The sequence below is a fragment of the Dipodomys ordii genome, unplaced genomic scaffold, assembly GCF_000151885.1.
Source record: "Dipodomys ordii isolate 6190 unplaced genomic scaffold, Dord_2.0 Scaffold26, whole genome shotgun sequence".
NCBI lineage: Eukaryota > Metazoa > Chordata > Mammalia > Rodentia > Heteromyidae > Dipodomys > Dipodomys ordii.
In genome coordinates, this window is record NW_012267242.1 from 10,422,308 (window position 1) to 10,487,064 (window position 64,757).

Sequence of the window (64,757 nt, forward strand, 5' to 3'; positions counted from 1 at the left end):
TAGCTAGGATTACAAGTGTGATGAGCCACCAACACCTGGCTCAAAATAATTTTTTATAAAAGGCTGGAAATATTAGCTCAGTGTCTAGTATGCATGAGACCTTGGGTCTAAACTTTAGTGCCACATACACACAAGAAGGATGGGATTGCTATAGTCTATTAGAAGAAAATAGCAAATGCTTACATGACTTCTGGCATAGTCCCAAGTGTTCTGTGTACATTACCTCCCATTATATTTATAGTAACTTGATGAGGTTGATTATCTTGTTGAAATTGGGATTGTCCTCAAGTCAGTCAGCCTGAAAGTACCAGCCACACCAACAGGCAATCCCAGGTAATTTGGAGGACATAGAGGCAGGAGTAGTAGATAACTATTGACACCAAGACTAGGGCTCACTAGAGAAATGGACAGTCCTTATCTGAAGTTGCTTCAGGGCTCTTTAATAGCTGGAGTCCCCTGCAAAGATTCCAAAGGGATGATAACATTAAGATCATGAACATGTCACACCATATGCCTCACCAGAACCAGGTTCCTATCACATAGCCAAGCCTCTGTGAAGAGCAAGTGTTTGCTATTGCACCCTTACTCTTTTTGTCTTTTTTATTAGAATGTATTAATTGTCCAAAGCTGCTTCATTATGGTATTTCTTTACATTCATACAATACATTTTGATCAAATTTATCCCACTACTCTTTGTATCTCTCTATCCCCCCTTATTAGGCCTTTCAAACAGGCTTCATGATTCTATTTTCATAAATGTATACAGAATACTTTGATGATATTTAACCTATCCTTTTGCCTCTCTCCCTCACCATTTATCACCCCTGAACTCTCTCCCCTTATCTTCTGTTTTACACCTATATTTATTTTCTTTCCTTTTATTACTTTGGTGCTAGTCCTGGGGTTCAACTCAGGGACTGGGCACTATCCTTAAACTTTTGTGTTCAAGGCTAGTGCTCTACCACTTGAGCCTCAGCTCCACTTCTGGCTTTTTTGGTAGTTAATTGTAGATAAGAGTCTAACAGACTTTCTTTTTGATTTTTTATTTTTTGGGGGTCTGGTCATGGGGCCTGAGCTCTGGACCTGAGCACTGTCCCTCAGCTCTTCAGCTCAAGGCTAGTGCTCTACCACTTGAGCCACAGGGCCTCTTCCGGCTTTTTTCTTTTTGCTTATGTGATGCTGAGGAATCGAACCCAGGGCCTCAGGCATGCAAGGCAAGCGCTCTACCACTGAGCCACCTTCCCAGCCTCCTAACAGACTTTCTTGCCCAGGTTGGCATTTAATCATAATCCTCAGCCTCAAGATCATATAGTTTTTGAGGAAACTTCATACCAATTATAAATTTTCAGAAATATATGATAATCTCTATGGTTTTCTTTACCCCATAAAGAAGAATTTTTAGTTACTGGAGGAAAAGATTGTCCAAGTTACAAAGCAGTATAATATGTTAATATGCTAAAATACTGTTAGTAAATTCTCTGTCAAAAGAATAACATACAAAATAGGCAAATTGAAGCCAGTGTTTTTCAGTGGAAAGAATTCTGTGCACTCTGAATACTTCGGGAAGTTTTTTCAAACTATAATCATGATGTTGATATCATCAAAGATACTGCTGTGATCTAAAGGTATGTGACAGAAGTGGTTTACTGTAAGAGTTTAGAATGTGTTCATAAAATAACTGTTATAATGTACTCTTGACCAACAACTGATTCTAATGTGTTATTAAACACATTATTTTTCACTAAAAAAGAAAAAAAGATAGTCTTTGTTGGCTGGTTAAGTATATTAATGGCCTTTCAACAAAACTTTGATCTTAGGAATTCCTTTCACTTGAAAAGTTGTTTTTGACTCTTTGGGGCGATCATTACATGGCTGGAGTTTTATGCTTGTAACATAGGAAATAGAAGTTTAAGAGGATGAAGCCATTTTTCTTTGGTCATTACTATGGGGACAGGCTAGTCTCCATGTCTTTGGATGACAGCAGATTTCTGCTGCTGCTCCAAATCTCAGTATTTCAGAGGCCCTGGAAGTATTTAAATGTGAATGGGAAGAAAATAACTTAAGTTTTACTTAAGCTTCCAGTAGGTCATTCTGGATTCGAATAGAAATCCAATTTTCAAGAAAGGGAAGGGGAGGGGAGGGAACAGGGAGGAGGAAGAGGAAGAGGGGAAGGAGAGAAGGAAAGGAGGAAAGGAAGGGGAAGGAGACAGGAAAAGAGAACTCAGAACTCCGGTGGGAAAACTTATGTTTTTCCACTATGAACAGATAATCCAGTTTCATGACCTTGGTAATTTTGAGATTTTTTCCTTTGAAAGACTTCCGTTTGTATGAACAAAATGGACCTTCTGTGTTTCTGTAGTCTTGGAAAGTCAATTTTGTCTTTTGTGGATATTCTGTCTCTGGGTCTACCTTGGACAGTAATAATAATACTTACCTCCTAAATCTATTGGAAAGATGATCTATAAATGCTTAGAAGGCACTTAGCACACTGAGAAACTTTCATTATGTAACACAATGTGCTGATAGCTCATACCTGTAATCCTAGCTACTCAGAAAGCTGAGATAAGAGGTTTTAAGCCAGCCCAGGCAGAAAAGTCCATAAGACCTTATCTCCAATTAACCACTAAAAAGCAGAAGTGTTGGTAGAGCTCTAGCCTTAAGCAAAAACAAACAGACAGCACTCAGGCCCTGAGTTCAAGCCCCAGTACAGTACCAGCTTACACATACAAAAAGTAAGAAAATGAAGTATAAGAAGGCTTCCCAGAGAAGGACAAAGTTTACCTGGTGTGGAAAAATGGTGAAGAGAGACTAAGGGAAGAGTGTGAGGAGCATGATGTGAGGAAGTAAATGAAGAATACCAAGCTGGCTTGGAGCACAGGACTGGGGGAGGGGGGCAGGGAAGGGGGAGGGAAAGGGGGGAGAGAACACTGAAGAACTGTCTACCCTTGAACCTCACTGAGGCCCTGCTCTTCATGAAGACAACAGAGAGCCTGTGCCAACGTTTGCACTCAATGACATGATGCAGCTGTAATTCTTCTGTAAGACTTTTTTTTCCAAAAATGCATTCGAAGCCAGGGCCACTGTATATCCCGAATCACTGTTAGACATTTTGCTCTATTTTGCAAGCTGCTTGCTGTCATTGCTGAAAATGGAGCACAGCACTGCTTCCTGCCCACATCCCCCAGCCTCCCTAACGGTGGGTGGCTGCTGTTTCCCGGCAGTCTGCTTGGCGACCACAATGGAAGTCATTTTGTAAGCCAATTAGAGAGGCCACAATTCTTCTTAGTATCTCCTAATAGGTTTTTGTTTCTGCCCATCTTATTTGAGGTCAGACCACTTTAGCTCATCATATAATTGCTGCTTAGCAAATTGTGTGCCATGAAGCATTCATTCAGAACTAGTTTTAGATCGCTACTATCTTTGGACATAACAATCATCAGGAAGTAGAATTTTCAATTGAAGTAAAAAGAACAAAAGCTTGTTATGGTTTGGAGAAATGTCCCCAAAAGATTCATGTATTAAAAGACTGAATCCCCAGTCTTTGGTGTTATTGAGCTGGAGTAGATCCTTTAGGAAGTGGGGTTTAGTGGAAGAAAGTGAAATCATGGGGGTAGGGGTATTCTATAAAGGCCCCTCTTCCCTCTTCCCTCTTCTCTCTTCTTTCTTCTCTCTTCGCTCTTCTCTTTTCTCTCTTCTCTCTTCTCTCCCTCCCTCTCCCTGCTCTCTCTCATACTAGGGCTTGAATTCAAGGCCTAAAATCTATCCCTTGGCTTTTTTATTCAAGAGCGGCCCTCTACCACTTGAGTGGCAGACCACTAGCCTTGAGTAAAAGAGCTCAGGGACAGTGTGCAGGCCCTGAGTTCAAGCCTACAACTCAAAAAGAAAAAAAGGCAAAGCCTAGCAATATGTATTTACACACAATTTTCAAAAAAGGTGTCAAGATGATGCAAGTGAGACAGGGAAGTCTCTCCCATAAATGGTACAGGGAAAACTGGATAACCACATGTAGAACAATTAAACTAGGTATTAATCTTATTCCACACAAAAATCAACTCAAAATGGATTAAAGGTTAAATGTAAAACCTTAAACTGTAAGCTACTAGAAGAAAACTTTAAGAAAAGTTCCATAGGTCCAGGCAATGGTTGTTTGGATATGTTAAAAAAAAAAAAATACAGAGGCCAGCCAGGCGCTGGTAGCTCACACAGGAGGCTGAGATCTGAGGATCACGGTTCAAAGCCAGCCCGGGGCAGAAAACTCCATAAGACTCTTATCCTAATAAATCACTTGAAAACCAGAAGTGGCACTGTGGCTCAAGGGGTACAGTACTTACCTAGAGCTGAAGAGCTGAGGGACAGCGCCCAGGCCCAGAATTCAGGCCCCCATGACAGACAAAAAATAAAAAATACAGAGGCAATCATAGGCACATGTGGAAATGTCACAATGAAATTCTCCTGTACAACTAATGTATTCTAATAGAAAGGTAATAGTAGGATGACATTGTCCAAAAAGAAATGTACTTTTTTTAACAAAAAAAAAGAAATGTACTCTTTACTTGACTCATGTAATTGTAACACCTTTGTATGTCACCTTTATAATAACAATTAAAAATTTTAAAGCAATAATACACAAATGAGATTATATCACATTAAAAACTTTTGCATAGCAAAGGAAATAATTAGCATTGTGAAGAGATAGTGTACAAAATGGGATAATATATTTTCAAATCATTCATCTTACAAACAACCAATATACAAAATACATAAGAAATTCAAATGACTCATTAGCAAGAAAACATTTCTTTAAAAAACAAAAGGGGGGAGCAAAATGTGAGTAGGTATTTCTCAAAAAAAACATATATAAATAGTTGATAGTATACCTCACCAGTTATCAGGCAAATGCAAATTAAAACCACACAGGATGCTTTTAATCTGCCTATTATGTAGATATCCTAAAGAAGAAAAAAATGTCTAAATGCCTTGGGCATGTAATAAATTTTGTGTGTTCTTTCTCCTATAATAAAAGAGGAGAGTGAAGCACTGGTGGCTCACACTTGTAATCCTCGATACTCAGGTGGCTGAGATCTAAGGATTGAGGTTCAAAGCCAATCCATGCAGGAAAGTCTGTGCGACTCTATGTCCAATTAACCACCAAAAAACTGGAAGTAGAGCTGTGGCTTAAACTTGCTAGAGCACTAGCACTAGCCTTGAGCAAAAGAGCTCATGGAAAGCACTCAAGACCTGCATTCAAGCCCCATGACTGACAAAAAACAAAAAAGGAGAAAAAAATAACAAGTACTAATAAGGGTGTGAACAAAGAGGAACTGCAAATTAGTTCAACCAATATAGAAAATAGTTCTAGAGCCAGGCGCTGGTGGCTCACACCTGTAATCCTAGCTACTCAGGAGGCTGAGATCTGAGGTTTGCAGTTCAAAGCCAGCCCTGGAAGGAATGTCCGTGAGACTCTTTACCTCTGAATTAACCACAAGAAAACTGGAAGTGACACTGTGGCTCAAGTGGTAGAGCTGAAGAGCTGAAGCACAGCGCCCAGGCCCAGAGTTCAAGCCCCACAACCGACAATTTTTTTTTTAAGTTAAAAGTGAATCACAATATGATCCAGAGGACTACTGAGCATCCAAAGAAAATTAAATGTGAAGGAAATGAAATGAGTGTGAGGAAGACATAGCTGTACTGCCATGGTCCTTGTAGCACTCCTCATAATATAGTCAAGAGGAGGAATCAGTGCAAATGTTCAGCAGTGGATGAACCTGGAAGACATTATGTTAAATGAAATAGGCCAGGCACAGAAAGACAAATACTTCATGATGTCACTTACGTTTGTAATCAAATCAAGTTGTTTTATAAGAGCATGAAACGGTGGTTTCAGGGATTAGTTATCTGGGGGCTGCAGAGGTGCTGGTCAAGGGATACCAGATTTCATTTAGATCGGAGCAATAAGTTCACTATTGTTATTACAGTTAAAAAGAAAAGTGCTGTATTCTGAAAACTGCTGAAAGCAGATTCTAATTGCTCTTAACCACAAAAGTACTAAGTCACTCAATCCGTCTGTTCCATTTCCAAAATTCACGCTGTACACTATATACGTGTACAATTTTTGTCAATTAAGAATGAAATAGCCCGTTACTGGTGGCTCGTGCTTGTAATCCTAACTACTCAAGAAGCTGAGGTCTAAGAATCCAGGTTCAGAAGCCAGCCCAGGCAGAAAAGCCCATAGAACTCTTACCCCTAATTAACCAGCTTAAAAAGGCCAAAAAATAGAGGTGCTGTTGAAATAGTAGTAGTCTTGAGCAAAAAAGCCAAATAAGAGCATGAGACCCTGAATTCAAGCTCCAAGCAGGCCTGGTACGCACACACGCACACATACGTGCACACATACAAATAAAAGAAAAAAGTGAAGAACTAGAATTGATTTATGCATATGTCTAGAGAGCGTGACTTTTACTCTGTAAATTATTAGTCTGAACCTTGATTCTCTTTTGCAGCTGTGCTTTGTTTTGTAGCCTCTGGACTCTCTGTTTCCTTCTAATTAAAAATATAAATGCACATAAAGTTTTTCTGCCAGCTAAACCACTTGCCTGCCAAAATTTTTGATCCTGTCTGAATCTCTTTATCTTAGAATTTTTCTCTCAGCCAAGGAGTCCATAGCTTTGTAGGTGTGCTTTAGGGAATACCACTGTCCATGACAGTTAAAATTTATTTAGTAGCTAGATTAAATCATTCAGTCAGTATGGTATTGGGAAAAGAAATTGGGCTCTTATTCTGACTTGGACACTAATTCAATGCATGTTTTCAAATAAGACATTTATACTCTGTGAACATGATATTTCTCATCTGCAAAACAAGAGGATTAAGTTGATCTAGACAATACCTAAGGTTCTTTCTACCATTAAAATTTCATAATCTAGCCAGGTACTGGTGTCTCACCCTTGTAATCCTAGCTACTCAGGAGACTTAGATCTGAGGATCATTGTTTCAAGAGAGCCTGAGCAGGCAAGTCCATGATACGCCTATCTCCTGTTAGCCACCAAAAAGCCAAAAGTGGAGCTATGGCTTAAATGGTAGAGTGCTAACTTTAAGTACAGAAGCTCTGAGACAGCACCTAAGACTCTGTGTTCTGTCCTAGGATCAGTAACACACACACATACACACAAAATTCATAATCTGTGATCTCTTATACCTCAATGAAGATGCTATGCCTTGATTGACTTGCCTTGCCAAGTCACCAAACTCTGAGAGGTACACTGATTGTGACAGAAAGCTTCTGACATGGTTCCCATATCCACCTTGGGGTGTCTATGCCTTCACATAGTCCTTTACTTCTCAGTGTGGTATCACCTTACTTCTAGCTGACAGAATACAGCAAAGGTAATAAGGTGTTTCTGAAGATTAGGTGCAATTCTAGAGTGTTAACTGATGCTAATCCCATAATAATCACATGGAATTAGAGCAGAGTCTACATATTTAAGGGCACAGACTCCAACAAGTCTGACTGTACTTCAAAAGTCAGCCCAAGTGGGAGTCTCCAAGCCATTAGCAATTCTGAGTAATTGTCTACAAGTTTGGGAAGTTTTTAACTGTCTCCTTAAATTTAATTACTCACTAGAAAGATCACAGAACTCAGAAAAATATTACTATAATTTTATTGTGAAGGCTATAAATCTGTACCAGTCAATGAAGACATACAAGTGCAAAGATGGAAAGGACATTATGTGCAGAGTTTCCATGGTCTCTCACAGTTGAGTCAGGACATATCTTGTTGATATATCAGTGTGTTCATCAACCAGGAAGTATACCCAAAATTCAGTGTCCTCCTATTTTATTTGCATTTCATTGTATAGACATGACTGACTGAATCACTGAGCATGTGTGATGTAACCGAATTCAATTTTCAGTTTTATTTACTCCCTGAAGATCAAGTTGAAAGTTCTAACACTTTTCTTGCATAGATGGTCTTTCTAGCATAGCAACCCCCATCCTAAAACTACAGAGACCCCATATTGAGTCACTTTGTTAGTTAACTTAGATGCAGTTGAAGGGCTCACTCCTATAATTGAGGAAATGCCTCAAATTTGGAGGCTATCTCTCAGGAGCTACAAGAAAAGACCAGATGAATTATTTATAACACAAAACAAGTGACTCAGGATTATGACTTGTCTGACAAGTAGAATGCCCCTTTTACTTGCTCTGATGAACAAACAGCAAGATACTGAAGGAAGCTTCCATTAACATCACTAGAGAGATTAAAACACATCAACACCATGTGAGTAAGTTAAAGCAGATGGGTTCTTAGGTGAGCCTTTAGATGAGACCTTTGATTCTTGCAGATAACATACCTAACTCCTCTCCAAGTTCCTGACTCAATAACAATATAATAATACCTATATGCTGTTCTAATCTGTTACATATGAAAGTGATTTGTTAAATAGTAATATGTGTAACTAATACATGTTGTGACCAAAATCCAGTGACATCTTAAACACACAGGACTAGAACTTAACAAATAAATCTACTATAATAGTAGTAGATTTCTGTTATAGCAGAAAACTATCAAGAATATGAGCCTCTTGTTGGAAAATCTTGGCCATAATCCTAATAGCTAACAATGTTTGTTCATCTTAACTATATGCCAAGAGTGGTTCTAAATCCCTGACATGTATTATTTCACTTAAATTTTTGTAATTTTTAAAAAGTTATTTATTTCATTAGTTATCTATAGTGCTAGTTCTGGACCTTGAACTCAGGGCCTTTACTTGTTCTAACTTGGCTCTTTCTCTTAAAGCTGATGCTCTATCACTTGAGCCACACTTTCATTTCTGGTTTTTTAGTGTTTAATTGGAGATAAGAATCTCATGGACTTTTTTTTTTGGTCTGGTCTGGCTTCAAACTAGGATTCTCAGATCTTAGTGTCCTGAGTAGCTAATATTACAAGCCTGAGCCACCAGCTCTGGGGACGGGAGATGATTCTTTATTGTTCCTGTTGCAGATAAGAAAACTGGAGCACAGCCTTACTTTATACTAAATAAGAAACAAGTCAAGATTTGAATTCCCAGTGGTCAAAGTTTAGAATGAATGTGTTAAAATATTAGACTGCAATGTCTCCAATAAGTACAGATTACAAATAGGTTAACTGCCTATTAGTTCTACAGATTAATGGTTCAAATATTCCTATCTAAACAAGTTTTTCACCATCAAGTTTTTAATTTCTATACTTATATGTATTGTTTGCAAAGAAGGTATAACGTGTTAAAAATTATTCTATAATAACCCATAACCAGGGCTGGGATGTAGCTCAGTGGCACAGTGCTTGCCTAGCAAGTGTAACATCCTGGGTTTGATCCCAAGTACATAAAAGAGAAGACAAAAAAATTTACTTAAAAGAAATAAATCACCTATAACCAAAATAAAAGCAAGTGAGTAACTGAAAACCACACCAAGAGAACACAAAGACATTAAAAAGCTGGAAAAGGTTATATATCAGTCATAAAAGCCACAAATCCCACATTTTAATATATATTTTTTATTGTAAAGATACTGTACAGAAGGGTTACAGTCACATGAGTAAGGTAATGAGTCCATTTCCTATGGAGCATTGTTACCCCTGCTTTGTTTAGCCCCTACCATCCCTTTCCTCCCCACCTCCCCAAAATCCAACATTTTAAATGTTAAAAATTCCCAGACAAATTCAAAGTACATATGATCAGTATTGCATGGCCCACAGTACTCTCAAAAGATTAAAGCCATTATTTTCACAGGAAAAGAATAATTATCACAGTTTGAAAACAGAAAAGAAAGTCCTGTTGACTCTAACAAAAGAACTACTGTGCAATATAGTAACCAGTCACTACAAAAACAGCTACAGAAGGTGGAAACAATGCCATCCCGCTTCCTGCAGGTGGCTGGACACAGGCACCCCTTTTAGGATGACCAGAGAAACTGGAGGAAATGCCTAGACTTCCCTCATCTTCCTTTTCTTTGTTAATATTAAGAAAAACAAACAAACAAACAAACATCCTCCTGCTCTTGATACCTGCTCTTTGGTAGTTTGGGTGTATGTGCAAAGGCTGTGAAGTTTGTAGCTGGAAGAGAAGGCTAAATACAAAGTCATTATTTTAATGTGGGTCTTAAAAGGAGGAAGATAAGAGGGAAGAAAAAAATTCCCTAAATAAATAAAATGGCTTTCTTCATATTGACATGTTAAGCCCCCTCAATAGAAGGAGGGGAGTGGGGAAGGGAGGCAGCGGAGGAGGAGGAAGAGAAGATAGAGGCATTCTGCTATCCAGTCAAAATTTAAACATCTATGTTAAGACACACTAGATTCCAACACTTACATCTGTTCTTTTTGCTATTTCTTTGTGATTTTTAAAATCTTTGCTATGAAATTTAAACTCCTATACTAACCTCAATAGCCCTGCTGAGGAATGTCCTACCCCACACAGCTATTTGAAGTCTGGTGAGCCTATTTGAATGTTCATCCTTTCCTGGATCCTTATAACCTTATAAAAGAAGCCATTATATGATTGTGGAAGAACTATTAAAAACTAATATCAGGAAGCCAAGAGATAGAAAACAAAGACATGAGTAATTACTTTGATCTACGATGATTAAATTGTTTGGTATCCATAAAATATCAAACACATAGAGTGGAACACAATGAGCCAAAACACTGCTCAATTTCTTCCCAGATGGTTAGCCCTCTAATCTGCCATGATTTTTAGAATAGACAAGTGATTCTTAAGAGTAAGGACTCCCCTTCCCCCTCCCCAAGTAAGGGAGATAGATAACTGTCAGAACAGAACCTGAAATTCCTATCATTCTCCAAAGAAGATCAAGACGTAAAAGTTTAAAACCATGAGCTCCACCAAGGAAAAGGGGAGGAGGAGGAGAAGGAGTTGGAGGTCAGCCTTGGCCACATAGCAATTTCAAGGTGAGCTTGTACTACATATCAAGACTCTATCTCAAACAACAAGAAATATAAACGTAGCTTAGTGATAGAATGCTTGCCTAGCACACACAAAGCCCTGAGTTAGAATCTCAGCACTGAGCGGAAAAAAGTGAAAAACATTGTACCAGACAATGGACCATGTCTAATTCTTGTTTATGTCTCCTGTGTTTATGATTCTATTTGTACAAAAAAGTTCTAAGACAAACAAAGCTAATTTATGTAATGGAAAGAATATTTGGTTGATTGAGACAAGGGAGTGGAGATGGAGAACAACTTTCCACAAGGGAACTTTTGGATTGGTGGAAATGCTCTTCATCTTGATTGTGGGACTCTTGTCAAGCTATACAATTAAAATGGGTGTATTTCATTACATGTGAATTATACCACTCTGATTCCTCTCCTTTATCTAATTTTCTGTGGATTTGTTTTCATCTGTTTGAAGGATATTCAGTGTCTGATATCTTCTTACTATCTTTTCCTCTTTTACACTGGTTCAAGCCTCCTTCTCTATCAACTCTTGGCTGATATGAGAACTTTCTCACTGGCCTCCCCTCCTCCATCCCCTGCTAGCTCCTCTGCTGCTGTTCTTCTCACTGTAGCCAGAATAAAGTTCTTAACAGTTTGATTTCCCCAAGTGTTTCGATGGCCTACAAGGATGCACAACTAATCTGTCTCCTACCTTATCACCACAAACACATGCATACATTTGCATTTCTTACAATTACCTCCCTCCCTCAGTAAGTTCCACAAATACTCTCATCCACGCTGTTTTCTTTTTTGGTTGTTTGTTTTCTTTTTTTTTTTTGGGGGGTCCGGTTGTGGGGCCTGAACTCTGGGCCTGGGCGCTGTCCCTCAGCTCTTCAGCTCAAGGCTAGCGCTCTACCACTTGAGCCACAGCACCACTTCTGGCTTTTTTCTTTTTGCTTATGTGGTGCTGAGGAATCGAACCCAGGGCCTCAGGCATGCAAGGCACGCGCTCTACCACTGAGCCACCTTCCCAGCCCCTGTTTGTTTTCTTTTTGAGACCCAGTCTTGTTTCATAGCCCAAGCTGTCCTAGAATTTACAACCCTCCTGCCTTGATCTCCTGAGTCCTGCTGGGATTACAGGTGCGTGTCACTATGCCTGGATACTTCCATTACATTTTACGAAAGCACCAATCCTATTTCTGCCTCTGCCTTCAACAGTATTTACATTCCCACAGATAGCCTAGCACCTCATCAGAGAGGCTGTCACTGACTGCCCAATAGAAATTGCTTTTTTAAAATCACTTCATTGCCTGCCCCTGCTTTATTTCTTATAGTGCTTCTCATCCTCCTAAATATTATATTTATTTTTACATTTCCCCCAGCTAGAATGTATTTTGCTCACCAAGGTATGCTAAGAGCCTATAAGAAGGCTTGGCTCATTAAAGATGATCAATGTATTAATAAACCCTATTTCCAGAGGTGAGTTACTCTTACAATTGACATGGCAAAAACAATTGATTTCTTACACTCTGCTGAAACCTGTCTCTCCTTTAGTCAGTATTTCCCATTAATTGGCTCATCTTTTATCTTATTGCTTACAAACCTAGGCATCAGTCATCTTTGATTCCTTTTTTTTTTTACCTTATCTACCTCATTCAATCCATCAGCAATCCTCTGTCTCTTTCCAAAATATATCCATTATATGTTTCTTTACATCTTCACTGTCATCAATTCAGTCCAATTCAACATTATCTCTGCCCTAGATTATTAAAATAGCAGTCCACCCATCTCATTTAATATTTTCCAATTTAATATCCATAGAAAAACTGACTTTTTTTTTCAAATCAAGACCTTTTATTTCTTGCTTAAAAAAAACTACAATTACTTTCTGGAGTCCCTAGAATAAAATATAATCTTCTTGTGACCTAGTAGACCCTATATGATCAACTCTTACCTATTATGCTACCTGTCCCTATTATCCAGCTTTCTTTGAGAAGCACCAAGTTCATTGTGCCCCATTGGCTTTGCATTTGCAGTTCCCTCTGCCTGGGATTCTCTTACTTGGGATCCATGATGATTAATCTTATGTGTCTGTTTGACACATATGTGTCTTTGGAACACTTGGAATGACCTAAAAGCCCATGGTTCCCACTTCTGTTCTACTGCCTGTGCTCTCTGGCCTGCGCCTACAAACTCATGGGAAGTATTCTAAGATCAATTGGCAGAGAAAGGTAAGATTCAGGCCTGGTTTATAAATTGTACATTGTTCTGCATAAGTAAGTATATGAAGCATTGTAGTCTCTTTCTGTGATGTCCCTAAAATACAGTAAGATCTCACTCCATAGACAGAACTTCTAAGTGAATACACGACAGCTTCCTTGGCTAGACATACAATTCTATACTGATTGTTTATGACTTATGGTTTGGCTGAATGATGAGGAACTTGGCATCAATTGGAAAACTGATGACAAGGAAATCTGGGAAAGAAGCATATTGATAGATTTTCTTAAAGAAGAAAATGGAAATACAGATTCCATGGTCTCTCTTATTTGCAATCATTAGTATACATCTAGGATAATCTTATCAGATGAGCAGAACAGCTCAAGAGCTATGTACATATGACCATATAAGATGATGCTAAGTGGAATGAACCCCAAGTTGGACAGGAGGTTTTTCTTTGTTGTTGTTTTTAATGTATTATGTGATTTTTTTTTGTTTTGTTTCTTTTGTATGTTCTTCTTATGGTATATCCCTGTAACTGTATTTGATTTTGGTACCTTGCATCTTGTATATACGTTTATCTAATTTGGAGAGGGGAAGGGGAATAACAAAATGCTGAAACAAGGACAATGACCCATTGCAACAATGATACTCACAAGACACTATGTTGGAAATGAACTTTACAACTTTGGGGAGGAGGAGGAGGAAGGGAAGGGATAGTAGAAGAAAAACAAAGGTGGGGGTAACAATGCTGAACAAGAAATGTACTCATTACCTTACACATGTAACTGTAACGCCTCTGTACAGCATCTTCACAAGAAAATGTTTTTAAAAAGGAAAAAGAAGATGGATGCAATTAATGCATACTAAAAGAAATGGCAAAATGGATGCCAGCAAAGGGAGGCAGGCTGCATTGGAGGGGGAGCTACTACTGAGGGAAAGACTAATGGGAGGGGTGCAAGAAAAGAAATAAATATGGCTGATGTCATTTGCATATATGAAAATAGAATGCTGAAATCGGTTGAAATTGTTTTGGGAAAGGGAAAGTGGGATAAAGTAATGAGAGGATGTGATTGATGTATGCATGTGACAAATGTCACAGTGGAACTCCACTTGTATAATTAGTGTATGCTAATCAAAAAGAAAAAAAAGTGAAGATAATTGCATCCCATATGAATGCTCACCAAAAGTTAACCTCAACAGAAGAAGATTTCCTTTTTTTCTTTTCATTTTGCCATCAAGTCTCAAACTTGGTATCTGACACTTTTGCTCATGGGCTGGTGCTCTACCAGCTGAGCTATGCCTCCAACCCCTGGAATATTTTTAATAATCAATTGATAGGTTGAACCATTCTATGGCTACCTGTCTTTCTTCAGTCACCTCTTTCATTGCCTGGTGATTTATGAACAAAATGGTAGTAGGGGGTTATACATGGTTCATGCAACATGGGCTTCCATTCACTATGGCTCTTCTGTCTGTAGCCACTGCTGAGTGCTTACTATTTGTCAGCAGTAAAGACCTGCCCCAAGTCCTTGGCATGGCATTGTTCTCTGAGATAATTAGCCAATCTGTGGCAAGTTTGTTATATTGGGTCACTTTCATCATGGAAGGGGCAATGTTTTGTTCCTACTGGAAGAGACACTAATTATCAATATGAATTTGCCTTTCCTTCATGCAATGATTCCTGCTAAAATTACTATCTATGGACTTAGAGGATAGCTTATCCATTGTCATGACATTCCACACAGCCTTCTTCTGATAAATGAACTCACTACACAGCAAAGGAAGTGTGACATGTTTCCACCATCCTGAAGCTGGTAATTTTCTTTTTTCTTTTTTTTTGTCTGTCGGTCATGGGGCTTGAACTGTGGGCTTGGGTGCTGTCCCTGCACTCTTCAGCTCAAGGCAAGCGCTCTATCGCCTGAGCCACAGAGCCACTTCTGGTTTTCTATTGGTTTATTGGAGATAAGAGTCTCATGGACTTTCCTGCCCAGGCTGCTTTGAACCATGATCCTCAGATCTCAACCTTCTGAGTAGCTAGGATTACAGGCATGAGCCACCAATGCCCAGCACTTTTGATGAGAGTAAAATGGTCTTCTGAAGATTCTTTTTTGTTGTTTTTGGTTGTGGGGCTTGAACTCTGTGCCTAGGCGCTGTCCCTCAGCTCTTCAGCTCAAGGCTAGTGCTCTTCCACTTGTGCTATAGTGCCACTTCCGGTTTTCTGAGTGGTTTATTGGAGATAAGAGTCTCACAGACTTTTATGCCCGGGCTGGCTTTTAACCGCAGATCTCAGCCTCCTGAGTAGCTAGGATTATAGCAGGCATGAGGGGGCCCAGCTTCTTCTGAAGATTCTGTTACAGCAACAATTAGTGGCAATGTCTTGCAGATATAGAGCAAGATTCTTTAGAAAATTGTGTATGCTCTTAATCAACATCCAATATACAGTGCTATTTTTCCTGTAGCCCAGATACATGGGTTCAGGAATCAATGGTCAGAAATGACAGTAGTATCATTCACTTTTACCCAGATTATTTCTTAGTAAGACCACTTTTCTAGCAAATTCCTCCTTCCTGTGCTCATGACCTTCTGCTCTGCTGGCCTAGAAGTCTTGGTTCCAAAGGGAAGAGTTCTTCCAGCAGGAAACATAACTTCCATAGGACTGGAGTTACTACATCCCTCTGGTCACATTGGATAACTCAGACTTCTAAATTAATGGGCAAAGAAAGGAATTAGTGTGCTAGTAAGGTGACCCATCCTAACCATCAAAGAAAAATATTGAACTACAGTACTGACCAGTCTGTCAGGTAAGGAACTCTGACCAGTTGAGGTGCTTCATCAAGGCAAAGGATATGCAGAGAGGGTCATGGGAAAGGACAGATATAAATTTCAGCCACAGTTACAAGATCAGTGGCAGAAAGGGGGAATGAAATTATCACAAGTATTTTCTCTTTATAATTAATATATCATGTGTGTACTAAAGAAATGTTTATTTTCCCTCTACTTCTCATCATAGGATTTTTTAATTTTAGTAGTTAAATGTTGTTAATTTTATAGTATATAAAATATGACATATCAAGGAAAATAGCAAACATCACTCAAGAATTTTACCTCATTTTCTGAGAATTTGTTGCTTTTTTATTTATTTATTGGGTCCGGTTGTGGGGCCTGAACTCTGGGCCTGCGCGCTGTCCCTCAGCTCTTCAGCTCAAGGCTAGCACTCTACCACTTGAGCCACAGTGCCACTGCCGGCTTTTTTCTTTTTGCTTATGTGGTGCTGAGGAATCGAACCCAGGGCCTCAGGCATGCAAGGCAAGCACTCTACCACTGAGCTACCTTCCCAGCCCCTGCCTTTTTTTTTTAATTTAATTTAATTTTATTTGTGAACATACTGTACAGAGGGGTTACAATTGCATGGGCAGGATAATGCCTGCCTTTTTATTTTTAATTAATTTTTTTTTTGCCAGTCTTGGGGCTTGACTCAGTGCCTGGGCATTGTCCCTGACCTTCATTTGCTCAAGGCTAGTGTCCTACCACTTGAGCCACACAGCACTCTATTACTAAGCCATGTTCCCAGCCTGGTTGTTGCCTTTTTATCTGTATGCAGGATAGTTATATCACGTTAGAAGTGATTGTATAGTTCCTATGTTTCCTTGAACAGTACACTTAACGAGATGCCTACAGGTAGCCAGGTGTAGCCTTGTTAATTTTAGACTTGTTACAGTTATGTCTGGGAAGGTGGCTCAGTGGTAGAGTGCTTGCCTTGCATGCATGAGGCCCTGGGTTCGATTCCTCAGCACCACATAAGCAGAAAAAAAAAGCTGGAAGTAGTGCTATGGCTCAAGTGGTAGTGTGCTAGCCTTGAGCTGAAGAGCTGAGGGACAGCACCCAGGCCCAGAGTTCAAGTCCCACACCGACCAAAAAAAGAAAATGGGGACAGTAAAATTTTCTTTTTCATTTTTTGTGTTTAAATAAAAAAGGGAGGGCTGGGAAGGTGGCTCAGTAGTAGAGTGTTTGCCTTGCATGCATGAGGCTCTGGGTTCATTTCTCAGCACCACATAAGCAGAAAAAGCCTGAAGTGGCACTGTGGCTCAAGTGGTAGAGTGCTAGCCTTGAGCTGAAGAGCTGAGGGACAGTGCCCAGGTCCAGAGTTCAGGCCCCACGACTGAAAAAAAACAAAAAAACAAAAAAACTTGTTACAGTTACATAAGTCAGAGAAAGTACATACATCATAATAATATTTTTGTTTTGTTTTTGTTTTTTGGTCGGTCATGGGCCTGGTCCTGGGCTCTGTCCCTCAGCAATTTGAGCTCAAGGCTAGTGCCACTTGAGCCACAGAGCCACTTCTGGTTTCTGGTGGTTTATTGAAGATAAGAGTCTCATGGTCTTTCCTTCCCCGGGCTGGCTTTGAACTGCAATTCTCAGATCTCAGCCTCCTGAGTGGCTAGGATTACAGGCGTGAGCCACTGGGTGCCAGGCTATATAATATTTTTTAATGTAGAACCAAGTACTTCAAGAAGTAATTTGAGGGCTGGGAAAGTGGCTCAACAGTAGAGTGCTTGCCTAGCATGCATGAGACCCTTGGTTTGATTCTTCAGCACCACATAAGCAGAAAAAGCCAGAAGTGGTGCTGTGGCTCAAGTGGTAGAGTGCTAGCCTTGAGCTGAAGAGCTGAGGGACGGTGCCCAGGCCCAGAGTTCAGGCCCCATGACGACAAAAAAAAAAAAAAAGTAATTTGAAGTTAAAAGCCATATGCACCAACTATGTATTACATCATCTATAAAATAAACAAAAAATTAAAAATAGACAAAGTGTTTAACACTTGGTAAATGGATAGGTAAATTCTAGATATTAAAATTAGCAACTACTATGGTCTGAATTTTTGTGTCCTCCTAAAGTACATATGCTAAAACCTAATCACCAATGTGACAGTATTAGAAGAGGTGATTAGCTTTTGAGGATAGTGCCTTCAAGCATAGAATTGTTAGCAAAGGGGCCTAAGGAAGCTTATTTTCTCTTTCACCAGATAAGGACACTGTGGGAAGGTGTTATCAGTGAAATAGAACAAATCTTCACCAGACACTAAGTCTGCAAGTGCCTTAATCTTAGACTTCCCAGCCTCCAGAACAGTGAGAAAGAAATTTTTGGTTTTTGTAAACTACCCAGTTTATGAAGGTTTTTTTTCCAGCTTATGTTATTTTTGTTTTAGCAACCTGAATGGACCAAGTTACCAACCTTATATTACATCAAAGGAAAAAATATGTATCTAATGTGTTACACAAAAAAGAAGAAAATCTCCAAGGATCTCAATTTGTTTATATTTATAAATATATTAAATTCTAGTATAGAATAAATTACAGAGAATCTGCTGTGTTCAAATGGTAGAAATATTGTTCAGTTACATTTAAAAGTTTTTCTTTAATGTTGATCTGATAAATTTCTATAAGGAAAAAAAATATTTGTGCTGGTCCTGGGCCCTGAACTCAGGACCTGAAAGCTGTCCCTGAGCTTTTTTTGCTCAAGGCTAGTATTCTACCACTTGAGCCACAGCTCTACTTTAGCTCTTGGTGGTTAATTAAGAGTCTCATGGACTTTCCTGTGTGGGCTGGCTTTGAACTGTGATCCTCAGATCTTAGCATCTACAGTAGTTAGAATTAGTCATGAGGCAGCAACACCCAGCTTATATAAGAAAATTTTATATCATGCAAAATAATGTATACTCTCAGGTCTTTTTTTTTTTTGGGTCCGGTCGTGGGGCCTGAACTCTGGGTCTGGGCGCTGTCCCTCAGCTCTTCAGCTCAAGGCTAGCGCACTACCACTTGAGCCACAGCGCCACTTCCGACTTTTTTCTTTTTTGCTTATGTGGTGCTGAGGAATCGAACCCAGGGCCTCATGCATGCAATGCAAGCACTCTACCACTGAGCCACCTTCCCAGCCCTACTCTCAGGTCTTGACATCATTATTTACCAATATATAGCTAAAGGAATAGTTTTCCAAACTTTATGGGCCCTAAGAACTTAAGAGTTTTCCTGGACTCAGTCCAGCCAGATCCACTAAACCTAAATCTTCAGAAGAGGTATCAAGGAATCTTTATTTTTAAATAAGCACTCATGTTTTAGCAACCGCTAATTTAGGGTACTGAATGACGTCATGGTGACCCGAAAGAGTCAATATAACCTTCAGTCCACAAATTGATTTGCTACCCTTAAGTATATGTTTCCCATTCCTCTTTATTCCCTCTTATTAAAAAACCACAACCTAGCTCTTCCAGGCGCTCACAAGGTACCAATGTTCTCAAATAATGCATGGTATCAGAAAAAAAAATTACAGCCAGACGTGGATTACTCCATGATTTATAAGTAAAGAGTAGACCAAGATACTATTTATGCCATCTGGAGGCAGAAAGAAGAAATCTGCTTTTTTCCTTAAGTAGCATTAAAGTGATGCATTTCATAAGAGTGCTATAGAGAGTGAAGATTCACTTTTAAAAGGATATTCTATGGATTTCCTATGGGAGAGTTCCCATTATGTATTTAGAACATGATTCCATTGATAGAAATTCGATTTCTATTTGACCTATCAAAAAGTATCTAACTTTAATGAAACAAGCTAGAAAATGAATACAATTTCCATTACATTGGAATCAGTTCTTTGAAGTGATAGCCAATTCCTAAAGTAGAAAAGTGGAATTACTATCTATTAGGAGATAAAATGATCACACTATAAGTACACCAACATCTCAGAAAGAGTTATACATAGAGCATGCGTTGAGTGCTAAATAACTTTTGTTTTTGGCTTGGGTTTGGTTTGAATGTGTCTACAAGGACACATTCAAATACAATACAAGATATTAGAACCTTTAAAAGTGGAGCCTCATAGAAAGTGATTATTAGATTACTGGAGAGATTGTTATTGGTTTTTTGTTTTGTTTTGTTTTTTGGTCCAGTCCTGGGGCCTGAACTCTGGGCCTAGGCACTGTCCCTCAGCTCTTCAGCTCAAGGCTACCACTTGAGCCATAGACTACTTTGGGTTTTTTCTTTTTCTGCTTATGGTGCTGAGGAATCAAACCCAGGGCCTCAGGCATGCAAGGTAAGTGCTCTACCACTGAGCTACCTTCCCAGCGAGAGATTGTTATTAAAAAAGCAAGACCGGCTAGGTGCTGATGGCTCACACCCATAATCCTAAACTACTTGAAAGGCTGAGAACAGGAAGATCTCAGTTCAAAGCCTGAGCAACAAAGTAAGTGAGACCCCTTTTTAGCCTATAGCTGGGCATTATGGCATGCGCCTGGCCTCACAAGCTACTGAGAGGCTGAGACTGATAAGCATTGTGGTACCAAACAAACCTGTGACTAAAAGCCAAACAGATTCTATCTCCACATGGAACCTGGACCTGTGGTGTGACCCTGTAATCCCAGTGTTACAGGAAGCCTATACTAGACAGTGCCTCACATATAGGCCTAGGTGGGAAGCAAGCCTTGGTTCTAAAAGTAAGCAGTGAAAATCCCTCAAAGCCCAGAATTCAAACATCAGTACTATTGAAAAATAAGAAAGACAAGAAAAAGCAAGACCGACACCCTCCCTCCCTCTTCTCTCACTCCCTGTATCCCTCTCTCCTTTTCCCCCCTCCACACATACACACATCCCTTTTCATTTTTGGACTTACAAGGATATACCCTAGCTGAACTGGAATCTGAGATTCTCCTTCCTGACCCTTCTGTGTGCTCTTTTAATTTGGCCTAATTCCTTAGTCTTTGTCTTTCATGCCATTAATAACTTGGAAGGACATGGGCTATTGATTTAAATATGAGCCTTAAAGCAAATTATACATCTTCATGTATGAAAACATTATGCTGAAGACTCATGATCTCCATAACTTGTGATACTCATTTTTGATGGTGGTTCTGGGGTTTCAACTCAAGGCATTAAACTTGCTAGGCAGCTATATTCCCAATCCCTGTTTTGCTTTTAGTAGTTTGTTTGTTTGTTTTTTCCAGAAAGGATCTCCTGTTTTTCCTCCAGGTTGACCTAGGACATCCATGATCCTCCTACCTACATCTCCCAACAGCTGGGATTACAGCCGTTGGCCACCACATGTGGCTCATGATGTTGGTCTTGATCACTTGATTATAATGGTCCACCATATTTCTTCATTATAAACTTGTTTTGTCTTTGTAATTAATATATAATATATGGAACTTAGTTTGAGACTCTAAGTATGCTTCCCATCATATTTTAGATGCTTGTTTTAGCATCTTTTGACAATTCTTATTTACATCAATACTAAAATTTATTTTTATTTAGTGCTTTATTATAAGATGTACACCCATCATGACTATCAAACCCTATTTTTCATCATTCCCAACGCAACCATTGCACCTATTAACCATCACTTCCCTTTCACACTCTCCCCAGCATTGGCAACCACATATATATATATACATATATATATATATATATATTTTTTTTTTTTAGTTTCCTAATTCTTTTTTTTTTATTGTGAAAATACTATAGAGGGGTTACAATTCCATGGGCAAGATTTGTTTTTTTATTTGTTTTTTATTTGTTTTTTTTTAACTGTATTTTTTTTGTCTTTTCTTTTTTGGTACTGGGGATCGAACCCAGGACGTTGCACTTGCTAGGCAAGTGCTTTGCCACTGAGCTACATCCCAGCCCAATGAGTACATTTCTTATCAAGCATTGTAGCCTCCTCCTTTGTTTCCCCTTCCCATCCTTTTCCATCCTCCCCCAACCCCCCACCTATATATTTCTTGTCGCAATAGATTTGTCTAAATCATGTTTCGTGTAAATGAAATTAGACCAAAAAATGGCATTTTGTGCATGACTTTTTTCACTTCCTGTTTCTAAATGTTCATCTACGTAGTACTTTTGACATTTATTCCTTTTTGTTTGCCTAAATCAATTATGACTATAGAAAACGAATAGTGAGATTCTAACTGCAATGTTCCATTTATATTGATTATGGCAACACTGTGTTGCTCATCCTTTGTCAAGAAGTTCTTTTTTTAAGATAAAACGCCACCAGTAAAGTTCATTTTAACTTTGCCCTCGAGTGCTTTCCAATCTTAAATAAAAGGGCCTAGACAAGCACTTTTCTGGAAGTTTACAGTATCTTTTTTCCTTGCCAGCAAACAACACCTCTCTTTCCGCCCGTCACCCAGAGGCTCCACCCTCTTCTTCTGTTGCCCCGCCCCCTCGGAGGTTGCAGGAGGCGGAAGTGACGCACAGGAAGTGTTCCTGTTCGCCCTCACAGTTGGGAGGGGGGGGGAAAGGAATCAAACTTCCAAGATGGCGGCGGCAGAGGAGCGGATCGCTGAGGAAGGAGGCGGCGGCCACGGCGATGGCGGCTCCTCTTCGGCCGCCGGCTCTGCTCAAAGACAGCCCCCGGTGCCCTCGTCCCAGGCCCCGCAGTCGGGGTCACAGGCACCTCCGGCGATGGCTCCGGACCAGCAGCTGCCACAAAACAACACGCTGGTGGCGCTGCCTATCGTTGCCATCGAGAACATCCTCAGCTTTATGTCCTACGACGAAATTAGCCAGCTCCGCCTGGTGAGCCCCCCGCCGGGACCCCGCCGCCCTCGGCCAGGGGCCGAGCTCTGGGAGGGTCCCCGTCCCCCGGCCCGCAGCCCCGCCGGCGCCAGCCCGGAGCGCACCCCTCCGGCCGGAGGCTGCCCCGGGGCGCGCGCGGGGCGGCGGGAGGCGGCCGGTGTCGGATCGCGCCCCGGGGGCGCGGCTGGGGGCGCTGGGCTTCGCTTTGGGGGTGTCCTCGCGCTCCGCCTGGAAGCGGCCGCGGAAGTTGGGCTTCCCATCTTCTGCTCGGTCTGAGCGCGAGCCTTCAGCCCCCACCCTTCCCCCGAGGGGGTCTCATCGCCTGCCTTTATTATCTATTTGTGATCGACCGATCAGTCGATCGATCTGTATACCGCCTCTCCGTCCCCCGACGGAGTTGGGGGGGGGGGAACTCACAAGTAAGCCGGTGATCCCCGGCAGGCTTGGTGTGTCTTGCAAGAACCACGTATTGTTCCCCCATCCACACAGGCTTGCCTGTTGGAGAAGATGAGGTAGGGGTTGATCCATTTCACCCCAGTAGAAGGGTCTGAGGAAATTAGAATGTGTGTGTGTGTGTCTGTGTGTGCGTTGTGGCTCTAACCCCAGAGCCCTAGTTGACCACTGAAGTACAGCCCTGAAAAACGACCCTTCTGGCTTTACCTCGCCCTGACACATCGCATCCAGTGAAGCAACTTGCCCCTTGGCCGGATTTTTTTTTCTCTCTTGCAATTCTTTTTTTTTTTTTTTTTGACTGGTGCTGTCTTGACGCCCACCCGTTAGCAGTAGGAGAAATTTATTTATATCTTAAAATCACAGTTGTTTATTCCAAGCCTGAAAATAATACCAAATTTGCCTTCTGAATTCCACTTCAGCCCAGAGGTTTCACTGAAGGTTTGATAAATGTCTTACTTCAGACAGATACTCTGCTTCCTTCGCGTGTCACCATTTATCTTTAAGTGGTCAGGAAATTGAAGGAGGTGGACATTTTGAAGTGATTGCAGAGCAGTTTTGTGTAGACACTAAATCTACTTGAGATTGTTTGAAAGAGGACAAAGACATATCTGAACGTGCTATGCATGTCATTTTCTTATTAATCAAAATATATCTTAGTATGGTTTACAACAGTTTGACTGTAATTGCTTTGTTAAAATATTTGTTTTAAAGAAAGCTTATCATTATTACCTCAAACTGATGGGCGTTTTTTTTTTCTAGTCAGCACAACAATTCGACCATGCCAGCCATACAGCAAAATGCAGAATTTCTTCCATTGAAAATACTTGACAATTGAGTATCTCTCATTTTTAAAGCGTTTCATCCTAGTAATTAATGTACAATCTTAAATACTCTTTTATATTTTTTACTATAAGTCATGTTTGACCAAAATTGACAGAATTTCTGCATGAGCATAATATTTGAACTGAGCCAGTCATCCAGACAATGGCTTTGTAAAGCTTGAAATGTTTACAGTTCTGTTTTGAAAGTATTGAAAAAAACTGACTAGTCATTTTTGGTTTTGAGGGGTTTTGTTTCTTTTTGTTTGGGGGGGAGGATGAAACTCTGTGACTTGTTCATGCTAGACATGTAAGTGTACTATCAGTGGCCCTCATTTTACTTTTTTTGAAGTTAAATCATGTTTAGAGAGGGAAAAGCAGCCCATGCTAGGAGACAAGAGTTAAAATACATCCCACAATTTTAATAAGTGGTACATTTTCCAAATGCAATTGAAATAATTGAGTTGCAGACTTAATTTTTAAGCAGTTATCTCTTTTGGGCTTTTAAGGTTAAAGATTTATAATTTCACATATTTTCCTTAGGAAGGTTCCACCTCCCAGAACAGATTCTACAACCAGTTTTAGGTCTGCAAATAGATATTTTTTAGTAATAAGGATTCTTTTCCTCCTTTCTTTACTTACAGTTAATGAATGACTCAGACTAAGTCGTGGGAATTTAGAAGTGTTTTGGGTTTTTCATTGGTTTGGTTTTTTGAATGTAAACTTACGGTAACATAAAAGAAAGATGTGCTTGTCGCTAGGTGTCAGCATTAATTTAACCATGATTCTTATATGAAACTGACAGAAAATACTGACTAGTTAGGTGCTTTATGTGTTTTCAATTTAAATGGCCATTTATATGTAAAGAATTATTTGGGGGAAAATGATTTAAGTATATATATATGATTAAGTATCCATTGTATGTTATAACATAGTTCCTTTCACTATATTTCCTTGGGTAGAATTAGGGCTGAATGTGCTTGAACTGGAGTGATATTAAGAACCAAATTACTTCCCATAGAGCTAAATGTCAACGATTTTGGAAGCTGATGAGCTGTTTTGTTCACATGTTTTGTTTTTTTTCTTTCCAGTTTGCTAAATTGTTTTATTATATAAGAAAGGACCTTGTTCACAACTGTTGTTAGCACTTGCTTAAGAGGACAGATACACTTTACTGGTTTTTCAGTATTTTTCTTTAAAGGATTTTCTCTTAGGTTGAAGTTGCTGCAATAACATTTTCAATTATTTTTGCAAGTTAGTTGTTAATAGGATTTTTTTATATTACCAAAATAATTGAAATTTCACTCAGTCCAGAATTTGAATCTCAGTCCAGACATTTCCAAAGGACTAGCTGAATGCCTCAGTAAATTGGATCATTTTCTGTCATTGTGTTCCAAGAATATATCCAAAGCCTGGAAATCCCAGGTATAAAGAAATAATTTTAAATATTAACTCCTCCAATGCATTTAAAATTTTAAATACTTTTGAAAGATAAAACATGTACTTTGAGTTCTTTTCCCAGTAAAACAAATTTGTGCTGATAGAGCTTTTAAGTATGCCACCTGAGTTCCTTAACAGATACATGAGAGACTTTGAAATAAGTGTCAAAGTATAAGAAGTTCAAGCCTAACTTTGAACCTGTAGCTTTGATTCATAAACACAAGCTTCTTGTCTACTGTAAAGAACTAGGGAAGGTTTTAGAAGGTGTTCCAGAGACAGATTAGTAGTTTTTCTCCCATGTTTCAAATGGATAGGTATAAACTTAATGGAATTGTTAGTGGTTAAGAACAGGAATTTGACTACAGGTTAAATTGAGAATTCTTACTTATTAACTGGAATGAAATTTTCCAATCAGCAACAAAGTATATAAAGTCATGCTTTGTTCCAAAATGTTTGTCTTTTTAAACTGTTATCAATAGTTTAAACTGAGGTGGTGGCTCACACCTGTAAGCCCAGCTACTCAGGTGGTGATTAGAAAGATTTCAGGTTGAGGCTAAGCCCAAGCAAGGTTAGCAGGACCCCATCTCAGCAAAATAGTGTGATGGTACATGCCTGTAATTCCCATAATTACAGTAGGATTGCTGTCTAGACCTTTGGTAGGGGGAGGGGAGGTTAAATTAAAGTGAGATGCTGCCTTTTTGAAAGATAAATCAGAAAGATCTGGGGGTATGCTCAAGTGGTAGAGGGTATGCCTAGCAAGCAGAAGTCCCTGAGTTCAAGCTCCACAGTATTGGAGAAATAAAAAGTTTGAACTGAGGTGTCTAATAGGCACTTTAATAATAGGTTCTGAGTTACATGAAGAAAAATCATTTCTCAATTTATTTGAAACTGTAGAAGCACCAAATGAACACCTTTTTAAATACTGGTTTCCATTACACTACTTTCTTGGTACTAAGATAGTTTCGTTTCATATTTTAACTTTTGTAAAATCAGAATATATCTGCCACTGCATGTGTATTATAACAATACTTTCCCCCCAGGAGAGCTTTACTTACAGCATGCTTTAAAGTCTTTTAAAATCCAGAGTACTATCTTTCAAGGTGGCTAAAAGAAAACTATGCTTTGAGTTACAGTTATTAGACATCACCTAGTGTGACCCACGCCGTCAAGAGTGAGCAAAATTGTAGGTTTCCCAGATTTGTAGTGTAACTAATTGTCTTATGGTATTAAGAAAGACCATCAAGGTACACAAATCTAAAAAGATTATAACTAAATACAAGTTAACAATTAGGTTAGAGCTATAAAGGATAAACACAATTTTTTTTAAAAAAATGGCACTCCTGGGCTTGAACTCAGGGCCTGGGCATTGTCCCTGAGCTTCTTCTGCTCAAGAATAGCACTCTACCACTTGAGCCACTGTGCTACTTCCAGCTTTTTCTGTTTACGTGGTACTGAGGAATCGAACCCAGGGCTTCATGCATGCTAGGCAAGCACTCTACCACTAAGCTACATTCCCAGCCCCAAGAACAAACAAATTTTAAATCCTGAATAAGCAAACTGAGAAAAAAATAGATGTATTCTCATATAATAAAGCAGCACCTTAAGGACCTAAATAAGTATCATTTTGCATAATAATTTATTCAATAGGTTCTTTTGAGATTTGCATGTTTTGTAATTGTTACTAATCTTTTAGTACCCTAATAGTCTGTTAAAAGGAGAGAGGTGTACATCGAAAAACTTATGACATATAAAGCCTCGTATTTTAAATTTAAAATAGATTAAACTTGATGAGCATATTATATAAGGGGATCCAGCTGGGTGTTGTGGCACACGGCAGAGTTACATACTTGTTTGGCAAGTGCAGAGCCCTGAATTCAAACCCGGTATCACTTTAAAAAGAGAAAGAGAAGAAATGTGGTTTTGCTTTGCATCATAATATTTATGTGTTTTTGCATTGGATCATAATACTTAAAAGGTAAAAAAAAAAAAAAATACAGGCTATTCACTACAACAGTAGTCACATTTCTTGTTGTTTTTTCTTTGTGTTTCTAGGGTCAACCATTCTTTTTAACTGAGACATAGTATTACATACTTTTTTTTTTTTTAGGATTTTGTTTTGTTTGAGCCAGGGTTTTGCTGTGTGTCTGTGTGTCCCAAGCTAATCTAGAACTCATTATTAAACCCAGGGTTGGCCTTGGACTCAGCATCCTTCCACCTATGTCTCAGATTGCTAGAATTGCTGTGTCTTAGATCACTAGAATTGCAGGCTTCTATCACAATGTCTGGCCCATTTGGTTTTCTGACACAAATACATTGTATCATGTTTGAATCAAGGTAAATGTATTTCCTCAAACCTTTATTCTTCCTTCCCCTGCCCTCTCTTTCTTTGAACCTAGGACCTTGTACTTGCTAGGAGGTGCTCTACTACATCCCCAGTCCTTCCAGCCTTGTCTACTCATCATTCTACCCTTTGCTTCTATGAGCCCTGATAATTTTGACATTGTCATTATCTTTGTTTTGTTATTATTAGTCTCCATATTTTTAACTTAACCATCTTAGATTGTCAAATTACTAAGACTTTTGTTTGTTTGGTTTTAATCAGAGAAACATTTTTTCCTTTAGTATTGGAAAATCATTAATATACCTCTAAATTTAGAGCTACGCTTTAAATGAGGTTTCTTTGGTTTTGTTTTGGTGTGTTTTGAAGAGCCTAAGGCTAAACCCAAGACCTTTGGGCATTCTGCCACTGAGCTATATCCATAATCTAAGTGAGGTAATCTAGAGGTGCAAGTTAGCATGCAACATCGTTAGCAATGATCATTAGATTACTTGCCTTAGGGAATATGGTATATTCCTGTTTTCCTGTGGTCACCTTGCTTCCTTCTGAATCTGAAAACAAAAGTCATATATATATATGCTTTTCTATACTGTATTGTCAGGGTTTATTGAACATCCATGAAAGGAGGACCACATTAAAACATTGATTGTCTTATACTAGCTACTAATGCTTTGCATATTTTTGACATTGACTTTTCTAGCACTGTTCTAATTTGTCTTTGGGATTTCCTTTCTTCTGATCTCTTTTCTCTTTTACTACCTTTGATACTGTGAATGTCATTTTTAAAGCTTTATTTATAAAGCCTTTTTTATAATTGACTTGTTCCTTTGATGTTCATGTACATTGATTTCAGTTATCACCAGTGAAATTTTCAGAACCATATCTTTTTAGGAGTCATATTCTAATATTACAGTGCGGATTGAAAATAAGTCAGCTGACTATCCCAGTGCTAGATCTTTCAAAAGATAAGTGCTCTTTTCATTTTAAAATAATTTTTAAACTATCATTTGGTTTCCCTGCTCGAACATTGGAAATTCTTACCATAGTCCATACACCTGCCTTTGCCTGCACCGTCACTTAGAACTCTGTAGTCCTTGCTCCCTCTTCCTTTTTCATGTGAGGTCTCCCTTTCTTGACTTTATGTGGCTGCTCATATTCTCGTCAACCATACTTCCGTACTTACACTAGTTAGTGCTCATGTTTAATTGAATTTCTAGATGATTAGTAAAAGATACATAAACCCTAGAATTCGTAGAATTAGGTGTATTGCATAAAACAAAACTCAAGGGGCTGGGAAGGTGGCTCAGTGGTAGAGCGCTTGCCTTGCATGCCAGAGGCCCTGGGTTCGATTCCTCAGCACCACATAAGCAAAAAGAAATAAAGCCGGAAGTGGTGCTGTGGGTCAAGTGGTAGAGCGCTAGCCTTGAGCTGAAGAGCTGAGGGACAGCGCCCAGGCCCAGAGTGCAGGCCCCATGACTGGACCCAAAAAAACAACAAAAAAACTCAAAATAATTTTAATCATTCCCTGAAAATTGTAATAGTAATTGCCCTTATTCTTTTTCTGTAAATAAGTGATTGATAAAATTTTCTTTCCAAGCTCAAGTACCAGTACTGCCACAAACACATCATTGCATAACCAAATAATGGTACACCAATAATCCCAGCATCTAGATGCTAAGTAGGATCACAAAGTTCAAAGTCAGTCTGTGCTGCATAGTAAGACAATGTCTCAAAGGAAAAAAAAGTATATTAAAATACTTGTTTCTAAGAAATGGTTGTTTTTGTTTTCTTTTCTTTTTGTCTTGCTTGTCTGTCTTTGAGATGGCAAGGAGACCACAGAAATGGAGGGACAAAGGTGAACAAATGCAGCAGTGGTGCTCTACTGAACAGTACGGGAAAATGAACTGGGTGGGGACAGGAGGGAAAAGCAGGCATAGAACGAGGGAAGAGGTGACACGTCCAAAAAGAAATGTATACTTTACCTGACTTATGTAACTATAGCTCCTCTGTATATCACCTTTAGAATAACAATTTAAAAAAGTTTCATCTCAGAACTTAACAAGATAGAGTCTACAAGGACAAGAAAGTGTTCTACAAGGTTATTAAGGATACTTTTTTTTTCTTTTTAGTGTCTCTCCATGTGATGATCTAATTTGTCAAATGGCTGTAACAAAAATTAATATTACAAGCCAGGTCCTAGTGGCTCAGGCCTGAAATCCTACCTACTCAGGATTGCTGTTCAGAGCCAGCCTGGGCAGGGAAGACTGAGACTCCAATCTCCAGTTAACCACCAGAAAACCAGAAGAGCTTTGGCTCAAAGTGGTAGGGCTAACTAGTCTTGAGCAAAAGAGTCCAGGGACAGTGCCCAGGCCCTGAGTTCAAGCCACACAACAAATAACAACAACAAAAATTATAGTCCCCAAATTTTACTCAGCAGAAGCAGTCTGGTATTAGACATCTGATGTGTTTTTACTGTGAAATATGGGAATTTAGTTCTATTTCCTTCATATCATACACATGGATGAACTACCTTATTCTTCTCTTAATAGTATAACAAAAGTTATTTTTCTCTTAAAGTTCATTGTGGTTATTCAGGATTAGGGTACAGACTGTCTGAAGTTTGGTTCAGGAAACCTAGAGCAATTTCAAAGATCTCCTTGGGTCCATAAAATCTAAGTAACTCTTGTTTTTTATGTTTTTACTTAATCATTTGCAAACATATAATGGAAATTTCCAAAGTGCAAAATAATATCCCTCACTAAATAGTTTTGGGAGACTTGTTTTTATTAAAAACATGTTAGTATGTGTTGGGCTTATTGGCCTTTTTATACCATATCCTCAATAAATACTGATAACTTGTTTAAAATCTTTGGAAAAAGTTTTACTATATTCATTTATCATAAATTATTCAGTACTTAAATTTTGTTTTTTAATTATGAGATGGGAAATATATATTTGCATACACTTTAGAGATTGGAAATACATATTTGCTTCAAATACAATATATGTGGCATACTATGTGGCAGTGTGGTATTAATGTTAGAATATTAAAGTCTAAATAAAGTTCAGCCCAATTTGCAGGAATTTTGGTCTCTACATTTTCAGGAGAAAGCAGATTTATCAGTGGTTTAGTCACCATTTCATGTCCACAGTATAGATCAAGCATGTGGATGCTGTGAGAGAGAAAGAAGCATAAGAGACACTTCAGCATAATTGACTTGGTCTTGATAGGCAGTCACTTAAGTGACTTGTATTTTCTTTTTTTCTTTCTTTCTTTTTTTTTTTTTTTGTCAGTCCTGGAGCTTAAACTCAGGGCCTGGGCCCTGTCCCTGAGCTTCTTTTGCTCAAGACTAGCACTCTACCACTTGAGCCACAGCACTACTTCCAGCTTTTTCTGCTTATGTGGTACTGAGAAATCAAACCCAGGGCTTCATGCATGTTAGGCAGGCACTCTACCAGTGGGCCACATTCCCAGCTCTAGTGACTTGTATTCTCAACGTCCAGACTGATGACTGAACCATTACAAAATTGTTAGGGATCCAAAAACAAGTTTTAGGTACTAGAGTTAATTAAGAAAGATACTAGGCTATCTCAAGTTAGATAAGTGGAACAAAGATTTAAAATTAATATTAAGATACACTTTATTGAGCTAACAACTTTGTATTTCAGCTCAAAGTTTACCAAGTGATTTAGCATATATTTTATTTAATCCTAATAACTGAGTTAGATAATATCCACATTTTATACCTGCTGTATCAGCTTTTAAGTGGTAGCTTCTTGTACAAGAATGTATATAAGTCTAGTGGTTTATGCTTATAATCCTAACTTATCAGGAGGCTGACCTCTACGAATCATGGTTCAAAGCTACCCTGGGCAAGAAAGTTCATGAGACTTTTATCGAATTAACAACTCAGAAAAAGCTGGAAGTGGAACTGTGGCTCAAGTGGTAGAACACTAGCATTGAACCAAAAAAAAAAAAAAAATCTCAGAGACAGCACCAGGCCCTGATTCAACCCAGAACCAGCACAAAACAAAAAAGCAGACTGGACTCACACCAACTGTTCTGACTTCTAGTCTTTGGCTTAATGGCTCAGAGTAGTTGCTTGTTGCTATAAACTGGAATATTTTGGAGGACATAATTGACCCAAATGACTAGGAAAAAATAAGTATTCTCATTCTAGTTATTTATTATGTAAATTTTGTGAGGTTAGACTTAAATTTGAATTACACATTTTTGGCTGAATGGAAATTGTTCTTTCAAACTATTGAGAACCTTCATGTACATAGTTAGGACTTCAGTTTTCCCACACTATATCACGGTTTGGTTATTGTAGCTTCATTGTATATAGTGATCCCTCACCTATTATGGAAACTACATTCCAGAGACATCTCTCCTCCCCCCCCCCCGATTCTGCAATAGGTGAAAATCCTTGAAGTACCAATAAGTGAACCATGATATAGTGAGGGACAACAAAATAACCCTGCTACTTTGTGGATATTCACCCATCGTGGGGGGGGGGGGATCTCTGGGCCGTAACTCCCATAATAGGTGAAGGATCACTGTACTTATTACCTAAAGTGAATGACACTTACTTGCTCAGATTAAGAATAATTTTTTAAAATGAGATGTTATAAGAATACATGTTTTAAGAGATTCACCCAGACTGGGAAGGTGGCTTAGTGGTACAGTGCTTGCCTAGCCATGCATGAAGCCCTAGGTTCGATTCCTCAGTACCACATACAGAGAAAAATCCGGAAGTAGTGCTGTAGCTCAAGTGGTAGAGTGCTAGGCTTGAGCAAGAGAAGCTCAGGAACAGTGTCCAGGCCCTGAGTTCAAGCCCCATGATGGACGAGAGAGAGAGATTCACCCACTTACACTGACTTGAGATTCAGACAGCAAACTGTATAACAATACTAGCACCCAAAATGTTCAGTCATCAGATTATCTAAATTCATTGTTAATAATGTGGTTATTGACTTTTTTTTGGTAATTCTATCTCCCCTCTCCCTCATAGGTTTGTAAAAGAATGGACTTGGTCTGTCAGAGAATGTTGAATCAGGGATTTTTGAAAGTGGAGAGATACCATAATCTGTGTCAGAAACAAGTTAAAGCACAACTTCCAAGGTATGTTATAGCAAGCTTTGACATTAGTTTATAGTTGGAGCATGTTGTTTATTTTTTATTGTCTCAGAGTTTACATGTTAAATAGTTTTCAACTTTGTAGCAAAGGACAGATTTCACTATGATTGCTAAGACAATTAGGTTGGGAAACAGTAGTGTTTTTAAAAATTGAGTGTAGTTGGCACACGTCTATAATCTTAGCACTCCGTGGGTTTAGGCAGGTGGATCATGAGTTCAAGGCCAACCTGGGTAATTAAGAGACATTGTCTCAAAGAAATAAAAATAAGCTGGGTGTTGGTAGCTCATATCTGTAATCCTAGCGACTCAGGAGGCTGAGATGTGAGGATCACAGTTCAAAGCCAGCCTGGACAGGAAAGTCCTTGAGACTCTTATCTCCAGTAAATCACTAGGAAAAAACTGAGTGGTGCTGTGGCTCAAGTAGTAGACCGCTCGCCTTGACTTGAGGAGCACAGGGATAGCGCCCAAGCCTAGAGTTCAAGTACCATGATCAACAAAAAAAACTGATGCTGTGACAACTGAGTAACTAACATGTGAAAAAAATGAAGTTTGATGGTTGCCAGTGGCTCATATCTGTAGTCTTGCTACTCAGCCTAAAACCTGGAAAATCACAGTTGGAAGTCAACCCAGGCAGAAAGGTCTTCAAGACTCTATCTATAACCAAAAAAATGCTGGACTGGAAGAGTAGTTCAGGTGGTAGGGACCAGCTGAAAATAAGAAGGCCAAGCAAGAGTGTATGTAAAATGGACCATCGACTTCTTTTTTTTTTTGGGTTGTGGGGCTTGAACTCTGGGCTTAGGCGCTGTCCCTGCGCTTTTCAGCTCAAGGTGGGCGCTCTACCGCTTGAGCCACAGCGCCACTTTCTGTTTTCTGAGTGCTTCATTGGAGATATGGTTCTCATGAATTTTCCTGCCCAGGCTGGCTTTGAACCGTGATCCTCAGATCTCAGCCTCCTGAGTAGCTAGGATTACAGGCGTGAGCCATTGGTGCCCGCCCTGGACCATCAACTTCTAAGAGTAAATGTCAGTAGCAAACTCTTGGATCCTTAGAAGAAGACATGATAGTAAATCATCATGAGTTTGAAATAGACAGTGATTTCTTACATGTAACACAAAAAGTAGATGGTGTGGTGGTGCAAGCCTGTAATCCTAGCACTCAGGATACTGAGATAATGGAAGGTATGAGGCCTGCTTAGGCTACATAGCCTTGTGTATACTAGGCAAATCGTCTATAATAGCTGTCATCATGTGTTTGTGGTGTGTGTGTGTGTGTATGTGTATGTATACGTGTATACATACATGTGTGTACCTATACTAGGACTTGAGCTCAGGCCCTTATACCTTCACCTGGCTTGTTTGCTCATGCCGGGTACTCTACCATTTCAGCTATACCTTTAGCCTGGCCTTTTTGCTGATTAATTGGAGATGAAGTCTCCTCATGGACTCTTTAGTCCAGGTAGGCTTCAAATGGTATTTTTCTGATTTCAGCCTCCTGAGTAGGTAGGATGACTACCAGTGGCTGGTAAAGAATGGATTTTTTTTTCCCCATCAGCTTTCTCTCTCTCTGTCTCTCTCTCTCTCTGTATGTATGTATATATATGTATATATACACATATATACACACATATATGTATATAATTTTTAATTATGTTTAGTTACCTTTAGTTGCACAAAAGGTTACCATTCAATTAATCAGTTTATGTCAGTTGATAACATCCTTTGTCAGTGAGTGCTAGTTCTTATCAAGGATGTCTTTATAATGTGCTTCATTTATCAGAACAGTTAATGATGGCATTGAAGAAGTCTAAATGACTTGTCTAAGACTGTTTCATTGAGGAGTTTTTCAAAAAATAATTTTATTATTATAAAGGTGCTGCACAGAGGGGCTACCATCATTAAGGAATTTTTATTGCTTCACATCCTAATCCACACTACTGCTTTTTAATGGTTGCTGTTTTATCTTTATTATTATTTTAGGAGAGAGTCAGAAAGGAGGAACCATTCTCTAGCTCGTCATGCAGACATCCTTGCTGCTGTGGAAACCAGGTTGTCACTCTTAAATATGACTTTTATGAAGTACGTGGATTCCAATCTCTGTTGCTTCATCCCAGGAAAGGTAAAATAGACTCTTGCCCAGAATAGCTGGATTGTGGTTGTATGTAAATTTAATTGTTAAAAACCTACAAAGTGGTATTTGAAAGGTTTGAATTGTTCCTACATCTCTGAAAGAATGAGTTTGTTTAACTTTCGTACATCATTCATGTGGTCTTTATATTTGAAATTCTAATTATAAAATATACAGAGGCTCTGGTATTCTATAAAGAAGCTTAGTAAGAATTCATACTCAAAAAAATGTGAACTTTTAATGTTTGCAGAGATGCCAGAGATATTGCAGTGAACAAGATAGGGATTGTCCTGCCTTCAAGATTGTTACCATTTTTGGGAGGTGAAGTAGGAGGACAAGCTCATTTTTGTTTTGCTTGAGAAATATTTCATAAAAATGACAACTTTATAAATTTGCAAGTCTGACCAGAATAAACAATTCTTCGGTTTTTATCCTTGTTTTTATTTTTAATTTTAGATTTTCCTTTTTTAATTTACTTTTTAAATTTTATTTAGAAGTGATATAAAAAGGGGTTACAGTCAACATAGAACAATTCTTATACATTAATACACTCAGAGCTAAGTAATGGCCCTCTTTAACAAAGAAGTAAGTATATTACTAAGTTAACAAAATCCTACCACAGCTAGGTGCTGGTGGCTCATACTTGTAATTCTAGCTACTCAGAAGGCAGAGATCTGAGGATTGCGGTTCAAAGCCAGCTTGGGCAGGAACGTTCATGAGACTCTCATCTCCAATTAACCACCTGAAAACCAGAAGTGGCGCTGTGGCTCAAGTGTTAGAGCGCCCGCCTTGAGCTGAAAAGCTCAGGGACAGTACCCAGGTCCATAGTTTAAGCCCCATGATCAACAACAACACAATTCTACCATACTGCGTGCTCCTTAAACCTTTTGTAATACCTCATTTCTTGAATTAAGAATAAATTCAAATGACATATGACTATGAACTTAAAAAAGTATTTTATAGTTTGGTTGATGTCTGACAGAAAGATTCCTTAGCATGATTAGAATTTATTAATACTTAGTAAAAAGTGGAAGTTCTTTTTAATTATTTATGGATCATAAGCATTGGCAATATTGTATATGTATTGTCTCCCAGTTTTAACTTTTCTATGTTTATTTTAATGGAATCCTGTCATAATTTTACTCAAAATATTTCTCAGTATTTGGCACTTTCTTCAACTAACCTAACAAATGCTTTTGTGGGGGCTATAGAAGTATGACCGACAAGAAACTTTAGGTTCTGATACCTAAGGCTTAATACTGAAAGGTCCTTTTAACCACTATATGTTGTTTTCTCCATATTTATAGTATTGACTGTATGTCTCATTTTGAATGATAAGAACTTTAAGGAACATCCTGACGTTTTTGTAACTAATGAGTAGAACAGTTGTGACCAAGTGCAGGGGAGCTGCAAAGATCAAAATATTTAACATTAGGCCTTTACAGTAGTTTCCATTACATGTTCTAGTTCGTCAAGAAATGATTGGATTGATGATCCTTAGCATTTAAGCAACTGAGATTAGGTCCAGTTGAGTCCTATTCTTTTCTGGTAACCATTTGTTGACTTCTCACTTTAAACAAAGCCAAGGTGGCAGTGGTGGACGCTGTCTCTAGTATTCGAGATGTAGTTGGTCCTCATAGCATTTCCTAAGCAGGCGTATCTTTGTCCCTGGCATACCTTGCCTTTTCACTAGAAAGGATATTTGTACCCACTTTTACCTCATAATGTGGATGTCTACGAGCTTTTTCTCTTGTTGCTGATTTTGTTTGTGAAACAATTTCTCATTTTCAGAGCACTTTCCATGTGTTACTTGAAGACTAAGAAAACGCGGGCATAGAGACATGGTGATTTAGACAAATCTTACTTCTCTGTTGCTTTCTTCTGGTTTTCTTTACTCGTACCTGTTTTTTCACAGTTTATTCTGTTTCTGGGTTTTGTTTTGTTTTCCAGAAAACCTATACTTGACTGAAAATGACCAAAAAATTACTTTTCAAATTCAGATACGTCTTTTTATACTTAATTCATCTTGGATTATAATTTCTTGAAAGTACCTTCTTAAAGCTTATGTCTTGCCTAAAAGAAAATATGTATATTCACAATTCTTATGTTACTGGTACTTTTTTATTTAGACTAAATTTGCTAACTTATTAGAGTTGGCAATGTTTGGATTATTTTGTTATTACTCTCATTTTTGTTTGTTTGACTTTTTTGTTTTTATGGGACTTTTTAATTTCTTACACTTTCAGATACTGCCTTTAAAATATGAAAAATGTAATACTTAATTTTCACATACTGGAATAAGAACATTGTGTTAATCATCTATCCATTATGGTAACAAATTTCAGGGATGAAAGATTTGGCTCAAATGCCTATTGCTTTGGGCCTATGGCCACACAGTATATTATTATGGAAGCATATGAAGTGGAGGCCATGGTAACCAGAAGCAGAGAAGACAGGAAGAAGCCAGCTCTTTAAGGACATGTCCCAGTGACCTAACTCCTTTTTACTAGGTCCCATCTCTTAAAGGTTTTAGCCACTTCCCAAAAGCATCCAACTAAGGACCAAGCCTTTAACACATGGACCTTTAGGGGATTCTTCAGATCCAAACTATAGTAAATATTATATACAATAGTGTTCTTTCTGCCTAATTTATAATTTGGTTTATGATTTCTCTAGCAAATTATTCTAAGATGGCATCCCTGAATTATGGAAATTAAAAGGACTTTCATACTTCATAAGAGCACAACTCATTTTTGGTGATATATGCACATATAATATATATGCATATGAATTATATACATATATATATATCCATTTTGTTAAAATTTGTATCTAAAGTCAGCTTTTTATTTCCCAGTTATTGAACTGAGTATTGGTAACAGCAACATGTGATTTAAGTTAGATTGCCCTATATTTATCACAGTTTTGAGATTCTTGCCACTGATACAAGGATCAGTAGAAAAACCAAATAGTGAATATTTTTGGCTCTGTGGGTCATATGGTCTCTCACAGCTATGAGAGACAGTTATGAACAGCATGTAGTAAATGAATGTGTGCCTTATCCAGGCTAAATAGAGGTATAATTGGCCAACCCTGAACACTACATTGATATTCCATTCCTCTTCTCTGAGAACAAAGGTGTTCTAGATGGTTAGCTTGCTCCTGTGTGCATCTCTCAAATCTTCAGTTTGTCATATAGAAATTTAACTTTTTAATAAACTCACATTTGCATCTGCAGTTTGCACCTACTGAAGTATGAGCTGTATGTGAGCAGTGATAGTGAACTATTTTGGAAGACACATTAATGAAAAAAGATAGATATGGTCCCTGCTTTTTCTTATCACAAGTATCCCTGATGGCCCATTTTTTTTGTTTTTGTTGGAAAGGTTGGGTTTTTTTGTTTGTTTGTTTATTTTTTGTTTTGGTTTGTTTTGGTTTTTTGTTGGTGGTGGGCCTTGAACTCTGGGCTTGGGCACTGTCCCTGCGCTCTTCAGCCCAAGGCAAGTACTCTACTGCTTGAACTACAGCACCACTTTCAGTTTTCTAGTGGTTTATTGGGAATAAGAGACTCATGGACTTTCCTGCCCGGGCTGGCTTTGAACCATGATCCTCAGATCTCAGCCTCCTGAGTAGCTAGGATTACAGGTGTGAGCCACCGGCACCTGGCTAGGGTTGGGCTTTTTGTTTTAGTTTTAGTTTTTTGATTTGCTCTTGTGCCAGAGCCTGCCGGTAACAAAAGGGAAGCCTAAATTAGGCGGCGAGGATGTGGAAAAATAAAGACATAAGACAAAGGATGGGGTCGGGAGGTCTGCAGCTCAAGACTGCAGCACCGTTTATTTTTACCTTTCCCTAATATATACTATTAGAAGTCAAGAGGTAACATAAGGTTACAGTAGTCCAGAAAAACAAGGAAATTTTCAGTAAAAACAGAGTGCAGTAAAAATAAGACACGGTCAACTGGTAAAAAGTAAAACAAACTCTACAGACATAGCAAAGCAATCCCAGGCACCTGGTGTTTTTTAAGTAAGCCAGTTTCTTGTACTTGCCTTCAAGTGAGCACTGGGGTCAAGATGACCTTTAAACTTTACTGTCAGCTCCCAACACTCTTGCTAGTACTTAGGTTTGCATTTTTGGTAGTTCAGCTTACTTACTTATAGTTGACACTTTACCATTTGAGCTATAACTCCTCTTCCAGCTTTTTGGTGGTTAATTGGAAATAAGAGTCTTGTAGATTTTCCTGTTCAAGCTGACTTGGAACCATGATCTTCAGATCTTAGACTCACAAGTAGCCAGGATTACAAATGTGAGCCAATCTGGTCATCATCCTGGCTTTTTACTGATTAACTAGAGATGCAGTCTCATGAACTTTACTGCCCAGGATAGATTTAAATCATCCAATTACAGCCTCCTGAGGAGATAGGATAACAGTCATGAGCCACCGACACCCAGCTAGCTATCCATGTGTTCTTGTTAAAACTGTGGTCTACAAGGTAGGATTTTTCACAATGTAAATACTTTTTAAAGTCATAAGATTGCCTCACTATTCCTAAATAGTCCTAAAATCTACATATACTGACATTTACTAAATATATATAACTCTAGACTGACAAGGATCATTATATTACAATGAGAGTCTAGAAAGTGCTAAGCACTGTGAGTTTGGTCCAGGTATTCTTCTAGGTTATGCTTCTCTTAGTAAATAGATGTTTACTCTCTGTAGGAGAAGAGTAAGCAGAGTATCAAATTGGTCCAGTGTTGGGAACTGGCTGCAGAAATGGAGTGGGAGGCAGAGTGCTAGAGATTTTGGTAATAGAATGGTTTGGATTGTTATTCCACAGTTCTTGTAGGGTAAAGACCCATTGGAATTGATGTTGTATTCTGTAGTGAAGGCATAGGAATTACTGAGGATACCCTCACAGGGATTAACATTAACAGCATAAATATCTGAGGAAATTCATTTACAGTTTAGCAAGAAATGAGGGAATTGGGAAGCAATGTATGTCATGCCTTAGATTCCTCCATTGCAGTTACTGTTAAATTGAAAAGGAATTTTTTGCTATTCTTTCCTGATAGCAAGAAAGTGTGATCTGGGGAGACTATTCTAATCCAGGGCAATTCCTAGTGAAAGAGAACTTGAAGGAATAGAGCATGTAGGGCAGAGCAAGAGAAAGTGGAATCAGAATGAGTTTCCTGAAGTTTTGGGGAATAGAATATGGTTTGGAGGATTAGCAGAGTATGAGTATGGGTTATTTCCCCAAACTATCACTATTCCCATGCAGGATTTTGTTTTTGTGTTTAGTCCTCTAGTTACTGTAGCAACTTTTTGTACTTGGTCACAATGTATATGGTTGTATCTCCCCAATTACTCTGATTCCCTTCAGAGAAGAAGCCATATTTTGTCTTGACTCTTTAAATATACTCTTAAATATAAAGTATTATGACAGCCACGCTCTGGTGGCTCACGCTTGTAATCCTTGCCACTCAGGAGGCCAGAGATCTGAGGATCTAGGTTCAAAGCCAGCCTGGACAAGGAAAGTCTGTGAGGCTCATAAAACCAGAAATGGCTCTATGGCTCAAAGTGGTAGAGTGCTAGCTTTGAGCTCTTTAGAACACTGTCAGAGTACTGTCCCTGAGAGCTCCCAAGCCCCTAGTTCAAGCCCCACAATTGTACAAAAACAAAGTATTATAAAAAGCCCAAAAGCTTATATTGCATTTATATATACCAGTAGGTTATATTCTGCATGACCAGTATGAATTAACATACCTGGTAGGCCTTTACATGAATTGCAAAACAAGTGATCAGTTCTATGCCTGGTTAGCTATTTTAAAAATAAGTAAATAAATTGGTGCTAATGAGAATTCATTATTTTAGGTGATTGATGAAATTTATCGTGTACTGAGATATGTCAATTCTACCAGAGCCCCTCAACGAGCTCATGAAGTCCTTCAAGAGTTAAGGGATATTTCCTCCATGGCAATGGAGTACTTCGATGAGAAGATTGTTCCCATTCTAAAGAGGAAATTGCCAGGGTCAGATGTGTCTGGAAGACTCATGGGCTCTCCTCCAGGTATCTCTTGATTATAATATCTTCAGTTTATAATTAGTTCTCATGCATAATTTTGTAACTTTTTTTGTTAAGATAGCATTTCTGGGTAAAAAGTTATATGTAACTTTTATTCACATACACACTCACACACACACACACACACTGATTTTGATTTGTTTCTCAGTTTTTCAAGACAAAAGTATTCCAGATAAAACTTGAAAATACTCTTTAATTTTTTGAGACAGGATATTGCTATATAACCTAGGCTGGTCTTGATTTCTTCATCCTCCAGTCTCAGCTTATAAGTGCTAGAATTATAAGCATGTACCACCAGACCTCCAACATATTCTTCATCTATATAATCCAGTAAATTATTTCTGCCACCAAAGTGTCTGGCTGCTACTTTGAAAGACAGGACATATAAGACTGTTTTGCACTCTTACATTTCTATTGTAGTTATTTTGTAAAAGCTTATAAGCCTACTGAGATTTATGTCCTTATCTATGAAAGACTGAATTGTTTGGTATCCCTAATCCTTGCAAATACTTTAGAGGGCCAATTTAATAAACCTTTTTGTTTTATTCAGATTACTCCTTGCATTTTTCAGTGGATCTCTGATTTAACAATAAAAGCCTATGGCATCTCAGCATTAATGTATGTATTTTTAATAAGTACATATTTTCTTACAGCACTGTAGAAACTATAAAAGAAGTATAGTATGTGGTATATGCACTAAGGGATCATGCAATTTCATATAAATTCAGAGAATAAGGCAAGTCCAGAATCCAAATTAAATTCTCCTGGGCAAGAGAAATACATTAAAGCAGTGTTCAATTACATGCCAAATATGGCAGAGTCTTAAGGAAGATAAAGTCAATATTGGCTGGTCTGAGTTGTTAAAAGGTAAGAATTGGTTAAGCCTTAGAGTTGGGTGTGAAAGAGGAATATACTTCAAGCAGTGAAAATATTATGGTTATTTATACACACGAAGTTAAAATTAGCATGATGGGCTTAAGGAATAGATTCATTTAATTCTTGTAGAGAACTTTGAGGAGATAAGAATTTTTTAAATTAATTAGAGTAAGTTAGTGAATTCTAAGCCCATTTTCTGTCCCTCTAAAAGTTTAGTTCCAAAGCCTTCCTGTACCATGTCTAATTCTTCCTGATCATGTGTGATGAGACCTACTCTTTGGTGGAGTCCTTGCTGTTTGGCCAATTAGAACCTTTGCATTTAACTACATGCAGAATGAACAGTAAGAACATGATAGGCAAGTGAGGGGACCTGAATTTACTGCAGTACTGCAATGAAATGAGGAAAGCAGGAAAGATGTGTACTTTTTTGGTATTACTAGACCTTGAACCCTGGGTTTGAAACTAGGTGCTCAAATGTTTGTTTATATAAATGTTTATCTTATATAAAATAAGATTAATTGAAACTTTTTTTTTTGGTCAGTTATGGGGTTTGAACTCAGAGCCTGGGCCCTGTCCCTGAGCCTCTTTGTGCTCAAGGCTAGAACTTTACTTGAGCCACAGTGTCACTTCTGGTTTTTGAGTGGTCAGTTGGAGATAATAGTCTCCGAGGGACTTTTCAGTCCAGGCTGACTTCGAACCGTGATCCTCAGATCTCAGCCTCCTGAGTATCAAGGATTATAGGTGTGAGCCATCAGTTCCCACTTGGAAATATATTTGGGGGAGCAGGGGGAGTGGCTGTGTTACTACTAATGGGGTTTGAACTTAGGGCCTCTTGCTCTTGCTTAGCTTTTTTACTCAGTGTCAGTGCTCTACCACCTTAGATATCTCTCCAACTTCCTGTTTGGGGGCTTGAAAATTAGAGATAAGAATCTCAAATTTGGATGCCCCAGCTGACTTCAAACAGAGATCCCCAGATCTCAGTCTCCTAAACAGCTTGGGTTATAGGTATGAGCCACTGGGACCCAGCTAGAAAATAATTGTTTTCTTGCTAGGTCCTAAAAATGTTTAACAATATTTATGCCATTAAATTATCTTCTCCAATAATTTGCTGGCAGTCTACATGTTGCCACATGAGCAGGAAAATAGCAATTCAAACTCATTTATAATTAAAGCAAAGTATTTGATGAGTCCATTAGAAGAAATAGTTTGCAAACAAGAAATTGATACTCTATTTTAATGTAAGTCTAAATAGTGCTAGTAGGGAAACCTGTTAAGTGATACTTTTTTTTTTTTTCTCCAGTTCCAGGACCATCTGCAGCCCTAACAACAATGCAGCTCTTCTCCAAGCAAAACCCTTCAAGACAAGAGGTTACCAAACTCCAGCAGCAGGTCAAAACCAATGGAGCTGGGGTGACTGTTCTCAGGCGTGAAATTTCTGAGCTACGCACCAAAGTGCAAGAGCAGCAGAAACAGCTTCAAGACCAAGACCAGAAACTGCTAGAGCAGACCCAGATCATAGGTGAACAGAATGCACGATTGGCTGAGCTGGAACGCAAGCTACGTGAAGTAATGGAAAGTGCAGTAGGAAACTCCTCAGGGTCTGGGCAGAATGAGGAGTCTCCTCGGAAACGAAGAAAGGCAACAGAAGCCATAGACTGTCTTAGGAAATCCAAACGTCTTCGGAATAGGAAGTAACGTCTTTGGAATATGGTTCTAGCTCCAGAGGAAGACATTATGGCTTGGTAGCTTAAACAATTATGCATATCAGGATGCTGAGAGAAACATGGTGTCCTTAGGTTTCTAGGCTTTCAAAACTCAACTTACACTTGAACTCTTACAGTTGGGACATTCTTTTCCTGCTTCTGATGGAACTGATGCACAGAATGTTTTTACTTTGCAATAGATTTGTACTAAACAGACCCATGCTATAATGTTTGGGGAACTAACTTCTTTCTGTGCAGATAATGTTTAAAGTAAGTTTGTTTCTGCATATATGCACATTACATAAGGATTTTAAACCCAGTCTTGACAGACTAGATGTTAAGTTTAATACAGAAAATGTCCTGTTCACTTGAAAGAGGAAAAAACCTTTTTAAATGGACACTATCTTGTTTTAAAAAAAATGACTTTTTGTTATAAGTGACCTTTTCGTCTGGAATGTCTGAAAAGTAGTTGATGCTTTTTGGTATTGAAGTAATGGGTAACTGAATGGACTTCCATAGTATTGACTGTAGAAGGAGCCTCTACAGTATTGACTATATATTTTTATAAACTACTGGCAAGGGATATCTCCAGTTGTTATATACATGTTTTCAGTTCTCTTTGGGGGCCATGTCTTACATTCGCATGGATGGATGCATGCATTGCCTAGTCAACTCACTTAAAAAGCTCTTGCACTGGTATTGATCTTGAACCTCTGTACTTATCCACTTTTTAGAGTGGCATCTTTGTTGACTTAGCGCTTAACATCTTCCACCACAACAGCTTGCCTCTAGGGGGAGAATTGTTAGTCCATTTGTCCTCCAGTTTTACAGGAACAAGAGAATCTTAAAGCCCATTGCTTTATTCTCTGTAGGGTTCAGGTATGCTGTCCAAGGCAGAACCCCAAATCCAAGGCTCTTTCTATTGGGATCTCCAGGAGCTAGTACTGATCCTCACTTATCACTGTATGCTCATGGACTAAATGTGGTAACTCAATAGGGGACCCAACTTTTTTGGAGGCAAGTTTGCCACTAAAGGAAATTTCATTGAAGAAAATTGTACCATGAAAAACAATTTGATCATTTCATTTCTGGGGGATGACCTAAGAGAAGCTTTTTTTTTTCAAATATTAATTTCATGCTTTCCTTAAACTTTAAACAAAAGCTTTAAATTTTTTTTGCACTCTTTTGAGCTTGTAACTGGAAATGCATGTCTTGCACTGTTCAACCTTCTGAGTGGTCACTTTAACAACTTCCAAATTGTGTATAATAGTTCTTTTCTCTAGTTGTATGTCTCTGATACATTCAACTTAATCACTGTTTTAGTTTTATCTTCATGAGCTAAATTATGTAGTTATTTTTCTTTTAACTTCTTTTTAACAACTGTTGCTTTGAGCTTCAGTTAGTTAAAGTAAATTTAGTTGTAATATAGAAACTTGTCCCTTACTAGGTGGGAGTTGACACTTGTGTAAAACCTAAGGTTTTGGTAAGTACCAGAGTTGAAGAATAAAAGCACAAGATTATTGCCTTTAAAAAAAAAAATCCGTCCAGCATAACATGGTTATTCATCCTTTAGGTAACCTTACCAAATGAAACTTTCCATTTTTAATATTGTCCTTAGCTTTTGATCATTTCTATGTGTTGCTCCATTTATTCTGTAGTATGTTTTCAATGAAAAAAAAAAGTAACATCCAAGTGTTTTATGGTTTGTTGAGAAGGTAACTTTAAAATAAACAATGTCGTAGAAACATTTGTCAGCCAAGGTCATCCGTAGAAGTCCTTGTCTGGAACTCATTTTTTTCAGCGAGTCTCATTTTTTTTTTTAATCTGAGGATTTAGCCATATTACTGTAATTTTGTATTTGTAGGAGGCCTACTGGAATACTCATACTTTAACAGTCTACTTTTATGGTAGCAGGAAGACTTTTTAAGTATCAGAGCACAGGTTTATAAATTATGATCCTTATGCATCAAAGGGATATAGCCACAGAATATGTCTTCAATTATTAAAAGTTTTCCTGACTTTCTTTTTAAACTACATCCAAATAGCCTAAATGTATCTAGTCTTCCATTAGTTTCATGAGCATATGACTTTGATAACAAATATATACACTATTAGAAAGTAAATTTTCTGTTCCCAACCCCAGATTTCTACAGCATACACCTGTAGACCCATGTTTTTAAGGTTGAGTTATACTTAATGCATGTATATTCCCTCACTAGGAGAATAAAGCACTACAGTTTTAAGTCTTACTCAGAATAGCTAAAACATATTAGGATATTGCCTTCACCATTTATCAAGACAACCATTATGTAGAGGTTTTTGCTTGTATTTAGGGTTCTACAAATCACAAATTATTTTGATCAACTAAAACTGACATGTGATGGGAAAATTATACCTAAGAGAGAACACTTTGTACATTTCTAGTTTAAATGCTGTGAGTTGTTATAGTACAACACTTCATAAAGCATTTCCATCATCTGCCTTAGTTGTTTTTTGGAGGAAACTTCTGTTTGGGTCATTCCCACATAAAATTCATGGTACAAAACTACACACATGGATGAAAATGTGAAAAAGCATCTATAAGAAATGAAGGACTGCCCCCCCCGCCCTTCCCCCAAATGGATCTTCTGCTTCTCTCCCACATGGATGCCAACTTGGTTTTTGCACATCCTGAGGTTACATAGAACCTGTTTCTCAGCCTTTTGATGTACAGAGCCTGGAAATGGGGCAAACGCAAATGTATTTGGGGCAATCCTACTGTTTAAAGACTATTGGAGTGCCAACAGGTCTAAAGCCACTGATTTTGGAAGCAACTTTTTTGTAAGATATATTTTTTGAAGTACTGAACTTTACAGGGGCTTGCCTTAATCTCTAGTAATTTCAAGATGTATGCGCTATTATTCTATGTGTTAAAAATGTTAAAATATTCTATGTAGCCCCCAAAGTGGGTAAAACAGAGTATAAGTAATGCCTAAATAAATAAGCTAAAAGGTGTCACTACAGCTGGATTTTTGAAAGAAAATGGACATGTGAGAATAGGCTATGCGTCATAAAAAAAAGAATGGCACCTTAGGATTGCACTATTTTATGCATTATTTTATATGCCATTTCATAGCCTGCACTTTAATCTCCAAAGAAATGATGTATGGTGTCCCCGTTGTTTCTTATTAGTAATGAGCTTTTTCCTAAGACAGGGCACTTAATTCTATTTTATTATACTGAATTAGTTTCTTGGAGGTGGATTCCTTTTTTTGAGTTCTCTATTTCCTTAGCCATAATGTTCTCTGGATCTGGGAACTCCCTTTTGTTTATTTCCAACAATATAATTTTAATTTAATGTAATATAAATCATACTTGGTGATCAGCACATGTGTATGTCCTCTTCTAGCAATGAGTACCCAATTGTTACATGTATCAAACCCTTTAAAAATATATGCTGTAAGATTTGAAGGCAAGAATAAAAGGCCTGAAAGGAAATGCCCTGTATGATGCAATTGCTTAGAAATGGCTGATTCTAACAGGAAACCCAGCTGAACATGCTGTCCAGTTTTTGACTCAGAATCTTTCTAAATTCTTTGATAAGGACACAAAAGTCCTACGTTAAAACTATTTATACCCTGTCATCTGCAGGAAATCATTACTTTGAGCAAGCACTGATTCCACAAAATGACATTAACAGTTGCCTACCCTGATTCTCCCTTTGAATAGAATACAGGCACATGGGTGATCAGTAGGACAGCCTCAGATAATGGCCTTTTGTAAATTTCTAAGACTATTTGGTAGATTTCTGAACTTCGGAGAGTAAGTCCAGATCTTTCCTGTTGTGTCAGAAGAAAACCATGAGGTTTAGAAGTATATTTATCTTAATACATCTATTGCCAAAGTCTAATGATCCATATTCAAAACTACCAAAAGGTTTGAGGTGTTAAAAATTCCTTTATGTGGTACCATGTCTGTTTAACTTATGCTTCTGAGCAACAATAATCACTAGATTACCTTCTGGAAATTTAATTGTTATAATCTAATCAATCATTGGAACACAGAAAACACCTCCTGGTCACACAGCAGGATACTGAAATAAATGTGTTGTTACCAGTGATGCTTGTTTTCTTTGTATTTCATGCATAAGAGTTGGAGCTCTGCATTAGCAAATGCCTTTTTGATTTTGTTTTTTGATGTGTATGTGTGTGGTCTTTTTGAGACAGGATCTCAAGATGTGACGAACTGAAAATTGTCCTGTCTCATCCTTGAGTTGCTGGAATTACAGGTGTACCCCAGCATGCTCAGCTGTAGCTACTGTCTTGGAAGCACTATCCCGTATGTGTTTTACATATTGTAGATTTTACCACAGCCACATAGAAAGCAGAATTTACTCCAGATAGGGTAGTTGAACTCAGGTAAGCAACGTATCCAGTGTTAGACAAGTAATTTCAATGGAATTTAATCGACTCATCTACCTAAAGTTGTGTTCTTTGTGCTGCACTGGACTCTGCTAAAATTTCTGGGACCTATGAGACACCAAACTTCACATGTATATGATTGTTCTACACACCCAGTAGAAGTGGCCACTTCCAATACCAAACCATGCAAAGAAGTGTGTAGAGACTGGCGGGGGAGGGGGGGTGGGGATGGCTCAAGTGGTAGACTGCTGAGCTAGCAAGTATATGGCTTTGAGTTCTATCCCCAGTACTACAAGAAAAAAAATTGCATATGAACTTAAGATCAACAAAAGACTATGTTCAAAGGAAGTAGTTTTTATGGCAGTCGTTTCAGTGTAGGCATAGAAGTAGAAGAGGACTTGTTTGTGTGTGCGTGTGCCAGTTCTGAGGCTTGAACTTGGGGAGTTGGTGCTCTTCCCTGAGCTTTTGTTGCTCAAGGCTAAGACTCTACCAGTTAAGAGTCTCATGGACTCTTTTGCCTGGGCTGGCTTCAAACCATGATCCTCAGATCTCACCCTCCTAAGTAGCTAGGATTACATGCCAAAGCCACAAGCACCTGGCTACAAGAGGCCATTTTTAAGACTTTTTAGGACTGGAGCCCCTATTGAGTATAATACCTGCTGTCAAATGACTACCAATACTTAGACCCTACCAGGGAATAATACAAAGTCTTCACAATTCCTTCTTGCCTCAAAGCTCATCAATGTTCATTAAAAATCGCCTTGCCAGGTGCAAGTGGTTCACACCTTTAACCCTAGCTACTCAGGAGCCTGAGATCTGAGGTTTGTAGTTTGAAGCTGCAGGTAAGTCCATGAGACTCCAACTAATCACCAAAAAAATCACAAATGAAGCTATGGTGGCAAAGCAGTAGACTTGGGCAAAAAAAAAAAAAAAAAGATCAATACAATTTCCATTCCTTGAATTCAGGCCCCAGAGTGTGCTTGCTGTGCTCTCTCTCTCTCTTTCTCTCTCTCCCTCCCCCTCCCCCTTCCTCTCTCTCTCTCTCTCTCTCTCTCTCTCTCTCTCTCTCTCTCTCATACACACACACACACACAAATCATACCAATCAACTTCATCTATTTTTTTAAAGGTTTGACTGACAGGAAGATGCTGATAACAAAATCTCTGAGGAATAGCAAATCCTTCACTGATGTTCGCCATGCTCTCTCCTAACACTATAAGCAACATGGACTTTGAGAAAAGAGATCACATAAGTTACACTTCTGAAAGGTGAGGGTGTCAACAGTCCTAGCAACATCACTGTATTCCAGTCATCCAATAAAACCCAGAAATAAAGGCTGTTGCAGTGTGTCCCTCCCTGTGTTCAGAAGGTAAAATCACAGTAAAAATCATTTCTGTGTTCTCCAGGTGGCTATTATGTAATAGATTCACAGCCTTAGAAACCCAAGGAGCTTTACTAGAATTTTTACTTTTTCTTTAAAAGAAAAAAAGGAGGGAAGGAAGAAAAGGAAGGAAGGAGGGAGGGAGAGAGGGAAGGAAGGAAGGAAGGAAGGAACGAGGGAGGAAAGGAAGGAGGGAAGGAAGGAAAGAAGGAAGGAAGAAAGGAAGGAAGGAAGGTTGGGTCTAAGCAATTATGCCTTATCCTTACAGCCAGCAAGGTACATGGATGGCTGTACCTTGCTTTCCACCCAGTTTGAAAAGCCTAAAGATGAAAGAGGCCATTCATTGAATTGCAGACATGCTGTTCATCCCTAGGAAAGCATTTGCTATAGAGTATGCTGGCCTTAGTTTGAGAACTATCCCCCTATATGGAAAGTTTAAGCTGACTCCTGATCTACTTCCCTAGGTGGAAAGTTCTGCTGGTACCTAAGCATTTCCCTATATGGTCTTTTCTGTTTGATTTGGATCTCCACCCCAAACGTGATTTCTGTTATTAAAAGCTTTGTGAAAGCTCTGTACTGGGCTGAAGGTCTTTGAGACTGGAGTCCGCCTATGGTCACCAGCTTTCTAATAAAGACTCCCAGTTTGCCCTGTCAAACTGTGGCTTCTCTGTTTTCTCTCAACGGAATTCCTGTACAAAAATGGAGGTGGAGATGAGTACTATTAGCTCAGGGTCGAGTATATGTTTAGCATGCAGAGGCCCTGGGGTCTTTCCCTTCCCCAGCACCAAAAAACACCTCCTTTTTATGAACTTTCTCCATATCCATTCCTGAAAAATCTCTTTAAGATGATACTTCAGGACTGGGAAGTTGGCTCCATGGTAGAGTGCTTGCCTCGCATGTGTGAGGCCCTGGGTTCAATTCCTCAGCACCACATAACAGAAAAAAGCCAGAAGTGGTGCTGTGGCTCAAGTGCTAGAATGCTAACCTTGAGCTGAAGAGCTGAGGGACAGCACCCAGGCCCAGAGTTTAGCCCCCAGGACTGACAAAAAAAAATAAAAAATAGTAATAATAAAGATGATACTGCAAGGTGTGCCTCAACTTGTTATACATACCTCTGTTTTGGATGTAAATCATAGTCTCAAAGCCCAAAGCACAAATTATATGTAGAAAGGCAATACAAATCAAGGATGAACTTTCCAACAGTCACAAAATGTCATTCACAGAAACATATAATTGACTAAATACGTTTCAACTTCTTTGTATTTTGTAAATCTTACTCTCCTTCCTATGGCCTGAACAAAAATTCATTTCTAGTGAATTTATTTTGATTTGTTTAAAGTCTGTAAAGTAGCAATGCAAATAGTAAAATTGGCTTGGGGTGTACCTGCTGTCTGGAAATCAAGAATCACCCTTCCTCCCAAGGCCAAAGGTTAGAAAGTAGACTAACTTCTTTTTATCAGCGCCTGCTCTTTAGGCAACCAGTTTCTATGACCCTAGATGCTGCCATAGCTCTGTCCTTCATTTCCAATGCTTCACAGCTGTGAAGGAAGGATAGCTTGCATAGTCCTGGCAAGAGAACAAGAAGGAGTGAATGTCTGAAGACTTACACAGTGCTTGGGACCTAGCAAGCACATGATAATAGTGGTGACAAAGTACAGATCAGATATATGGAGATTTGTACACATATACATCTGATCAAGGTCTACAAATGCTATGTGGGTTTACTCTAGTCCCTGTCCATAAAGAAAGATACTCATTCCCTGGCTTATGTAACTGTAACCCCTCTGTAAATCACCTTTTAATTGTAGTGGGGAGGGGCAGTGAGACCATTCAGTCCGCAGTGAAAATGTAAAAGATTTTATTGAGCGAAAAGTGCTGACACACCAGGACCGCACCTGGAGTCCAGATCTCAGAAAACAGCCCTGAGTGCCAGCCCACATCGGCTTTTAAGCATTTTGGGCTAGTGTGGGGAAAGGGGGAGGTTGGCTGTTGGTTTTAGCCAATAATTGTTACAAGAAATTCACACCTTAAGTTTAAATTTCCCACCAAGGTTTTGCTGGTGGGAAGCAGGGGAATAGAACAAAGGGTGTGATGGTTCCACTGAGTTAGGGTTCCCATTGCTCAAAAAGCAGCAGAAGCAGACTTACAGAGTTACAGGGTTAAGAGTTACAATTACAGTTACTAGCTAAAATAGCTAGTCAGTTACCAGGGAAGTCTTATCCACAGCACACTTATATCTTAAAATCGTTCATTAGCCATTTTACACAATTCAAGTCAAATATTATATTCCATCTTTACTTCCTCTACCATATCATAATGATAATAAAAAATAAAAATGTATTAGAAATATAGAAAAAAATAAATATACAACACACATCATTTCAATAATTTCAAGTATACAACTGAATGATACAAAGTCTATTTATAAAGCTGTGTAATTATCACCAGTATTTATTGCCATAATTCTTTCCAGTATCCTAACGAGAATCTTTACACCACCTACAAAATTAGCTCCTCATTAGCACCCTCCTATCAGCCCATACTATTTAGCCTGCTATTTCTTCTGTGTCTGTGTCAGGCCAAGAGTTGAAGCCCCATGACCAACAAAAAGGTTCCAGGTTAGACAAAGCTTATAGAACTACTTCCAGTGACCATCTTTGTTGCTTTTAATTAGAGTAAAGTGGCCACATATATAAGACTCATTGATCTGAAAACTGGTTTGAAGCCAGCCCAGCCAGAGAAAGGTCCCTGAGAGATTGTCATCACTAAGCCACCAGCAAAGTGCTGGAAAAGCAGAGTTGCTTTGGAGCTCAAGTGGCAGAGTGCTAGCCTTGAGCTGAAGAGCTGAGGAACAGCACTCAAACCCTGAGTTCAAGTCTAGCAACTGACCACAGAAAATGCCAAGGGTGCATTTATTCCAGCATAGAGAAAGGCAATCATGGGACCGTGGCAAATGATGGAGCATCCTGAGACAGTAAGCCACTGCTCCGATAGCAGAAGTGGAGTCAGATCCTGGAGTCATTTGTGTGTGGCCCTTCAAAATTGGTCAGAGCCAAGAGGTCATGGGAAGATAGTCTGTAAGCATGCCTAATGTCCCTGATTATCTACCTCGTAAAGGGACAGGAACTTGCTAGTCATTTGTGATAGTAGTAAAAAGCTAAGGTTGTAAAATGTGGGGGATAGTTTAAAATCCCAACTCCCCTGTATTTGCTCAAAGCTCTAATTGGGAGTAACTTTTGGGCTGGCAGCAGCACTTAAATTCACCTATTCAGGAAAGAAGGTTGGGGACCTGAGATTGTGTCCCTATTGTGATCTGTCTAAAGACCTACACAGGTAACTTAGGCATGGTTAGGGTCACTAGAGATCATGTTCCTAAGCCAGCCAGAAAGATGCTTTTGTAAACTTGTATGCTAAACAAGTTACACTGCTGCAGCCGGAGAAAAGATCTGTGCATTTGTTAAAAGTTGTATATAATTTCCAGTTTGGAGTAAAATAGTGCTCCTAATAACATCTCATCCTGGCAACCCGTTGGTAAAATAGGCTAAGGTTACAGGTTCCTGACTACGTAGTCTCAACGCCCCTGAATCAGCTTGAAGAAGTTTTCTGGTTATTAAAATGTTGTCACCTTGGTAAATTACCCAGGAGGAGCTACTGCTTAAACTGCCTTCAAAACCAATGGGGTTCCAGCCTGCAAGAGTCAGTGTACAACCAGGAAGGTAATGGGGAATTTCACTAAAGTCAGACCTTAGGTTAAGCTTCTTTAACCAGTTTATACAGAAATGGTAGGTACATCAGCAAGAGGTGTGACACTCTACCCCAGCTGCTGGGAGACATTGCTGCTGCTGTCCAGCCCTTCTCTTCTAACCTGGAGATTCCTGTTTGAGTAAAATGGCCTGGCAGCATCTGGAGGAGACTACATCATCCCGACCACCTCCACTGTGGTCAAAGTGGACTGGACTCCTTCTTGCCTAACTCCATCACCTGCAGCTGATACCTGATGAAACACTGTTTTGGATCTGACTAACCTAAGGCTTTGGTTGCAAGACATTCTTTTGTGGGACATAATCATAATCTGCCTGACATGGGAAAGTCAGGGCAAAGTCCCCTGACTATATGGGTACAACCATATAGAGCCAACTTTTAACTGCTGGAGACTCTATAACTTACATGCATAAATGGCCTAGGCAAAAAATTTAGTCCTTTTACAGAGAAATCAATGATTTGATTTCATGTACATAAGAAAACAAGGAGGGAATGAAGTAAGGAGGCCAGGTCTGGCCGGTGCCATATTGGCCACATGGTGGATGGTAGGGTCTGACATCTTGTCTTCATGTTGGGGGAAGAATACCCTCTGCCCATCACCCGCCTCCCAGATGATGGGCATGCCTAGACCCCTAGAGACAGGGGCAGGCACTTGGCTGATAGGTTACTGACTCTGTCAGTCCAGTGTCTGGACTTGGAATTTCCTGAGGATCTGCCCCCTGTGCTGACTTATTTAGGCTCCGACCAGCCTATCTGCTGGACACCATGCCACGTGTGTCTCTGTGATCGTGTCCTGTGTCCTGTCTCCTGTCTCGTCTCCAGTCATCATGGAGTCCCAATTCAGCTCTCCATTGGAGCTGAATTGGCTTGTTGGGGTTGTTCTTGTTATTTCCTTCCTCTTTAGCATGTTTCCTAGCTGTGTTATGTGTATTTGTGTTCTGCAGGCCTTTGTAACAACTGGCAGCCTGCAGCCTGTTAACCGTATAATAAAGACTCCAATATTCTATATTTTAAAATGTAGCTTCTGGGATGATTTACCTTACAACACTTTTTGTACTTTAATTGCAATTGTTTTCTTCTAGCAGGTGTGTTTGGGGGGAGGGGAATAGCAATTTAATTTGGGCTTAAAATTAAAATTTTATGAAAATATTAATTTAGGTTATTGTAAGATCTGCTCCTGGATGGTGAGCAGACTCCACCTTCCTCACAGCAAAGTCTCCACCCAGTACCTGTGTTACCTAGGCAACTGGCACACCTGGAAGAGGTCACATCTGCATCCGCTGAGGTCACATCTGAATTTGATGTGGCCACATCTTTCTCTGCCCATACCCTAGATAAGGCCTAGCCCAGGCCCAGATGCACTCTTTCCCAGCTCTCTCTCTCTCTTTCCCAGCACTCTTTCCCAGCTGTTTCCCAGGTCTTTGTCAGCCACGTGGAGTGCCAACCTGGCCTGGTCCCAGCAGGTCTACTGAATAAACCTACTCCTTACCTGAATACCACGTGCGTGGTGCTGTTCATACTCGGCTACTTCAAAAACCTAACAGTTATGATAGAGAAAGGTTGAGTAGGAGACACACAGAGAAAAGAACCATTGCCTACAGTGAAGATGAGAAAGAGGATGAATTGTAGTCTTTCTTTCATGAAAAGAATCTGTGAAAGCCCCCAAAAGTTGAGCTGTGAGACCCAAAAGGTTTGGAAGTTTGGAAAGCCTTCTCCCATTATACTTAGAACACTGAGAGTTTCCTGAAAAGGTCAATCAGTCCTGGCTTGATAGGAATTCAGATTTCTATCTTGGGTATAGGCTAATTCTACCCCAAATTTTCTGGGAGGTTGGGAGTAGACAAAAGGCCATGCAAATTATAAGTTATTTACTGTTTATCTCTACTTCCTAGGATTAAGAAGATATTTATCACTTGAATAAGATGATATCACACCTTCCTCCCACCTGGTCCCACCTCCTCTTACCTGGCTAGGTTCCCTGGTGGATTTGCTCCCCCTACTTTGGTCAGGGGTCTGACTAACTGCCCCAGTCCCTAGCCTGCAGCCCTACATTGCTGTCCCCGGAGAACCACCAAAGTAACTTTCTCCTGACCAAGTGCTCTGCCTGCTTCCCATCCTGCAGCAGTTGATTTGTTTATACTCCCGGGTTAGAGACCAGTTAGTTCTGAGGTTCAGATTTCTGATTTCTGTAGAGGCCACAGGGCCTACCTGGGGGCCACAGGGTCCCAGAACAAAAACTTGGCCAAGTTCTGGACCTCATTTCAAGGGCCTTCCAGGTCAAGGGACCCAGATGATTGCATTTGCTGCCATGTTCCCTTCATATGGCTGGACAGTGTTAGGGTTTTAAAAAGAGGTAGCCGAGTAAGAACAGCAACACACACGTGGTATTCAGGTAAGGGGTAGGTTTATTCAGTAGACCTGCTGGGACCAGGCCATGTTGGCACTCCACGTGGCTGGCAAAGAGGGCATCTGGCCCTGGGTTAGGCCTTATCTAGGGCAGGGGCGGGGAAAGCTGTGTCCAGGTAAAGAGAAGTGGGACCAGGTAAGAGGTGGGACCAGGTGGGAGAAAGGTGTGGCCACATCAGATCCATGTGACCTCAGCGGATGCAGATGTGAACTCTTCCAGGTGTCCCAGTTGCCTAGGTAATGCAGGTACTGGGCGGGGTCTGCCCGCCATCCAGGAATGGACCCTACAGACAGTACTACCGAGGACCTTGGTGACCTTGGTTTTAAACTCTTCAGTCTCCAGGCCACCCCCCCTCTCTTTCTCTCTCTCCCAAAACTCTGCCTGCCTGTAAAACTGCTAACAATTACAGTTGGCAAAAGAAAGGCTACCAGATGAGCTGAGATTATCTTCAGGTAATTTACTCCCCACCCCGCCCCACCCCACTTCCCTTCTTCCAAAGGTATGTAAAATGCTTTAGTCAGAACTGGACCAAAGACTAGAGTCAAGCACTGGGTGGAATGAATTTAACTCCAGCATTCTCCAACAAATATGCTAATATGCTTGCTAGTAAGCAAGCCCTGGAAAATGTGGAAAATGCTAAAGCTGAAGGAGGTCAGGTCTAGCCGGCGCCATATTGATCACATGGTGGATGGGGTCTGGCATCTTCATGCTGGGGAAAGAAAACTCCCTGCCCATCACCTGCCTCCCAGGTAATGGGCGTGCCCGGATCCCTGGAGGCAGGGGCAGGCACTTGGCCCATAGGCTACTGAATCTGTCAGTCCAATGCCCCTGGGCCTACCAATTTAGGCCCAGACCAGGTTAGCCGCCATTTTGCCATGTCATGTGTATCTCCGTGATCATGTCCTGTCTCCTGGCTCATCTCCAGTCATCATGGCATCCCAATTTATCTCTCCATTGAAGCTGAATTGGCTTCTTGTTGAATTGTTTTGTTATTTCTTTCTTCTTTAGCATGTTTCCTAGCTGTTTTATGTGTATTTGTGCACTGCAGGCCTTTGTAACAACCGGCTGCTTGCAGCCTGTTAACTGTATAATAAAGACTCCAATATTCTATATTTGAAAATGTGGCTTCTGGGATGATTCCCCTTACAATACAACAAAGCAATTTGTTTAAAAGTTTATCTTAAATCTTGGTTGTCTACTAGAGTAAGATTGGCAAAAATGTCTCTTCCCACTAAAAATTCAGGATTCATTTTGCTCACTTTAAGATCTTTATGTGCAAGAAACTTGTTCAAACAAAAACTGTCATGTTGTAAAAGAAAATGGTTTGGGTGTTAGCAAAAGTCTCAAAGGATTATTTCCTTGTTTTAAAGAGGAACTTTCGCTAAAAGGTTTTCTGTTCTTGTTGAGAGAAATTCTGTAAATCTTGAGTTCTCTCTAGCATTGACCAAGTGGCTGTGGCAGATTATAGATTTAACAAGTGCCATCTTGGCATCTTTGTGGTAAATCTCTTGGAAGTGGAGTCACACCCACACCTCAGGTAATGGGAGTGCCTGAATTCCTGGAGACTGGGGCTGGGACCTGAAGCTCCCTGTCACCCTGCCCAGAGCTGCAGCTGCTTTGCTCAGCTGCTGTTTCCCAACTCAGTTTTGTGCCAACCTGATATGTAATCCTGTTACCCTCTCCCGCACCCCCCTCTCCCCGTGAGCTGAACCTCTTCCCCGATCAGTGTCATTGTGGCAGGCCACGTGTCTCTCTCTGTTCATGTCCTGTCTCCTGAAAAGTTTTTTGTTTGTTGGCAAAGTTTTTGTTTTCTTCACTGACCACGTGTTTCTATCATAATTAGGCAAAATATCTTTTTGCCACTAAAATTCAAAACAACTTAAAAGGGCCGATATTAAAATCTAAGTGCACCCCCTGATTTGTGCACAAACATGTCTATTTGTCCATTGTAAGATAGGAGAGGTGAGCAAGAGCAACCAAGGCTTTATTTATTTTATTTATTTATTTTTTTGGGTCCGGTAGTGGGCCTGAACTCTGGGCCTGGGCACTGTCCCTCAGCTCTTCAGCTCAAGGCTAGCACTCTATAACCTGAGCCACAGCACCACTTCTGGCTCTTTTCTTTTTGTTTATGTGGTGCTGAGGAATTGAACCCAGGGCCTCAGGCATGCAAGGCAAGCGCTCTACCACTGAGCCACCTTCCCAGCCCAACCAAGGCTTTATTAGGGGTAAGGGGACAGACCTGCTGGGCAGCTCCAAGTAAGAACAGAGACAGCAGTCACAGACAGGTGTAGGCTGAATTTAAGCAGAATTGTAGGGGGCAGTCATATGGGTCACATTACATAGACTATGGGAATTTGGGTATAAGGTCTGTTTGGAGAAGAGGTGTTATGAAGGTCTCAAGTGGGCTACAAGAGTTGGGGAGAGAGTCACATTCTAGCAACTAGACTGTTGCAACTGGAGCGGGAATTTGTATATCACACAGGGAAAACAATATAGCATTGGGGAAATTGAAACTTAGCAGATTTTTGTAAACCAGTAGAGACCCAGGCCAGGGACCTAATTGGCAAGCTGACTCTGAGATCTTAGATTCCCATCTTTTTTTATATGTAGGTTTAAAAGTGGAAGGCAGAGGGTAGAGAGTTGGTGAGACATTCTCTAGCTGCTTCCTGCTGGTTTGGGGCATCAGGTTTAAGGGTAGAAGGTAGAAATGTCATCTGATCCAGGAGAAGGCACCAGTAATTGTTCCTTGGAGTTGAACATGTGCATGCCTGTTTGGATGAAGTCTGAAAGAAGACTTACAAGTTAGGGGACAAACAATAAGAAAAGAAAAAAACATTATTAGAGGACCTACAAACACCAGAAGAGAGGGCAACCATCTGTTTAGGGTGGAAAAGAAGAAAATTGGATTGCTTGCCCACTTCCTGTCTCCAGTGTTCCAGGCAGTCCTTGAGTTGGTTGATCATGTCCCTAACTACTCCTGACTGATCAACATCTGGTGACTGGGTAGGGGAGAGCATGGTTGACTGGTTAGGAATAACCAGTCCGAAGCTGGGGCTGGATTCAGTTGGTTAAGGGCTCAGTGGGAGGCCTGATATGGATGCAAAACCCACTAGAAATAGCAGATAATGGAATATAAGTTCCTACATAGTTAAATGATAAACCAGTATGGGCATTAGATAGGCCTGCTTATGAACTATTTTCTCTTGACCTCCTGGCTCTGGTTAATTTTGAAAGGGCAAGCTGCATAGTCCCTTTTTATTTCCAATTGAAGCAACAAGGTGACCAATAGAAATAGTTCTGAAGCAGGGCCTACCTGCAACTTGTTAAGAATTGAAGTTTGACCGATATATATTTGTAAGTTATTTACCCCTCTATGGGTCTGACTGAAAATACTGCAAAGAATCAAATCTGTACTAACAAAACTCAATAGTGGTATGATACAAGTTTAGAAAGAGCAACTGATGAGCACTTTGGGATACAAATTAAAACCATTGTCGCTCTGTATCCAGGGTAACTTACATGCTTGGGAAATAGACATATTATACATATTTGTTTGCACCAAATCTGATAAATTTCTTTGTAGTTTGAGTTTAAAAGTGGCTATTGTTCCTTTTGACCTGAGGAGCCAGTTAAGTCTTGGTTACTTCAGAAGTGCACAATGACTCTCCTCAAGGAAATTTACAGTTACACTACCTAGAGACAGGCTACCAGTTCAGAGAAGTTTGCTGGTTTTTGTTTTTTTTTTTTTTATCTCAATCCAAATGTCCTTCCTCCTTGTCAAGGAGTTAGGATCACATTCTAAGTATAATTCATTATGAAGAAGGCTATTCTCTAATTTTTGTCACAAGCAGCACAAATAATAGTTACATCTGAAGTCAAAAAACAAATAATTTCAGGAAATGTCAGAACTAATGAAATAACAATATTAAAAACAAGAGCACTTTGACAGATGACTTTTTCTTACACTATGACAATGGTAGAGTGCTAGTCTTGAGCAGAAGAGCTGAGGGACAGTGCCCAGGCCCAGAGTTCAAACCAACAGCCGAGAAAAAAAATTAAAAATAAATAAAAGTTGGCTGTAGTTTTTTGGAATTCCAGTGGCAAAAGACATTTTGCCCATTGCATGATAGAACCACATGGTCAATGCTAGAAAAATAGGGAACACCAAACAAAATGCAAGACAAAATTCAAGATGTACAACTTTTGCCAGCAACAAATAAAATTGAACAGATTCTTCACACTTAAACATATATAGATTAACCAGAACAAAAAACCCTTTAACAGTTTTGGTTAAGAGGTATATTAATATGCTAATTGGCCTTTGAATACTTGCTAGATGGGTAGAGGAGTAAACTTGGTAGTAGAGTGGGGATCACATGTAAACCCTCCACATGGCCTTTGTCTCTTCTTAGGTATGAATCTCGGGCTTGTAAAGAGAATTAGGGAGGTACACAAGCCAGACTTTTTTAAGGGGAGGAGGCAGTACTTCTCCTAAATTTGAGAGAGAGAGAGCTTGAATGTATGGAACCTCTGATCATTTACCATTGTGTTGGTAAAAATTGTCCAAATCTCTGAGAGTATTGTAAGGTAGCCAGACTTAACTGCAATTTAAAAAAAAAAAAATGAGTCATTTTGGCTTTATGTATGTAAAGGGAGTCTAGTGAGGATGAGGAGGGGGACAAGTCCATGAGGACATAGAGGGAAGGAGTCCCCGCTGGGGAGTGCTTGGGCCATCCTTAAGCCTTTTTAGTTGTTGTTTTTCTCATATTGGGGCAAGACTGAGAAATAAAATGGGAATGGAAGAGTCATGCCCACGGGAGTGTGTGGGTATCTGCCAAACAGCTCAAAAATTTACTGGGAGTCTCATTGGGATGCTGAATTACCGCCCTCACTTTGTAGTTGATAGACTTGTGGGTAGTCAGGTCAAGGCTATGGAGGAGGCAGAGGACCATGTTGTCCCTAAGAGTCTGGTGGAGGTGATCAGGCTGGTTATTTTGCCCTGGATTAGAGCGAGGTACAACTTCCTGCCCAATAGGTTTTTGATTAAGGTATTTAAACTTCATTTGGGACAGGCTAAAGAAGGAAAAAGGAATGTGGAAATGAACAATGCCTTCAGAGCCAGTCACCTCTTGAAAGGGAAAGAAATGGGCTGGTGCCATAGCAGATGGTTGATGGACAGTGAGAGAATGTGTATGAGGTGGAGAGAGAGGTGGTGAGGGCATGGAGGGAATGGTAGAAGAAGAAGAAGGTAGGGGTTGATAGAATAGTAGAGAAGGAGATGGAGCTATGGACTTGGGTGGGGAATGTGGAAGAAGAATGGTCAGCAGCGTGGAATGGCAGGTCTTTGTCAGGAAAAGTGGCAGAATAAAGCCTGAGCATAAGAGATTTCTCCAGATTTTCTGCTTCAATGATAGAAGTTATCCAGGTCTATAAGGATATTAACAGTGAAGGTACTATTCTTGGGCCATTGAGACATATTGTCCAATTGGCATTGAGGCCATGCCCCACATTAATAGAAAATTAGTCTCTTGGGTTTAATAATGTCTGAGGGATCCAGTTCCAAGAGACAACCCAAAGGGGTGCGTTGAGGCAGTTTGGATTGAGAGATACTCATTTTAGGCAGAGGGTGGCAATTGAGGTCTTGGTAGAGGAATTTTCTGTTGCTTTGGCTGTCCCTGGGAGCACACAATTCCTAGTAGAGTAGGACAGTGACTCAAAGGGCCATTACCCAGTGAGACAAGTCAGTGGGAGCTTTCCCTGGCCAGGTATCTGGTCTTTGAAGAACAAAACGAAAGTAGGTGGGGGGGGGGGCTCGTAGAAACAGGAGGTCAATGCTCACCCTTGCAGATCCAATCGTGAGGCATGCAGAAGTCTCAAACGGCTGGCAAAGGAGAGTAAAGGTTGCTTGCTTTGAGGAGATCTGGAGAGAAGGTCTGGGCACCAATCAACCCCTATAGTAGAATCATCCAAACTCAGACCACTCCTCCTGGGTTTCGGCACTAGGATGTAAGAAATGAGAGGTGAGCAAGAGTAACCAATACAAGCTGAAGGTTTTTTGTTTGTTGTTTGGTTGTGGGGCTTGAATTCTGGGCCTGGGCGCTGTACCTTAGCTCTTCAGCTCAAGGTGAGTGCTCTACCACTTGAACCACAGTGCCACTTCTGGTTTTCTGGTGGTTTATTGGAGATAAGAATCTCACTGACTTTCCTGCCCAGTCTGGCTTTGAACTTCCATCCTAGACTTCAGCCTCCTGAGTAACTAGGATTACAGGCGTGAGCCACCTCTTTTAACAAGATAACAGTCTCCACCCAGGACACCACCTGGGAACAAGTCAAGGCCGTCTTGTTACTATAGGTAACCAGAGACTTCACTTACTCTACCCTGCTTTGCCTAGTGCAGAACCAGACCCTAAAGACCCCAGCTCCAGTGCCTCCTCATTGCCCCCAAGCCAGCAGGATGTAGCCAAAAGAGCCCATGATACCCGTTGGCTCCTCAGGTTCCTGTGATCCTAGAGCTAAAAAAGTCTTACTCCCCACCTCCAGGATATGGGGAGTCAGGTACCATGCTGTTTCCAAACCAAGACAGAAGAAGGCAATCTCAGGTCTTTGATAGCCCCTTCTGGGAATCAATCCCTCCCTGGCTTATTTCTCTTTGAGGCCTGATAGCAACAATTTTTGCCTTTTACTCATTGTGCTTTGCATTTTAGATAACTATTCTCATGGGGAAAATGAGGATCTTTACCAACCAAACTGTCAAGCATATGCTTCTTAGACAGAACCCAGCCAAACAACAAAACAGGGACCCCTGACTACTTCGCCCCTTTACAACAGGCAGTAGCACCAGAAGAAACAACTTCCACTGATATTCCCAGCCGGATACCCCTAGTTATTATTATTACTACTAAACAACAAAGCTGGGAATGTTAGCATTATCCCCACCTCTGGTCCTCAGCTCCACCCAGATGTCACCTCCCTGCCCTAAAGTTCCTTCCACATAGTTGGCCACCCTCTCTAATTCCCCCAGACCTACCTGCACAGGAGACTTGCCCCAGGGCTATCCACCTGGATGGGGGCAAACGTCATATTGCTCCATCTCCAGGGGGATTTATGACCCTTCTAATAAACCTTACAATAATCTTTCTCCTCTGTGTTGTCCTATGGTGTTAGCAAAATGAGGTCCCTTCCCATAGCTTAGTTCACTCCTTTTCCTCTCCACAGCTTGGCATGCTCCCTTCCTAGGCAACACTAGGCCCATGTAGTAAAGGCAGAAAATAATCAGCCTCCAACCCCCTTTACCTTGGGATGGCACTTCTCTGGGGGGGGAGCTACCACCATATAAGGCAACAAGAGCCCCTTAGAGTGACCTTCGCTCTGGGCAGCTGTATGGCTCCTAATCTACTATTTGGACAGGAGCCATAAATCCTAGCCCACCATGATGAAGCCCTCTGGCCCTCATATCCATTCTAGAGTCTCTGCCTCCTAGCCCCTTCTAGCCCCTCCTAAACCTCCTAGGTTATATAGGTCACCCCAGACAATAGCTGGCGCTTCTTCTCACTTCTCTCTTGTAAATCTTTCTTTGTTCTCTGTACCTGTCTGTGGTTTTTCTGGCAAAATCCAAATAATCTAACACCTGGGATGGTTGTGATGGATCCTAATGTCACCGGATGGAGGTGAGGTTTAGTGAAGCTTCCCTTTAAACGTAAGAACTCTTCACTTAGGGTCCTTGACTTTTTTCACAGAATAAGAATTTCTGGACAAATCACAATGGTAAGAAAACTTGGCAGAGCTTTACTGACTAACCAAGCAGGCAAGCATCAGACAAAAAAGCAAACAAACAGAGGGGCAAGGGCACACTCTAGCAGGGTCTATGGGTGCTCTGATAGGGAGATAGAGACACAGAGAGACAAACATGCAAACACACACACAAGGAGACACCAGTTCCTTGGGCTGTTGGGGTATTTATAGGGTAAAGGCAGGGAGTCTGGCTTCAAGTTATGCAAAGCTAGATGCTTTGTCTTTGCTCTAACCACACCTGGTATTATTGAGTTTCCAGGTAAGAATGCATCTTGCCATAAAACAGATCCTTATCCTTGAGACAAGGAGGCGCCCTGCTACCTGCATTTTGGGGCATCCTGTCAGACAGTTAATCCTTTGGTAAGAAATGCATCCCTCAAGGAGGCATGCATCCTCTTGTCTCTCCTTGAAGCAAAAGATAGCATTTCTAAATACCATATAGTTTCTAAATACCATATTTCTGAGTTGCCTTCACCGGGCTTCAGTTTTCTTAAGTTATCCTGTTCCAGTCATAGTTAAGTGAGTTTAGTCAGACTCTCATTACTCTTTGCATCAGGCCTGTTAAGTAGACTTTCTGTTGGTACAACACACAACACACAGACTCCTTTAATTATCAAGGAATTGCACTATTGTCTTCTATAATAATCTAGAACATAAATTGCCCCACAATCTGCTCCAAACCAATATGAGCCCTTTTCCAAGGCTAGTTATTTTTGCTTTTATTTGTTAACATCCATTAGGTGCACAAGGGTGCTACTTCTCAACATTATGCATATAATTTATATTCAACCCCACTCCTGTTCACCCTCCTACTCACTTCCCCTTCTTAACTCAGACTCAACAACTTCATTTTCTGTTTTCACATATGTACTCCATTCACCTGCCCCCTCCCGTTAGGATCTATATCTCACACAGGCTATGTTTCAACTTCTTCATAGCCATTTTTGTTAAAGTACATGTTAATTATTCAAAGAGTCTTGACCATGGTACCTCATGCATGTATATGCCCTATTTCAATTACACATATATGCATGCATACAAGATCCTATATAGAGCTGGGAATGTGACTTAGTGGTAGAGTGCTTGTCTAGCATGCATGAAGTCCTGGGTTTAATTCCTCAGTACCACATAAACAAAAAAAGCCAGAAGTGGTGCTGTGGCTCAAGTGGTAGAACGCTAGCTTTGAGCAAAAGAAGCTCAGGGAGAGCTGGGAAGGTGGCTCAGTGGTAGAGTGCTTGCCTTGAATGTCTGAGGCCCTGGGTTCGATTCCTCAGCACCACATAAGCAAAAAGAAAAAAGCTGGAAGTGGCGCTGTGGCTCAAGTGGT

The 64,757-nt window shown here is 39.8% G+C and overlaps 1 protein-coding gene across 1 annotated transcript; it reads left to right on the forward strand.

Moving 5' to 3' along the window:
* Positions 1–22,439: 22,439 nt before the first annotated feature.
* Fbxo28 (F-box protein 28) lies at positions 22,440–47,785 on the forward strand. The gene is made up of 5 exons (XM_013015337.1): positions 22,440–22,713; positions 32,778–32,887; positions 34,879–35,017; positions 40,899–41,094; positions 43,286–47,785. The coding sequence occupies exons 1-5, from the start codon at positions 22,453–22,455 to the stop codon at positions 43,678–43,680; spliced, it is 1,101 nt and encodes a 366-aa protein (XP_012870791.1). The 5' UTR covers positions 22,440–22,452; the 3' UTR covers positions 43,681–47,785.
* The last annotated feature ends 16,972 nt before the right edge of the window (positions 47,786–64,757 follow it).

Excerpts from the sequence above, each read along its gene's own strand:
- Fbxo28 (XM_013015337.1), top strand. The coding sequence starts at position 22,453 with ATGGCGGCGGCAGAGGAGCGGATCGCTGAGGAAGGAGGCGGCGGCCAC. Across the intron at positions 32,888-34,878 it reads GTTAAAGCACAACTTCCAAG|GAGAGAGTCAGAAAGGAGGA; the intron begins GTATGTTATAGC and ends TTATTATTTTAG. Across the intron at positions 41,095-43,285 it reads ACTCATGGGCTCTCCTCCAG|TTCCAGGACCATCTGCAGCC; the intron begins GTATCTCTTGAT and ends TTTTTTCTCCAG.